The sequence below is a fragment of the Salvia splendens genome, chromosome 10 (assembly GCF_004379255.2).
Source record: "Salvia splendens isolate huo1 chromosome 10, SspV2, whole genome shotgun sequence".
Classification (NCBI taxonomy): Eukaryota; Viridiplantae; Streptophyta; class Magnoliopsida; order Lamiales; family Lamiaceae; genus Salvia; species Salvia splendens.
In genome coordinates this window covers 19,634,079-19,687,112 of record NC_056041.1, presented here as the reverse complement: position 1 = coordinate 19,687,112, position 53,034 = coordinate 19,634,079, and the positions used below count along the sequence as shown (strand labels likewise).

General features: G+C 35.3%; 7 protein-coding genes across 12 annotated transcripts; 5 read left to right on the top strand and 2 right to left on the bottom strand.

Moving 5' to 3' along the window:
• Window positions 1-6,682: 6,682 nt before the first annotated feature.
• LOC121752355 (silicon efflux transporter LSI3-like) lies at window positions 6,683-9,530 on the top strand. The gene is made up of 4 exons (XM_042147374.1): window positions 6,683-6,865; window positions 7,123-8,441; window positions 8,532-8,721; window positions 9,122-9,530. The coding sequence occupies exons 2-4, from the start codon at window positions 7,284-7,286 to the stop codon at window positions 9,385-9,387; spliced, it is 1,614 nt and encodes a 537-aa protein (XP_042003308.1). The 5' UTR covers window positions 6,683-6,865; window positions 7,123-7,283; the 3' UTR covers window positions 9,388-9,530.
• Window positions 9,531-9,921: 391 nt separating this feature from the next.
• Window positions 9,922-14,167, top strand: LOC121752110 (mitogen-activated protein kinase kinase kinase YODA-like). Its single transcript, XM_042147007.1, has 13 exons — window positions 9,922-10,393; window positions 10,517-10,912; window positions 10,985-11,069; window positions 11,200-11,262; window positions 11,419-11,579; window positions 11,673-11,748; window positions 11,975-12,034; window positions 12,108-12,215; window positions 12,392-12,628; window positions 12,889-12,971; window positions 13,051-13,183; window positions 13,522-13,595; window positions 13,730-14,167. The coding sequence occupies exons 1-13, from the start codon at window positions 10,218-10,220 to the stop codon at window positions 13,974-13,976; spliced, it is 1,899 nt and encodes a 632-aa protein (XP_042002941.1). The 5' UTR covers window positions 9,922-10,217; the 3' UTR covers window positions 13,977-14,167.
• Window positions 14,109-14,813, bottom strand: LOC121752738. The gene has a single exon (XM_042147834.1). The coding sequence runs from the start codon at window positions 14,811-14,813 to the stop codon at window positions 14,109-14,111; it is 705 nt and encodes a 234-aa protein (XP_042003768.1).
• Window positions 14,814-15,482: 669 nt separating this feature from the next.
• Window positions 15,483-22,213, bottom strand: LOC121750430. 4 transcript variants are annotated; one of them, XM_042144966.1, is made up of 10 exons: window positions 21,931-22,213; window positions 20,608-20,823; window positions 19,652-19,788; window positions 19,420-19,464; window positions 19,291-19,344; window positions 18,210-18,314; window positions 17,908-18,114; window positions 17,466-17,578; window positions 16,121-17,139; window positions 15,483-16,023 (listed from the first exon to the last, which is right to left on the bottom strand). In XM_042144966.1, the coding sequence occupies exons 2-10, from the start codon at window positions 20,786-20,788 to the stop codon at window positions 15,803-15,805; spliced, it is 2,082 nt and encodes a 693-aa protein (XP_042000900.1). In that variant the 5' UTR covers window positions 20,789-20,823; window positions 21,931-22,213; the 3' UTR covers window positions 15,483-15,802. The 4 variants fall into 4 exon arrangements, with proteins under 4 accessions (XP_042000900.1, XP_042000903.1, XP_042000901.1 ...); XM_042144969.1 differs by having other exon boundaries at window positions 17,466-17,551; XM_042144967.1 differs by having other exon boundaries at window positions 20,608-20,809.
• Window positions 22,214-23,851: 1,638 nt separating this feature from the next.
• On the top strand, window positions 23,852-27,162 carry LOC121751440 (tripeptidyl-peptidase 2-like). Of its 3 annotated transcripts, none has more exons than XM_042146188.1 (6): window positions 23,852-23,994; window positions 25,599-25,642; window positions 25,848-25,921; window positions 26,035-26,127; window positions 26,330-26,494; window positions 26,840-27,162. In XM_042146188.1, exons 4-6 carry the CDS (start codon window positions 26,050-26,052, stop codon window positions 26,996-26,998), a joined length of 402 nt encoding a protein of 133 aa, XP_042002122.1. In that variant the 5' UTR covers window positions 23,852-23,994; window positions 25,599-25,642; window positions 25,848-25,921; window positions 26,035-26,049; the 3' UTR covers window positions 26,999-27,162. The 3 variants fall into 3 exon arrangements, with proteins under 3 accessions (XP_042002122.1, XP_042002124.1, XP_042002123.1); XM_042146190.1 differs by having other exon boundaries at window positions 25,516-25,642; XM_042146189.1 differs by lacking the exon at window positions 23,852-23,994 and having other exon boundaries at window positions 24,880-25,642.
• A 15,468-nt stretch (window positions 27,163-42,630) lies between these two features.
• On the top strand, window positions 42,631-47,726 carry LOC121751008 (DNA-directed RNA polymerase III subunit rpc3-like). The gene is made up of 14 exons (XM_042145706.1): window positions 42,631-42,864; window positions 42,953-43,100; window positions 43,314-43,423; window positions 43,554-43,635; window positions 44,135-44,280; window positions 44,817-44,957; window positions 45,065-45,175; window positions 45,249-45,360; window positions 45,850-45,990; window positions 46,100-46,137; window positions 46,222-46,314; window positions 46,520-46,603; window positions 46,827-46,970; window positions 47,164-47,726. Exons 1-14 carry the CDS (start codon window positions 42,796-42,798, stop codon window positions 47,296-47,298), a joined length of 1,554 nt encoding a protein of 517 aa, XP_042001640.1. The 5' UTR covers window positions 42,631-42,795; the 3' UTR covers window positions 47,299-47,726.
• Window positions 47,727-49,225: 1,499 nt separating this feature from the next.
• On the top strand, window positions 49,226-50,436 carry LOC121751009. Its single transcript, XM_042145708.1, has 3 exons — window positions 49,226-49,341; window positions 49,464-49,793; window positions 50,060-50,436. The coding sequence occupies exons 1-3, from the start codon at window positions 49,272-49,274 to the stop codon at window positions 50,218-50,220; spliced, it is 561 nt and encodes a 186-aa protein (XP_042001642.1). The 5' UTR covers window positions 49,226-49,271; the 3' UTR covers window positions 50,221-50,436.
• The last annotated feature ends 2,598 nt before the right edge of the window (window positions 50,437-53,034 follow it).

Sequence of the window (53,034 nt, the reverse complement as noted above, 5' to 3'; positions counted from 1 at the left end):
ACCATGCTATCATGGCATATTTTCTCTCCTTGTTAGCTTAACGGTTGAAATTCTAACACAGATAGTGATAAAGGAGAATTTAAAAAGAGAAAATTTTCGTTCTCTCATTTTTTCATGATAAATTTAACCACAAAAGTTAATGCACTCTAACTAAAAACTATTATTACATCAAGTGATATTTTGAGGGTGTGCTTGGATGAATGAGCTTATAAGTACCAATTTAAAAACTTCTTTCAAAGCTATTTATGACCCGGCCATACGGGAGGGTCTAGAGAAAATTTATGTATAGAATTAATATAACTAGTATCTCTCCCGTGCTATGCACGGCCCATTATATTTTTTTCCAGAATATATATAATACCAAATAATTATGTGGCATAAATATTAAATGAAAAATAATTTATCATAATTAATCCATAATAGAGATAGAAATTATAAATTATTGAGTTTCATTTCATTGCAATATAGTGATCCTATACACTAAAAACCCAAACCTCGAAACCTAAATCCTAAACCCTTAACTTTAGTAGAAATTATAAATTATCGAGCTTCATTTCATTGCAATATTGTGATCAATTTTAATTTGTTGATCACTTATTCTATTTTGAGGGTTTTAGATATGTGTTCGATATCTTACACTGGGTTGGCCTACTTGATAATTCTTACTATAGTGGAGGTTTTTTATCTGAATCTTGTATGTAAATATGTTTATATGATCATATCAAGAAAGTGCTTTACAATAGGCCTATGTGAACGGTAAACAAAAAAAAATCTTGCTTGCATTCATCCAAGGATTAAAATGAAAAGGTTTTTAAATCAAATAACATAAATGGCAATTGAAATATCAAACGTTAAATATTAGAAGTGGTATAACATTGATGTTGATTTAACTCATATTTAATCACGATGGAAATCATCATCTAATTATATCACATAATTTATGTCAAAAAATGCTTACAATGGAGGCTCTGAATCCTAATAGGAGATGAATGATCATTACAGCTGTAGATAGTGGATAATTATGTCAATTAATTCATAATCAATTTTTATATTTGAAGATAGAAACTACCGGGTGAATTTCAAATTGTGCTTCCAAAATTTAATGAGTTCAAAGTGGAAGATATAATTTTTTAAAATTACATTTACATCTCTGGCATAAAATTGCATTTACAACCCTTTGCGCGACTTAAAATATTTTTATTTTATTAATACATTGTGAATAAACTAAATAAAATAAGAAACAACATCGTTACATAAGATTTAAAAAATAAAATAAAATGTACTATACACAACATGTTAAATAATTTTAAAACTAAATCAACATGGAACATTTGTTAATTAGAACATTTACATAGATCTCTACAACAAAGAAAAATATCACCCTTAACAACATACACACTTCAATACTAAAACACTATTTAATATGAAATCAATATAAATATTTAATATACAACTTAAAATATTATAAGGACAATAATATTGTGATAAAAGACAAAATGATGAACCACAAAGCATATAAACAACACACATATATAAATATTAATAGTAAAACTTAACATTAGAACAACGAATCAATAATTCAAAAATTATGAAAAAACTTATTTGTAAACAACTTTAACAGTTTCCTCTTTTAACACCTAAATTGATGATTTATACATGTGGGCTAAAAAATTGTGATACTTCATGTACTTTGTCGTCTTTTATGCTCTTCTTCTTCTTTGCTTCCTTTTGCCATTTCATTGACTTTTGGTGTTTTCTTTGCACGAAAACTACGTAAGAAACAACATCAATAAAGAAAGGAGGATGGATAAGAGACTGATGGAGCAACACGCTAGCATTCTCCATCATTGTGTACGTCGATGCACATAAGTTAAGCCTGAATTTGTTCACTATTTTTTACTAATGGAATTTGTACATTGTTTTTGACTGAGCTAATGTGTTCGAATTATTACTATTTATAGACAAAATTGGGTGTAACCATCCAACATATAAATGGATTTAATTATATAATGTAACCGTTGTTAATTGTTATATCTAATAATTAGGTTTGTAACTCATGTATTTGGAAGAAATTCCATTATTGGGAATGAAACTCCTCCTATCATTAAAGAAAATGTAACGTGCTTATTATGGGATGCATATCATTGGTTCCACCATTCATTCAAATAATTTGAAATTATATAGTAATAAATGGATGAAATTATAATGTAACCGCTACGAATTTAAAAATTAGTTCCAAAGTTATTTAAGACAATGCTTAAATTAGTTGCTCAAATTGATAAGAAACGTCCACTAAACACTAAATGTTTAAAATCTCACCCAAAAATTTCACTATAGTAAATTCATGTTGTGAATTAATTACATAATAGAGGCTATGAGCCCTAATAGGAGATGAACTATCATTACAACCCAAGAGAGTGGATAATTATGACAATTAATTCATAATTTATATTTGAAGATAGAAACTGCCGGATGAATTTAAAATTGGGCTTACCGAAATTTAATGAGTTCAAGTGAAAGATTTAATAGTTTTTCTTAATTGCATTTACCTCCATTCCACAAAATTTTTATTCAAAAGGTCCCAAAACTCAACTTTTATATATGTATAGATTAGCAACAAACTTATACCTCGAATCCAAGATAGAAGTGAATAAATAACCAAAATCAAAGGGAAAATACCATAATACATGTATACAATACTGGACTTTCCCGAAAAAATACTGAAAATAATAAATTTTTGATATACCATGTTCGGTATACAGTGATTTTTGGTACAGTAATACCTTACTGAAAGATTTCGGTACACTAATAGTATAGATTTCGGTACACTAATAGTATAGAATACTGCAACATACCAAAATTTCAATATATACCATGAATATCGAATATATTTGTTTATATATTAAATAAATTTATAATATAATACTATTATTATATAACGGGCAACATACCAAATCTCATTATGATATACTGAAAAGATGGTAGGGTATTAGTAATTAAATTGGTCATATCGAAAATTTTAATGAAGTATAGCATCGTTTTAATTATACCAAATTTCAGTACTGAATAATATAAGACAGTTTGGGTGCGGTGTCTGTGAGTTATTTCCTCAGTAGTCGTTTGGTTGTAAGGTTTCAGCTAGATTATAATATTTATCTGCAATATACTCATTGTTTGGTTACTTGAGCAACATTGTTCATGGCCCGTTTTTAACTTCTGAGGCCCGCACTATTCATGTAATATTCAACTGGTTGGAATCGGGATTTTTTCGGCAGTTTATTAGCTGACATCGAACGGCGTGCCTGTTTAACACCCTTTTTCCCCAATTGTCCATCCCCATTTCAAATCGAATTTGAAATCTTCGCAGCTCAAATTGAAAAACCCCTTTTTGAAAACGGGAAGAAAGTGCTACTCCTCACCACCCGGAGACGGGAGCCAATGCACAAAGGTCTGATTTAGTCTGCTCAAGGTAATTCCGTTCTCCGTCGACTACCTTCAAACAAATCTTTGACGTTTTTGTTGGATCTTTCCCCAATTGCTCATCCTCGTTATTTTATGTCGGATACTTTCAGCCTATAGAATGATACTTTCAGACGGTAGAATAATAGGTATTTTTGGTGTATAAAATGACATTTTTGTTTAATAAAATGATACTTTTACCTTATAAAATGATAATCTAAGCGGATAAAATGACAGTTAGCTTATAAAAATGATAGTTTAGCTGGAGAAATTGCATATAAGCTGAAAAATGATACTTTAACGTGACAAAATGACATAAAACTGATAAAATGATACCTTTTCCCGATAGAATGATACTTTCAGCCGATAGAATGATAGGTATTTTTGGTGTATAAAATGATATTTTTGTTTAATAAAATGATACTTTTACCTTATAAAATGATAATCTATGCGGATAAAATGACAGTTAGCTTATAAAAATGATAGTTTAGCTGGAGAAATTGCATATAAGCTGATAAATGATACTTTAACGTGACAAAATGACATAAAACTGATAAAATGATACCTTTTCCCGATAGAATGATACTTTCAGCCGATAGAATGATACTTTCAGCCGATAGAATGATATGTATTTTTGGTGTATAAAATGATATTTTTGTTTAATAAAATGATACTTTTACCTTATAAAATGATAATCTAAGCGGATAAAATGACAGTTAGCTTATAAAAATGATAGTTTAGCTGGAGAAATTGCATATCTGATAAATGATACTTTAACGTGACAAAATGACATAAAACTGATAAAATGATACTTTTGTCCGATAGAATGATACTTTCAGCCTATAAAATGATACTTTCAGCCGATAGAATGATACTTTCAGCCGATAGAATGATAGGTATTTTTGGTGTATAAAATGATATTTTTGTTTAATAAAATGATACTTTTACCTTATAAAATGATAATCTAAGCGGATAAAATGACAGTTAGCTTATAAAAATGATAGTTTAGCTGGAGAAATTGCATATAAGCTGATAAAATGATACTTTAACGTGACAAAATGACATAAAACTGATAAAATGATACCTTTTCCCGATAGAATGATACTTTCAGCCTATAGAATGATACTTTCAGCCGATAGAATGATACTTTCAGCCGATAGAATGATATGTATTTTTGGTGTATAAAATGATATTTTTGTTTAATAAAATGATACTTTTACCTTATAAAATGATAATCTAAGCGGATAAAATGACAGTTAGCTTATAAAAATGATAGTTTAGCTGGAGAAATTGCATATAAGCTGATAAATGATACTTTAACGTGACAAAATGACATAAAACTGATAAAATGATACCTTTTCCTGATAGAATGATACTTTCAGCCGATAGAATGATACTTTCAGCCGATAGAATGATAGGTATTTTTGGTGTATAAAATGATATTTTTGTTTAATAAAATGATACTTTTACCTTATAAAATGATAATCTAAGCGGATAAAATGACAGTTAGCTTATAAAAATGATAGTTTTGCTGGAGAAATTGCATATAAGCTGATAAATGATACTTTAACGTGACAAAATGACATAAAACTGATAAAATGATACTTTTGCACGATAGAATGATACTTTCAGCCTATAGAATGATACTTTCAGCCGATAGAATGATACTTTCAGCCGATAGAATGATAGGTATTTTTGGTGTATAAAATGATATTTTTGTTTAATAAAATGATACTTTTACCTTATAAAATGATAATCTAAGCGGATAAAATGACAGTTAGCTTATAAAAATGATAGTTTAGCTGGAGAAATTGCATATAAGCTGATAAAATGATACTTTAACGTGACAAAATGACATAAAACTGATAAAATGATACCTTTTCCCGATAGAATGATACTTTCAGCCTATAGAATGATACTTTTGCCGGGTAGAATGATATGTATTTTTGGTGTATAAAATGACATTTTTGTTCAATAAAATGATACTTTTACCTTATAAAATGATAATCTAATACGGAATGCAGTAATATAGTGATGTGTTAAACGTCTAAATACGCCGTATTAGTGGTTATTAGGTCAACAACTCCACAAATTAATTAATGAAAAATAGCTTATGGCCTTAATTTTGAATTGAATTAGATATATGATCTTCATAATACTGCCGAATGTTAAATTAATTTTGCAAATATTGTAAACTTATTCAAAATTTCATCAATAAAATAATTACTACTATTCGATAATCTATATAGCTAGCATTGGAGAGGGTTGAGGGGGTTGGATTGGACGTTAACCAACCCATCCAAAAAATCTAAAACTATCATTATTAAACAAAAGTATCATTTTATCATTTGAAACTATCATTTTATCCCCTCAAACTATCATTTTATAATGCAAAAATATCATTTTATCATCCAAAAAATCTAAACTATCATTTTAAAACAAAAGTATCATTTTATCATTTGAAACTATCATTTTATCCCCTCAAACTATCATTTTATGATGCAAAAGTATCATTTTATCATCCAAAAAATCTAAACTATCATTTTAAAACAAAAGTATCATTCTATCATTTGAAACTATCATTTTATCCCCTCAAACTATCATTTTATGATGCAAAAGTATCATTTTATCATCCAAAAAAATCTAAACTATCATTTTAAAACAAAAGTATCATTTTATCATTTGAAACTATCATTTTATCCCCTCAAACTATCATTCTATGATACAAAAGTATCATTTATCATCCAAAAGGGGTTCGCGGTTTTATTAGACTGCAATCCTGAAATTCCTCTGCAACCCTAGGGGCAAAAAAGGGATCACAAGTATACAATCTCTTTGAATACGGTCAACCAAATGAGGGAATTGGCCTTGTTTGTAATTGGACCTATATTCAACCAAACGGCCGCATTATGAGTAGTCACGACTTCCACAGATTATACACCCAAACATACCCGGTTTATAAACATTACCGCCTTAGTAACCAAACGACTCCTCATTGTATTATTTAGATTTGTTATTCTAGAGAAAAAGTAGGAGCAATAAAAAGTTTTGTTTTTCTTCGTGTTCACTAGTTTTAGCAGATTTCGTAATAAAATAGGATTCTGTGGGATACTACAGTCAGCATAAACATGAGTAATCACGTGAGAAGACGTGTCTTCAAATGCTTTTGTACACGCATTGACTTCATCTTCCAAATTAGTATTTAATTAGATATCTCCTTTTACTATTTACATTTCCCCCCTTGATTTCCAAAACTGGCCGAATCTACCTAGTCAAATACCAGTGGTAAAGCACAACTGCATCAGACACATACAAGCTGCAAAAATCCCACAAAAAAGAGTACTGATTGCCTTTTCGAGCTGGAATCTCCTAGCGATAAAGTGTCAACCTTTTCCTCTTCCAGCAGGTATACAGACTTAGTTTTCTGGTAATTAGTTAATTCTGTTAATTTTTGCCCCTTTTCAGCCTTGAAAAATTATTTTGGCTTGCTTTGATTTGCATGTTTGTTTCCTATTCTCGTTTACCTTTGTCTCTGCTTTGTCTAATAGATTGGAGATGATCTAATCAAGAAGCTAGGGTATTTTTTATGTTGAGAAATACTAAGCCTTTCAAGTATAATTAATTAAATAATTGATTCTGATTCTAGTTTTCTTGTCTCTACAGACTTCCATGTGAATACTGAACTGCATTGCTCATCATATCATTATTGAATGTGATTCGAGTTTTGTCAAGATCAAATCTTTAAGAATTTATCAAGTGATAAGTGATGAAATCTTGATTATTGACTGCTGAAGATCTCAATAAGTTTGTTGAATTTGACAACCATGGCTATGGCCCCAACCGTAAAAGTGGTTCTTGGCTCAATTGCATTTGCCATATTCTGGGTTCTGGCTGTTTTTCCGGCTGTCCCGTTCCTCCCGATTGGTAGGACAGCCGGATCCCTCCTCGGAGCCATGCTCATGGTGCTCTTTCAAGTCATGACTCCTGATCAAGCCTATGCTGCCATTGATCTCCCGATTCTCGGCCTACTCTTTGGAACTATGGTAGTCAGTGTGTACCTAGAGAGAGCTGACATGTTCCAGTATTTAGGCAAATTGCTTGCCTGGAAGAGCCAGGGTGCCAAGGACTTGCTCTGTCGGATTTGCTTGATCTCTGCCCTTTCTAGTGCCCTCTTCACCAACGATACGTCTTGTGTTGTGTTAACCGAGTTTGTGCTGAAAATCGCGAGGCAGCATAATCTCCCGCCTCATCCCTTTCTCTTGGCCCTTGCCTCCAGTGCTAATATAGGATCTTCCGCGACTCCCATAGGGAATCCTCAGAACTTGGTTATAGCCGTTCAGAGTGGGATAGATTTCGGCACGTTTTTGTTTGGTATCCTGCCTGCCATGCTAGTGGGAGTGTGTGTGAATGCTTCGATCCTCCTGTGTATGTATTGGAAGCTGTTGTCCATTCAAAAGGACGAAGAGGATGTAGCCTCGGAAGTTGTTGGCGAAGATGATGTTGTTTCTCATCGCTTCTCGCCTGCAACAATGTCCCATCTCACTTCAGTACACTCCCAAGACTTCGATTCTTCTTTGGAAACAACGAATCATGTAGAATCGACCCTCAGGAATCGTGGTAATTTGTCTGGCACCAATGGTCAGATAGATCAAGTTGAGAGTTTGGGAAGATCTGAAATTGAAAGGGATCCTAGTTCTCGGTTTGATTCAAACAGAAAATCAGATTCTTCGAATGAGATTGGAGATTCGGATGATCTTGTCAACGAAGTCGAGTGTCATAGCTTTGCAGCAGCATTTGCAGAAGAAAGGCTAGGATTGCCAAAGAAGTGGAAGAGAGTCTTGTGGAAGGCGTGTGTTTACCTCATCACTTTGGGAATGCTGATATCTTTGTTGGCCGGTCTGAATATGTCGTGGACTGCAATCACAGCTGCGCTCGCCCTCGTTGTTCTTGATTTTAAGGACGCCAGGCCTAGTCTCGAAAAGGTAATAGTATCAGTTTAGAGATTGTTCACACTAGAAACTAATGTTAGTCCCTTTTGATCATTTATTTATACAGCTTCTCATGTCATCCAGGTGTCCTATTCGCTGTTGATATTCTTTTGTGGAATGTTTATTACTGTCGATGGCTTCAATAAAACAGGGATCCCGAGTGCACTGTGGGAATTCGTTGAGCCTTACGCTAAAATAGATCACGTTAGTGGAGTAGCAGTTTTAGCTGCTGTTATAGTTGTCCTCTCCAATCTGGCTTCTAATGTACCTACAGGTGAGCCGCCTCCTCTACGTTAGTACTATATATTTCGTGTTGGTTCGATCTTCTATCTGGATAAAACTGAAGTCCGTATAACATGAATATCCCATTAAAAGAAAAATGTTTTCAACATCTATCTATGTAACAAACATTTTATGTTCAATAATCAGATCATCAAGACTATGTAATGTGTTATGTTTGGTTACATGTATCAAATTATCTGCTGCATATATAGATTATAGTAGAAGACTGAAATTATGGTACTACTTTAGTATTTTAATTTATAAACATGGTATATTATTACAATGTTATCATCCATAGCAAACAAAGCTTATGGTATAGTATTTGTTAAATAATGCGCGAGCGCGAGCAAGAGCAAGATGTAGACTCATACGATGGAGTGTGGTGTTTGCAGTGTTGCTATTAGGTGCTCGAGTGGCAGTATCAGCAGCGGCGATATCTCCATCGAGTGAGAAGAAGGCGTGGCTGATGTTGGCGTGGGTGAGCACGGTGGCTGGGAACCTTTCCCTGCTGGGATCTGCAGCAAACTTGATTGTGTGCGAGCAGGCTCGTCGTGCTCAGCACTTCGGCTACAACTTGTCCTTCTGGAATCATCTGAAATTCGGGGTTCCCTCCACCATCATCGTCACGGCTATTGGCTTGATCCTCTTGAGAGGATGATGCACACATTTTATTTTACAATGAATTGCGTTTATAGTTGATGTTAAACATGTAATAATTCAATTAATTGATTGATATTCGCAAGTAAACTGGTATATCATTGTCCATTTAGAAAGGGAATGATCAATATCAATTTTAATGAATATTTTGTCTTTTTCTTAAAAATATGGACATTTGATCTGACACAAGTTTAATATGAAATTGTAAAGTAAGAGAAATAAAGAGAAAAGTTTAATATGAAATTGTAAAGTAAGAGAAATAAAGAGAAAAGTTTAATATGAAATTGTAAAGTAAGAGAAATAAAGAGAAAAGTAAATAAAGTAGTTCGACATTATATGATAATTTTATAAGTTGATATTGAGTAAATTTAGTGCATACTAAAAGTTATTTTTATTAAAGATATAATTTCCAGTGCATAAGAATATTGGTAGTACATATGATAATTTTGATGAATGGCAGAAGCAGATTATTAGAAGAATCAAATGTAGAGTATATATAATGAAATCATGACACTTGTAACATTCAATTACTTCCAAAACGGAAAATCACCATAGAAAACAGATAAAGTCTGTTTGCGACGAGCTGCAAATGCAATATGGAGTCTTGCAACTCCCACGCGTCTTCTTGTGTTGACAATTCCATTCTATTATCAATTCGTTTTCGTTTGATTTGACTGCTGTGTCACATCAAATCGTTCATAACCTTGAAATTGCAAACACAATGGAGTTCGTACGTCACCAGAGGCGAAAATTGACTTGCATTTCCGCGTTAGAATTCCCAAACATACACTACTTCAACTGCATCTGCGTTGAATTTGGCAGGGGTGAGAGATGTCGACGATCTACGACAATTGGGAGAAACTGGTGGCTGCTATTCTGAAGAAGGAGCAGCTTTGGCAGTTATTCAATTCCGATTCAGCCAGCATCAGCTCTGATTCATCCGGCTTCAGTTTCTGCAAATTGACCTCTTCACTTGACGACGTCTTTGCCGCCAAATCTCTTCCGAGGTCACAATTTTATTTCCAATTGCTACATTTTTTTTTATCATCAGTGGATTTCGTGCTGTGTTGATCGCATATACTCACCTTTTTTCTGTTTATGTTTATGTTTTCGCCCCTTTTGTGCTCAAGGATTCATGTCGAGGAACCTATCAAAAATGTTAGTACTACTTCAAAACCAGCGAGGAAACGGGATTTAAAGGTTCAAGTGCCGGAATTTCGATTTCAAGATGTTGGTTATAGTATCTCAGAATGTCACTGGAGAGTTAGTCCAAGGACGGCGAGTCCTAGCGTTAGCCCAAGAAGTGGAGGGTTGCATTCTAGTGTGTCAGAGACGAAGCAACAAAGTTATCCATTGCCTCTTCCTCCAGGTGCAACGTCCAGATCTCCACCTGTGTCTCCGACAAAGCCACCTGCAAAATCGCCTCCATGTACTCCTAAAAGAGATGAGAGTGTTAAGAGCACTTGGAAAAAGGGGAAGTTGATTGCTAGAAGCACAATAGGAAACGTATATCTTGGTTTTAATAGGTGCGCGTTGCTCTCAACACATTGATTAGTGAAGTGGTTTTCTTGATTTAGTTGGTTGTTTTCTGTTGGTAGTGAAAAAGGTGAAATGTGTGCTATGAAGGAGGCTCATTTGTTGCCTAATGCAGATGTGAGGCAAGATGCACGGATGATGGAAAAAGTAGGTTTTCAGGCTACTATCTATGATGAGGATTGTTTTCGTGCTATATGTATGAGGCTTGCTTACTTTGTTTGCACTTGCTGATAATGTGGAATTGCTTGTGAATTTGTAATGATTCTGTTTCTTGTAGGATATTGCTCTCTTGAGCCGCATGAAGCACCCAAACATTGTGCAGTATTTTGGATCTGAAGTGGTCAGTGTTACTCTGCCAGTTTTAATTGTTCCTTCCATAATGTTGCAAACTTGGCTACATTATAATCTGTTGCAGACTTGCAGTTCATTTACTGTAAATATTTGTGTATGATCATATGCTAATCATGAAATCCAAAACTATTGCTGCTTTGGTTAGGTAGGTGATTACTTCTATTTATATTCAGAATACGTATCTGGTGGCTCAATCCATGCGATTCTCCAAGAATATGGAAAATTAGGAGAATCGGCAATACGAAACTATACTCAGCAGATTTTAGCAGGGCTAGCATACTTGCACTCCGAACATATTGTACACGGGTACATGATTACGCTGCTTCTGAAAGCAATTCTTACATCTATATTTGAACATGTTTTGTAGATCGTAGTACCTTACGGGTGCATGTGTTGCAGGAATATCAAAGCGGCCTCCATACTTGTGGATCCAAAAGGCACAGCTAAGTTGTCCAACTTCATCATTGAAATGGATGTAAGTATCACTATGTGCATGAAAAGTCAATCTAAATATGCCAAAGACCTCCTCCATAAAGACTGGTGATTTCAACTGCCAGTTGGGCATCATTGCATGATATCAAAACTTATGATGTGCTGTCTTGAACTTGATGCTATAGTCATCTTTTGGTTGGTTTATATTGATAAGTAATTCAGTGTATATTGCGATGGTAAACTTTTTATGCAAACAAGTGCTGTTATAGATTGTCGGGAGAACCAATTCATCATCTCTTATGGATAGCCCTTATTGGATGGCACCTGAGGTATATTTATTTCTTAATCTTCCGCAACATAAGACCTTGTGATACATATATTTCTTAAAAGTTTTTTTCTTAGGTTATTATGAACTCAAATGTGCGTAAACCAGCTAGCGATATATGGAGTCTTGGATGCACTGTTCTGGAGATGGCTACATCAAAGCCACCTCTAAGCCAATACAAAGGGGTGTGTGTTTCAGACAGTAACCTTTTCTTTTCTTTTTATGTTTCTTGGATGTATGCTTGTGTTGGGATGAAATATATCTGTATTGAACTCTTTAAAAGTCATAATAAGTTCTTTCTGTGACAGATACCTATAAATAAACTTTCTTTAGTTTAACACTCTGTTTTCGTGGACATTAGGTCATAGCCATGTTCAAGGTTTCATGTCAAAATGAGCCTCCAACAATTCCGGATCACCTCTCAGATGTATGTAAGGACTTCCTGAGGTGTTGCTTGCAGTTGAATCCCCTACATCGTGCTAGGGCTTCTCAACTCTTGGAGCACCCTTTTGTGAAAAGTTCATCTCCCTTAAGAAAACATATGTTGGCTTCTCCGTATTCAGGCCATCCTATGGTCACAAATGCTGTGAAGTCGGAGGTACCATTTTACCGCTCTAATGGCAGAGGTTTTAGAAAACCCTTATAGTGCTTGGCACTCAATGGTGTGAATCTCAATAAGATGCATCTCATACTACTTCCACACAGTTTAATTTTTAATTGCTTTAGGCCCGAATACTAGTAGTATTTTTGTAGTTGAGCTTGAAATGCACATTAGCTTTGAGCGCCATGCCTGCGAATACTAGTATTTTTTTGTGATGTTTTCTGAAAGCTTATCAGAGTAAATTCTCAACGTTACAGGACAGTAATTGTGGTAGAAGTCTACATCTGTTGGATTCAGGGAAAGTTGTTCTACACTCCTCCACGGCCAGTTTTCGGTCGAGGTAAATAACAATGAAACACTGAGTGTTTAAATGCAGTTTTCTTGTAGGCCTTAACACCTCTCTCTCTCTCTCTCTCCAGTGATATCTATACTCCAAGGTATGTTTCCGCCCCTGTCTCTCCAGTTGGGAGTCCACTATTGCATCCAACATCACCTCAGCAATTTAAACAACTGAAGTCTCCTCCTATGGTCACAAATGCTATGAAGTCGGAGGTACCATTTTATTGCTCTAATGGCTCGCTTTAAGATGTGCACTTAGTGATTTGTGTTTTTCTTCTGGATATAATAGTTCCCTTCAAATCTATCAAAGTCACTCTATTTTTCATCTTAGAGGTCTTAATAAAACCTCTATAGTGCCTGGCACTCAATAATGTGAAACAGATAATGTTACTGTAAATGTAAAAGGGTGAAACAGATAATGTCATTGTAAATGTCATTGGTTTGTAGTTGAGCTTGAAATGCACATTAGCCTTGAGTGCTATGCCTGCAAAGACTTGCATATATTGTGATGTTTTCTGAAAGATTATCAGAGTAAATTCTCAACGTTACAGGATAGTGATTGTGTTAGAAGCCATCATCTGTTCGATTCAGGGAAAGTTGTTCTCCACTCCTCCACCCAGTCGAGGTATTCTTTCATCTCTGATGCTTTTTGTACAATCTTTTTTGCAATGCAACAATAGCAAATAAGAATAATGAAACACTGAGTGTTTGAATGTAGTTGTCATTGATTGGCCCTTATTCCTTAACCTCTCTCTCCAGTGATATCTATACTCCACGGTATGTTTCGGCCCCTGTCTCTCCGGTTGGGAGTCCACTTTTGCAATCAACATCACCTCAACAGTTTACACAACCTACGTCTCCTCCTGCCAAATCCAGCCCATCCATGGCAATGATCCAGCCTCCTCCTCTTCATCAAACGACGCGGTTGAAACAAGGCGATACTTCTTCAAAGCCCCCCTCTTATTGGGACCCCAACATTCTCCAAGCAGTGTTTAAATTCTCATGATTCCAAGGAACTGGCATCTCTTAGAATATCTTAGAAACTCAAGATTCATATAAGAGGAAACATGGTCTCAAGATATAGGGTAAATGCATATGTAGCACTTGTTTGAGGAAATGACATTAGACATAGTAGTTACTAATTGATTTTGTTGTGAGATGATTGATAATAAATCTTAAAAGCCCTAGGCAGATAAACAGGCAGCAAAAACCCAAACAAATTGAAGCTCCAAAACGCCATGTTTGCAATGGCGAGACCTCTCCCCACATACACCCTTCTCGACCCGAGAGTCCCCTCCTCCGCCTTCCAGATCTCGCTCCTCAGCCAATCCACGATGGTGAAGATCCGCCGCGAATTGTAGAAAACCGGCACGAAAACGCGGATCGGCAGCGAGAAGCGGCCGGAGAAGGTGAGCCCCTCCATGAAGACCTGGCTCGCGAGGAGGAAGACGTGCGGCGCGGCGGCCTTGATCCCGGCCTTGTCCCCCTCGAAAACGCCCTCGAAGATGTAGGCGATGGGGAGGAAGAGGCCGATGACGGCGGCGGCGGCGACGTAGAGGCTGAGGATGCGGTTGGTGTCGCCGAAGACGGGGGGATCGGGGCGGGCGGAGGAGGCGGGGAAGGCGAATTTGGCGATGAAGTGGATGTAGATGAGGGAGAAGAGGACGAAGGCGAGGTCCTCGGGGCTGACCATGCCGCTGGCGGAGAGGACGACGGCGACGGCGAGGGCGTTGAGCTGGCGGAAGGTGAAGAGGGGTAAGGATTTTCCGGCGGGTTCGGGGTGGTTGTGGTCTTCTTCGCTGGGGAGGGTGATGTCGCCGGTTGGGCCGATTCCGCCTGACATGATTTGTGCGTGCGAGTGTGTAATCTGATTCCAAAACTTTGATTGTGAATGGAAAATGGAAATTATGTTATCCGGAAAGAGAGGTTACTATTTTCCACGGAGGGGAGAGTTTTTTGGGAGAGGCAAAAATTGAGGTATACGCGGCACTAGTTGAGCAATTTCTGATATGGATGATTCATATCTCTCATCCATATAATGAATAATAAACATAAATGAAAAAAAAAGTCATTTTGTTCAATAGGATAATACTAGCTAGTATAGTATGGAAAATCAATTGATTCCCAGAGTTTGTATTAATATAATAATATCCGTATAGTTCAACATTCTCCTGAATTTTATGGACTGAATAAAGTGGATGGTGTGAATACCTAAATAATCATAGACCCTCTAAAACAAACTGAAATATTGTTAAAAAATTTACTTAAACCACTAGCCTCTCCTCTAATTCAATAGACTATATATGCTAGATACTGGTTTATTAGTGAAATATTGTTACAAATTTTACTTAAACCACTAGCCTCTCCTCTAATTCAAGAGACTATATGCTAGATACTGGTTTATTAATTGCTAATCAACATTGATCGTCACATAGCATTGCACAAAGTCAGAAATAGTACTAGTATTTGTGAATGTTCAATTCTTAATAACTAGAAACTAGTACCACTATAATTTTCAGCTAAAATTTGGCCATCATTCATACATTTGAACAAGTCCGCCAACACCACATACTCCCCAAAAAGCTTGTAATTCACAGAGAGAATACCTAATGGACAACTAAAAACCCCTACTTTACAAATGCAGCAAAAGTTCAAGATCCAGCCTCAACCCTAAACAATCTACCACTCCTCACAACTGCTCAAAAATCAAATATCAAATTCCTCAAGAAAATTTCCTTCAGTTGTCCGACAGAAGACCACTGTAAAACTGGAACCTCTGCTCGGAAACAGAGAGCAATGTCCTAAACTAAAAACAATCGGAAATGATCAAATTTACCTACGCGATAGCTTTTGTTTCGGTATGTATTTGAATTTCACACTCTTCTCCGGCTTTATAGCAACTTGAACGGTTCTGCTAAACTGGTTCTCATCATGGTTAGGAGCATTGCTTCTAGGAGGATCCGATGCATGCTGAATGTCAGAGCATCCATGATGTTTGTGCTCTGATGAGAGCACTAATTTTACATGGTCTCCAGAGATAGCGTCTTTCCATCCTGCAACAATTTGAGGTTTATAAGGCTCATTGCAAGGCAATAGAGCTAAAACTCAAACACATAAGTGGTAAGTGGATAAAGGTAAAACTAGGCATACTCCTGGCAAAAAACTCTTTTGCAGCTTCAATGGAGAAGGGCACCAATCCTGGTTGAGCATTTTCAACTGAGACGACATGAGATTGCTTCCCATTATGACAACCATCACTGTCCAAGGACTGTGACTGCCCGGATCTTTCACTGGAGGAAGTATGGTCATGAACCTTACTCAATGTAGCATTATCGTCGGGATCTGCGTTGCTTCTACTAACAGGTGGCACGTTCTTTGATTCACCACGGCTAACAGGCCTCCAAAGTCTTGTAGCCACTCGGTTAGTACCGGACTGAAGAGAATTAGATTTCGCAGGCTTTTCTGAAGCGGTTTTCTTCTTAAGCACAGCGTGCTCTGTGCCACAAGTATCTTGTCTTTCATTTGGATGACTTGCTTGCTGCTGATCAAAGTAACTTTTCAGTGTGACAGATATAGAACCAATAATCACCTCACCGTTATTTTGTTCTATATGGTGACTGCTCACTTCTTGCAAAGGGGACCTTGGGTTCTCCCCATCATTGTTAGTTTTGAGCTTCTTGGTCCAGACTTTGTTTCCATTATGTAGACTTCTGTCTTTGGATGGACCAAACTTGTGCATAAGTTCAGGATTCAATGTTCGAAGATTCAAGTTTGCATGGGGACCATACCGGCTTCCCCTTTGTGACTTTAGAGCTTGCAAGCAGTTGGTGGCTACATGCCGAAGACCATTTGCAACGACCATCTGGAGCTCGACAGCTGGAGAGTCCCCATGTATCTTATGTTCACTTCTAGCATCAAACTGTGCTCCTATATCTTCATCGGGCTCTTTGTTTTGGGGTTGAACAGAGTCTGAGGTTGTAGGCACCTCTTTTGAGTTTGAGTTTGGGTCGGATGGGGATGACAGATCAGATGCTTCGGCTAAAGTAGGCCTATCTACAGCATCAACATAGACATCCAAATCTCTGCTGCACCCATAGTATTGTTCCTTGATCTTCTGTTGCTTTTGACGAAGCTTTTTCTGTTTCTTCCTCTCCAGAATCACTACTTGCCTAATATCATTTCAAATCAAAGTAAATAGTGTTAGAAGCATTTTGTTCTAGTACCTGCAACCCAATCCACTTATAGTTGCCCAATTCCTTTAAACCCAAATTCTGCATGAACTTTTTATCAGTGTATGCACCTCTCAACTCTAAACACTTCAGGAATAGTTTCACACAAATACAGTAACCATATATCTCACTAAAGCTGTGTGACACTGACAATTTATAACATAAGCAAGCATTCACAGTACTGCCCTCTTTTGGCAAATCAACCATGCAAGACTAAATTACACCTACACATAAATATTGTGTATGAGTCAAGAAATGGAATCTACCTTTTCTGTTCAGCTTCCTCCTCCTCCACAAGTAGCTTCTGACATCTCAAAGCCTCTGCATCTTTGTCAGCGACCCATGCCTTGACCTGGTTACAAAAGCATAATGACTCAACCTGTAGTATACTGCATAGTCAAGTTACCTTGATGCCATGACAACTAAGGCAAAGATAAGGGGGGAGGATATATAACAGAGATCAAATGTTCTTCCTTGTTTACTGAAACACCATTTCCTCCAATGTGAAGAAAAAGAATTTGGTTGAAGCTACATAAGGTTAGGTTAATAAATGTGGTATGATAACAAAAGGTGAATAACATATTGTCCTTTTCAGTCACACCCAACTGAAATTATGGAGAGCTGCATGGTTACTTTTCAACAAAAGAGGGGGCATTCTTCGCTAGTAACTGCATAGGTGAAAACTAGAGAAAATATAAGAGCAAGTACCAGTTGTTGCTCAAAGAGGAAGCTAGTAAGTGCTACTAGGTTCTTCAACTCGAGGCTATTTTTATCAGTTTCACCATCAAAAACATACTTCTGCACAGACTCAGCTGTACCGGCACACAGAAATGTATTCTCGCTGGCATCATCAAGGATGCTAAACAGTTCTTGTGAGGATATTGGTAATCTGGAAGGCTTAGCTTGGATGATATCCTGGGATGAAGGAAGAATTTTGTGAAACAGACATTGCATGTGGCAGAAACTATACAAAGAGCACTAAGGCAAGAATATAAATGAAGCTTCCTCACCAGCAGTGTAGCACCAGCCTTCACATAAGCCTGCGGAAGAGTCCAAACCCCCGGTCTTCGGAGAGAGGAGGCCAGAGCTTTAACTACCGATGATCCAGGAATATCCTGAAAGGTTAATTGAAAACCAAAGAAAATGTAAATGTGATACTGGAGGAAATGAAAGAATGCAAGAAGATACTCAAACAAAAATGATAAATAAGATTTTGCACCTAATTAACTGGGAGTTCAATATTTTGTGCACAAAAAAGCAAATATTATAACTAAATAGTTATAACACAGTTTACCATAAATTGTTCTTTTACCGGAAAAGAACATATATACTGAATAAAACTCACAGTAACATATTACGGATAAGTTGCGAAAGACTAATATAAACCACAACGAAAAGAACAGATTGCAACTGCAAAATTCAAGGAGACCAAATCTCCTTTCAGAAGGATATGAATTAGAACGGTGTTCAAGCAATATTAATAGTTAGAAACAAATCTGAGTTCAATAAATGAGAAAGGGGAAGGAATTTAAGAATAAGCAGTATGTATCCACATCTTTATATTTCAGGAGCTTACATCAACTTTTCAAATATGCATGAGCAGAACCACAAGTTCCACTTAAAAAATTATTTCAGAATCAATTGGAAAGATGTCAAAAATTACGAAATAATAAAGACAAATTTCAACTACATTGAAATAGGAGCTCATGATATTTAAGAAACAGAATCAAAATTTTAAGGCTTCATGGACAATACTGGTCATCTGTGCAATAAGTATCCACACTCAGCATCCATCAATGATGGCATAAAAATTAGCTTAACTGATACTCATGTTAATTTGCACAGATTACTAAAGTAAGTTTTGCATAAAACATACTCCCTCCGTCCCACACAAAGTGACACATTTCTGAAAATGGAAACACCACTCTCTCTACTGTATTCTCTCTCATACTTTATTCTCTCAACTTAACACACCATATCACATTGCATAAAATCCCTTGCCGGAAAAGAAATATTTCACTTTGAATGGGACGGAGGGAGTATATCCTAACAAACAAATTATATAGAGATATAAAGGGAGAGCATGACTACCTTAAGAATTATGTCATTAAATGACACTAACTCCTTAGTCTGCTCCAATGACAACTGTACAGAGCAAGAGTGATTTTTTCAAATATAGAAGGATAAGCAATAAAGGAATGCAAACAAGAAATTAATTACCTTATCCCAAAATACAGCTAACAAATCCCTACTTTTGTGACATTCCTACACAATATTAAGACAAGCATTACAAATAGTATAGAATGTGACTCAACAGAATGTTGGTGATATTCTTGGAGATACCAGCAACCAACAGATAATGTATCATATGCATTGAATTTAATGCATCTTAAAAAGAGAAGGCCATCAATTCATGTGTGCTTTTTAAGGTGCTCAGGAAAAGTTTGACAACCTTGTTGATATTTAAGGAGCGGCGGTGCACCCGAATATGTCTTCTGTAGTTTATAGGAGAACAGAACTCCCGGGAACACTTCTTGCACCTTTGCATCTGAACTTTCGCAGGGGTCAGCAAGGGCCAACCAGGGAGATCTACAAGTAAAAGAAGAAACAACAATAAAAACCAAATTAGAGTTCATATCCAGAAACTACCAAACATTCTCATTTGCAAAAACTCCAAGATCTAGTGCTTTTGGTGTTTGACATGTGCCAAAACCCAGCAGCCACTGGGTGAGTATATGTCAAATCTTGGAGAACTGGGTGAGTATATGTTAAATTTGGGAGATTATATTATACCTAGGCCCTAGCATTGTCAAACTAATGAAGCAACAACCAAATGCAAAGAAAATAAAGAAAAAACTACACAAGAAATGCACCAAAGTAAAATAGAAGCAATATATCTACTTGCAAATAAGGTCTTTTAGGGAAAATGTTTTGGCTTCTGCAAATCTGATTTAGCTTTTGTCAATGAATTGTATAACTGATCAGGTGCAGAGGACAATTACTAGATCGTAAGAGTAGAGGTGAAGCCTTAATTCTTGAGGAAAGAAATTAGGCGCCATCAGTTAGGCGAATAATCCTAATTTGCTATTTATATGGGCCATAGAGTACGGGGCATTCGGAAATCGGAAAACAGTCAATTATGCAGTACAGTACAGGATAGAAGAAGAGCTAGAACTGATTTTATTTCTCTCAGTCTAATAGTCTATATAAACACACTATAAATGTTAAGAAAGAAAAATATAATGTTCCATACAGTTGCAAACAATTGTATCACATTTGTATGTATTAAATTTTTATGCCTTAAATCATGGATATAGGATCACATACCCCAATCTATAACCTCACCATATAGGTATTTTTCTTCGTGTATGCACAACCAAATTCAACAAAGTTAAACTATATTTATACCTGGTTGATCTAAGGCCTGAAACAATTGAATCCACGGCACTGAACTATCCACAGTCCTTGGGAAAGGGAGAAGAGGCTCCTTTCCTATAGCTTGTCTGATGAAGGTATCTAGGGAATCATTCCTTACTTCTGATTTCATTGCATTGAGAGTTCCACTTGAGCAGAGCTTTGCAGCAGGCATCTAGGTTTCAATTGCGATTATCTAATTCAGAAACACTGCACAATTTAATGATATATGTGACCATACATTGATTGAAAATGTCAAATAACTATAAAACTCAGGCAGACAATAAAAGAGATAAATCTCATTCAAAACTGCATAAGATTCATTAAATAAATAGGCGGAAGCAGTGTATATCAAGAAGGTCCTATAGCATTTACTATAAAGATAAGAATCATTTAGGTATGATTCTTTTCTCATTAATGGATGAACAAACTTGATTAAACCACCTGCTGAAAACGAATATAGGGACATAGTAAAAGCTACTTTAAATATGTAGTGAACTTAGACAAAAAAAAGGCTACGTCCAACATTTAATTGTATTTAGCATGCTAACACACAATTGTATCCGCCTATTAAATTCATTTCAAATGTTAAGAATGAGAACCACCGAGAATCACATCTAGTTATCCTTAAGAAGTAATCTATACATTTTACAGAATAATTGTGACTTACAAAAACTGTTTATGAATACTTACTTCTATAAAGCAACTAAATAAGCTAGTAAAGTTGCACGTTAAAATGAAAAATAAACCATCTCATGCAAATCAGATCAAGCCGTCCTTAACCGTTGTTACCAGCTCTATCCATAACATAAAACTAATCTGTGAGCAAAAATCTCCAATTGCTTACTCAGCGAGCAGCATATGGCCTACTACTTATGCATCTAACAGTCACACACATAAGCATTTGATCATTTACTACCGTGCCTAACATCGGCAGAATAGCACTGCCTATACACAATAAACTTAGCAGCACTAAACAAGAGGACGTTCATACTGTAGATAAATACTGGAAATATGAATTGTGAAAAACCTCATTCTCACCACAAAGGATCCAGTTCAATCTGAAGAAACTCATACTTGAGTTCAAACTGATTCGCAAGCAAAATTTTCTAACCATATATTGAGATTCAAACATTATGATCGAAAATTAAGATAATATAATGAGCCAAGAGAACCGGCATCGGATTTGATTGAATTCGCCACCGCCCAATTGTTGAGAAAACAAGCAATGGCAAAAGGAAAACAGAAAACGAATGCACAAAAATGAGTTGTAGGGTTAGCGTGCTGATGATCTGAGAGGAGATAGGCAGAACTCACCACTGAACGGAGAGATCTGAGGCGACCGATTGCCGAATAAACGATGTCGCAAACAAATTACGCCTTTTTATGTATGACAGAGTGTGCGTTTATATAGAAAAATAAAATGTGTATATCTGTAAAGATACAGAGGAATAAGCGAAACCTTTTTGAGAGAGAAAGCGGATGTAAATAGGAAAGAAGAAGAAGAAAAGAAAGAGAGATGAAAACACGAGCGGCTATATACAAATTGATTTCTTTTTGCTGTTCTAAATTCTAATGCTCATCTTTCCCTTCTCCAAAATATTCCATACTGATCAATTGGAAAACAGCATTAGCACTCACTCAATTTGTAAACTTCATTTTCCTCGACATGGCTTACTTTGTTACTGAAAGTGAAACTAATAAAAAATTACAAAGCAAAAGGTTTTGGCAACATGCAAGTGAAATAAAAATATAAGCAATTAAAATACAAATATGGAATATAACAATATCTCACATAGATATAAATAGCGAATTGAAACTACTCAATTTGTTTACGAATAATAGGCTGACTTAGCATGAATTTTAAAAATATACAATGGAAAGTGAATGAAAAAAAATAAATTAGTAGAATGTGAATGCTATTATTAAAAATAGTAAAAAAGCAAATGAGACATTTATTCTTGAATGGAGATAGAATATATAAGTTTCATCTACTCCTATCAAGTGAGGATTTTAACTTTAGGGGAGCCAAAACTTCAATTAAAATTTGATAGTAATTTTTTATATTTGCGTTACCGAAAATATTTGTATTATTTGGGGTTAGGGCTGTTAGAAAAAGATGGGTGATGGAAGAAAACTAACTAAAGGATTAATGATATAAAAAAAACTACAGATATAAAATATAGAATTTTATATTCTTACAATATTGGTCTATTATAAGAAAATGTAAAAGAGAAACTATAAGAAATATACTCCACCAAATAAGAAAAGATAGTCATTTTTTCATTTTTTTCAGGCATGAGAACGTGCAGTACTTGGAGAAGATGAAGCAGTTGGTCTTATTCATTGAGAAAAACTTGGATGAAAAGGTTATTTCACCTTCATAAAGAAACCAAATTACTGAGCCGCCCAGCATGTTAGAATGATCCCATCTCATGGGGAAGTGAAACAAAATTTAAACAACCTTTATCCTTCAGAATGCCTTAGGGGGTGTTTGGATGTTTCAAGAGCTTATAAATGTATTGTCTTAAGAGGTTATTAGTTGTGAAAGTTTTGATATTTGAGCTTGCGAACTAGAGAAAGAATTGTGAGTTAGAGAGATAAAGTTAAAGATAGATGAAAATGGAAGTGTATATATTGGAAGCTACGAACCACAGTAGAGTTATTTATGTAAAAAGATCATTCCTGAATTCTTATGAAAAATTGAGTTGGGATGGAGGAACTTATTTTTAGGGATTTTATAAGCTTTGGAGCTTATTTTAAAACCTATAAGCTACTATTTTGGAGCTTATTTTTACAAACACTTTTCAAGAGCTTATAAGCTCAGCCAAACGCCCTCTTAAAGTTTGGTGACAAACTTTTATCTCAAACTCATTCAATTTTCTATTGTAGGAAGCGATTCACTTGAGCTTTTATTCACTACCTGATGGACCAGTGACGGGTAACTGACTCCAATTTTAGTTCTTCAGTCTTAATTCCTGGGTATGTGATATTATATTTAGATATTCCACTATCTTTTTTCCTTATGGTTTTTCATAAAGACCAATTATGTTATTGTATATTGCTGATGATAGAACAAAAGAAGCATTTTATGTGGGCCCTCCAGCGAAGGAAAAGCTTCCTAAGGTTTTGCATCTTTACATTATCCAGTTTTGAATTATCTATTGTCATCTCTTCTTTACAGAAAGTGGGGAACTATATTCTTAGTGCTCATTTTGTCGTATTCCTGCAGGGTGCTTCAGCTGTATCGGTTTATCAGTATGCTAGCCCAGCTTATAGTTGACATAGTGCATATTTCGTTTTCATCAGGTTAATGAGGACAAAGGACAAGGCTCTTCTCCAGGCTGTAGTAAGAGTGTATCCGAACAGTTGGAAGAAGAGGTATGTTTACACACTGTCTTATAGCAACAAATGAGCTTACTATTCAAAAATCTGGGTTGTATTATTTTTATTGGAATACTGTTTAAATACTGTTTAAATCACTATTGTGCGTCTTCATGTTATGGCATTCAAAATAAAAATGTAAGAAACGTGTAACGTGAGGAAACTTTTGATGTGGCCAATCCTTTGGCTTTCAATCTTTTTTAACCACATTTTGCATAATGGTTTGCTTAATGGTGAATTATTATCAAGACCTTCCATGTCCTCTTTTGTGCCTATATAAGGCATAGAGTTGTAGAGAGGATACCACCAATAAATCATTCTCTCTTCTCTCTAGCTCAAGTATTCTAGTTCGCATTAGGAGCATTGCATTGCTCGGTTCTCGCCTCCAATTCAAGTTCGCCAGAGCCTACGAGTTTGAGGTGTTTCAACTCGGTAGGAGGAAAGTCGTTTCATTTTTGGGGACGTTGTGCCAATCCGTGAGCACTAGCCGGGCGTATCTCGTCTTGCGGAGAGATGGATACCTCGACTGGACTTGAAGAAGACTATAGTTTGCATCTTGTTCCTTTTATTATATTTACTTCGTTCTATTTACCTTCTAGTTTATTGTTCTTTTGTAATAGCAAGAGTTTGCCCGTGTAAAGGCTGCAATATTTCCAACAAAAAATTCTTAGGAAATGAATACATACTTATATATAGCAACAGAGAGAATGAACACTGAAAAAGAAGTCTTACAATTTCCATGGTAAGAAGAGGAAGAGAATGTAAGGTTTTCACGTTGAGTGCTAATAGTTTTGATGTGGCTTTCTAGTTACTATTACACTGAAAAAGTTTAATTATCTTCATTATAATGGAAGTTGTGTGTCTTAATAAGGTCCTCTCCAACCTAAAACTAACTACTGATGAGGAACGTTCTGAGTGTCAACCAAGCTAAAGCTATTCATTCTCAATCAGTTTTCTCCTACTGGAATCTTCTCCTTTGCATAGTATCAATAAAGGTCCTTCTTGAGGCTTGAGAATAGATGATGGTGCTATTATGATACCAACACTATTTCACCACCTTAGCGTAAAATAAACCATCTTTCCTATTTTCTACCTATAATTAGGCACTCACCTTATTTCTACCCTATATCATTTCTTTATATCTAAACATTATGTTTTCAGAGCTTTTCCTGAGTAGTGCAGTTGTGGCCTAGTCAATATATTACGATATTGCCCCTTGCATTGAGTACGTGTAAAATAGACAGACCCCAATTGTGTAAAACATAGACTCTGTTATAATAATAGGTATATTGGCACTGAAAGGATTGAATTGGAGATCTGAATATGTGACGATCTCCTCTCATGTACTTGCAAGTAGTCAATCAACAAGGGTTTATGAGCACAACATAAACCGATTATATAGATCTACAATGTTCTCAATTTGTTTCCTGGTGGTTTGGAATAAAATCGAAAAATTATCATCTTAGAATCCAATGTCATACAATAAGCTTATCATATGCTATATTTCTTACTTTCCAGAGATCCAGGGTTTTCATAAAATATCTAATCATTTATTACCTGTTGGTACACACCGTTGCTTGCTAAATTGTTGGATGTATTAGTATCTCAGAACAACTTTCAAGACAAAATTCACCATTATGAAGAGGTAAGGCCAATCATTTTCCAGCTACATACTCTTTCTCATAACCCTTGACAAAAATTATGAAAATTATTGAAGTACATCCTCTGAGTTACTATCGGATGATAGCGTAAATCTGGTTTCCTATGCACCATGTTAATAAAGATAGTTAAAATGATATGAAGATTATCAATATCTGGCTGCATTTTTGTAACTACTGTATTTTATGCAGATTATAGCTGCTGCAAATGAAGTTATTGAAAGCATTGATGCAGAAGAGTTGGCAAGATATCTAATGGTGCAGAAGTGAGCATTTAATATTCCATCTGATTCTTGTTTTTCCTCCTCAATTTTCATTTTTTTCTTTTTAATGTCATGTAAGACCAATTTTTTTTATGTTAATGTGCTCGATAACCTAGAAAACAAAGAAGAAAATGGAAACGAACCGCGACCAATTAGCAGAGGCCTTGTATCAGAAAGGCTTGGCTTTAGCAGAGATTGAATCAGCAAAGGTACATGCTTTAAATATTATAACCGTATAATAGACATTCATCTGCTAGCAGTCGAACCTTAACCCCAGAGTTCAGTATGCATGAATTTGAGCATTTGTCTCACCTACTAACTGAAGTTTTATTAAATAAACCAAAAGGTAGTACATGCATGGGACAAGATTTCCTCTGAACCACAGTTTGATATATTCTGCAATGATAGCAGGGTGAGAAAGTTGTGGAGACGGAGAATGATGCTAAAGCTGCAACAGACTCCAGCAGTAAGTTGGATCTGTTTGAGGAGAATTTCAAAGAACTCCAAAAATGGGTACATGTGAAATCCACTCGATACGGAACCCTTTATATCATACGTGAGAGACGTAAACTAAAGGTATCTTTATTACATGGGGTTTTCAAGGTATTTTTTAAGAATGTAAGTTGGTCTAGGTGGAATGAATATGCAGTTGCATGAATAAGTAAACTAATCCCTAAACATCCTATATAAATTTACGAAAGGTAACTGATCATAATTGTCATTCAACTGTATTCTTTACTAGATAAATATTATCTCAAATTTATTCCTTGTGCAGTTTGACTAATGATCAACTGTGGAAATTTTTTTACCTGAGTTGGAATATTGGTTTCTAATTCACGATTTCAGTTTGTGAACAATAAATTTCATGAACTACTATTAGCTATTGTTGCACGATAACATTGATCTGATTGAACAATCCAGGTTCTAAGTGACATGATCCAAGAGGATGGCCAGCCTCCTAAGAAGAAGTTTTATGACCTGAAGCTTTCGCTGTTGGAACAAATCGGATGGGACCATCTGGTGTCGTACGAGAAGCAATGGATGAACGTTCTATTCCCTGCGAGTCTACCTCTTTTCTGAGGTTTAAGCTCTTCTACTGAGCTACAAGTGCTTTCCAAGATTGCTTATGAGTTCTGCCTAATTAATAAATTCCCTTGAGAGTGGAAGTGAAATAAAAAAACCAGTCTCCGAACTAGTTAGCTAGTTAAATCCTAAACCGAGTCCTTTCAAGATGTATGTTTTATTTTTATTAATAATTATATGGACCATTTTTAATCATCATCATCATCCATCTATCATCAATTTTATACATTCATTTCATTTTGTTATTTATAAAAAAAATCCTAGAAGTTACATTCATTAAAATTCCTAGAATTGAAAATATATAACTAAAATTCCTAAACAAGCCAATTAAAAATCTACAAATATATAGTACTTTAAATTGCTATATTACATTCTAGTCATTTCTTATGATGCATTGCAAGCATCTCTTCGTGCATCATCATCCTTTGTTCTTTAGTAATTAACAACTTATCTTGGACGATCTTACGAATCATGAAATTATAATTATTGATTGTTGTTTATTAAATTATAAAAAAATCATAGGATCAATGATATTAAATTTTTAAATTGGAATATCTTATACTACCTTTAGAAGCTTATTTTCAAAAATTACAAACTTTATAACCGCATTATACATCAAAAGTTAGAAAAGGAAGATAATAAGCAAAAATATGATGAGCAATTGTGATGTAAAATGCGCAATATATGTGGAATAAAAAAGTAAATTTGACTAGTTTGTGGAGACAAGTGGGAGCCCATATGCTGCGTATAGGGAGGCAAATCAAATGTGATGCTTACATTTGAGATATAATCGTAACGCAATCTACCACTATGCAAATGGGAAGATAAGATTTCCTTTTTCTTTTTTGCTGTTTACACCCAATACACACTACTACTCATATTTATGTGCATCACTTTATATTTATTTAGTAACCATCAACTTATAGTTTAGGACGGTATAACCAAAACCAAATTTTAAAAAAAGTCCAATATATATACTAGAAGAGCAGAATTATTAAATAGAAAAAAGTATGGTACTCCTTCCATTCTTCTAGAGACATTTTTTAGGGTAGGAGGATTAAAAGAAAATAAAATAGAATAAAATAAAATAAAATAAAAGTGATGAGATGTGTTGTTTTTATAAAAAACATAATTCAACTATAGTGAGTTAATTAAAAAGATATGACTCGGCTATATAGGAACGGAGAGATTAAGAGAGTGAGGTACGAATGTTAGGTGTGAGTTTGTGATGAAAAATGTGACACAATTTTGGTCTAGGTGTGGTGTGTGGGTGTAGGTAAGGCTTATTAATTGAGACGTTAATTTATGTAATGAAGAGACAAGAAGGGTCCACGTAAATCAATATGTCCAAACAGAATTTCATGTGCCACGAGCAACTACTACTCCTTAATTGTGCCTCGGCCTTCATCCCTTCTTTTAAGGTTATTGGCATATTGATAATAGAACTATATTTCTTATATAAAATTGAATATATATATCATGTTTGGTTCATAAAATTGAATTTCACGACTAAATCCTATTTAGATTAATAGTCTTATGATAATTAGTTATAGCCACCATTTCCAATTAAAATAATCTCACAACTTAATCCTATATAGATAATCATATAATAATGAGTCATGGTAACCGAAGCACACAAAACACATTGTACACAACACACATACAAAACGTACACGCAAATACACACACCGTATGACACTGCACACAAGATATACGTAAAACATGAACATTGCATACACACGACCCACACAATTGAGATCATATACAATAACAATGAAGAAATAATTATACTATATAGGTATATAAATTATTTAATTAAAAGTTATTCATTTTTTGACTTACTAAACAAAGTAATTAAAATAAGAATGTAATTTTCTAGACGTAATATTACCAAATAACGAATTTAATTATAATTGAACTAGAATAATATAACTTCAAATCCGATTTCACAAAATTGCAATTCCAAATTCGTTGTATCATATGATAGGTACATGGAAATTAATGTTGAATTATTTGAGGTGGTTATGACATAGTAGTAAATTAGTGAGAACTTATGTAATACAACATTCCTATAAACAGTGGTTGCACATATTGAATATGATGTCGGGACGAAAAGCAGACAGCATATATTTGCATAGACACTGTTTAATTATGGGAGTGAAAAAGGGAGAATTGCAAAGTAATATTCTCTCAATGAAATAGCAAACTATTTTGCTTTATTATTCATCAGTCACCTTACATATAGCTGTTTTGATTGCAACTTTTATCTGCTTTTGAACAAAGCCATTAAAAGAGGTCTCATTATCTGCCATTATTATTTCGCATAACAATTTGGAATCTGCAGCTTTGACTAATCGACACAAACACACACACACACACACACATATATATATATATATATATATATATATATATATATTATCCCTGCCTATGTATATTTGCAATTACGAGCACGCTTGTTTTTGTTTTTTTTATTAAATGTGAATCACTCTATAGAGGATACTGAATTTAAATTTATAGTACACAATAAGATCAGATGTCAATCGGGTCAGGTTAGTAAATTTTAGATCAATTTTATTCGAGTTATGGGTTAATCGGGTTCACACTAATTAATTAGGTCATAATTTTATTGGATTATAAATATTCAACGTCAATCCTAAATGTTTGGATTTTGTGTTAGCCTGACAGGCTAATCGAGGTGCTACCGATAAAATTAACATTGTGATCAATCCAATATATAATAAGAGTAATGAAATAGTCATATTTATAGGAGGTAAAACATTTAGTTTTGATAATTTTTAGATATATGTTTCAACTGAAACTGATTAAATAATAATTTGAGACTTGTATAAGTAAAAACAAAAAGTATATTTTTAAAAAAATTAAAACATGTTTCAAAATAATGTACTTATTTGCATTTTTTAATTTATTTATGTATTATTATGTTAATAAAAATATAATATTGTATATGTATTAAATATAAAATTAAAGATATTTTTTATAGTTGTTTATATTATAAAAATAACTAATTTAGTGTTGAATTGAGCGTTAAATAAGATGGAACAATAAGGCACACTTGCACTAAGGTCTAATTCACTGGGCCACCTCTATTTGAATTGTGCATTAATCAGGTATAGTACTAATCGGATTGTAATTATATCTAGCTAAAAAATTTCGATCTCTAACATTCTAAATTTGGCGAAATATTTTATATGTTTCGCTCCTTAAACTAATTCATACTACTATATTTTTAAATTCTCAGCTTTGGTCCCACGATGAACTAATTAATAAATTCATGGACAAATTTGCTTATTTTTGGTGCATCGAATTGATTAATACTAGTATCTTAATACTATGGAAAATTTGTAATCAATTTCTCGTAGACGTGATATATAATATACATTTTTTTGTAATTCGATTATGAAGCCATTTTTTGGTGCTCATTCTTTCAAACAAGTGATTTTATTTTCTTAATTTCGCAATATTACTGTGTTATTATGCTTTTCCGCAACATGCTTTAAAAAGGAAATAAATAGTTATAATCATCTGATATACAATTATGGATTCCTCGTTTCCTCCAAACTAGCGGTAGGCTTGCACAAGGGTCGGAACCCGCCGGTTCCGGGCCCGAACTGGCGGGTCAAGGGTCGGAAAATTCGCGAACCTGAACCGGCCCGCCTAGCTCCCGGCGGTTCCGGTTCAGGTTCAAAAAACCGGCGGGTTACGCGCCGGTTCAAAACCGGCGGTTTTCGGCTCGAACCGCCGGTTCCGGGCGCGAACCGGCGGGTTGACGATTTTTTTTATTTTTATTTTTTTGCATTTTTCAACTTTTCAATTTTAATCAAATTACATTACACTTTTCAAGTTTGCTTTTGTATGCAATGTGAGTAAATAAAATTGAAAAAAATACGGCTAAAGTTGCAATTTTATTGAAATTGCATATTTACAAATTACACGTTACAAGTTACAACAATTACAAATTGAAAACATATGGCGGTCTTGAAGTCTTAAACAAAATTTAAATACAAATGAGACTACTAGTGAAGAACTAATTACAAATGACAAGAAACGACGTTGAAGTTCTTAAACGTATAAGTGTATTATATATATACTCTTAACCGGCGAAGAAGATCTTTCTACATAACTAAATTAAGGACACCTTTAGCAATTCAACTTTAAATGTTGAGTTTCGTCTAACAATCAACAATTATAGTAGAATTGTCAAAAGTTTCCCTCATTAAGCCGTATAGAGAAATATACTTCATCGACTAGAGTATATACAAATACAATTATGCAATTGTATTTGCATATTTTTAAAGTAGGAATTAATGGGGAAAAAAAGAAATAAAAGAAAAAGGACTTGAGCTCAACTTAAATTAAAAATTTAAGTTGAGGTGCCTACGTATCCCAATTGCTCATTTGCATTAGGGAATCAAAGTCCACGTAGTTCTCTTACCTTACATACCTATTTGGCTTGGCCGGCGGCGGTTGACGGTTGGCCTAATCTTTATCCCCGGTGAATTCATCTTGTGATCCCTCTTGACGATCATTCCAATCATTTTCTTGTTCTCGGACGTCAGCTTTGGCCCAATCATCAAGTAACATCACGGCTTCCATATTTTTCGCCGAGAGCTTACTTCTTGATTCATCCAAAACGCGCGAGCCAACACTAAAAGCGGACTCGAGGGCGACGGTGGAAGCCGGAACAGAAAAAATCTCCTTGGCCATTGAAGCAAGGATGGGAAAATCTTTCTCGTGGGTTCCCCACCAATCGAGGACGTCGATTTGGGCGGGAGGAGTAGGACCTTCATCACCAAAGGAAAAGAGTGATTCAAAATATAAATCTAATTCACTGACCATACCTGAGGACCTTCCGCCGGTGCTGTAGTTGTATAGGTCGGCTAGTTGGGATTGCGCGTCGGGGTCATCATAATCGGTTTGAAATGCAAAGCCATAGTTATGTTGTGGAGGAGGGGGTCTTCTGACTTGGTGAGTGGTGTTATACTTGGTTTCATATTCGGTGTAGAGAGAGCGCAAGTTATACTCGAGGTTTTGTTGCACAACTGACCGGTCCGGGAGGTTTATTTGAAAGGTTTCTGAGAGGTCGACTCCAAATTCGTCACTGGTATCAGATTGGATTGCTTGAAGGGGACCAAGATCAATTGAACTCAAATTGTTATAATAAAAATCTAAAATTCTAGAGGTACCTGCTAATTTCCATTTTGGATCCAATACCTTTGCAATCAAAAACACGTTAGGAATCTCACTGAAATACTTGAGCCATTTTTCAATCATATAATACAAAACGCACATTAACTCGGGAGAAGAGGAAGCATTTTTCATTGAAGTTTTAAAACCAAGGGATATGTACATGCAATGCTCCAAAACACGAACAGCAGTGCAATAATAAACACCCGACAATTCAACAGTAGCATTTTTGAAATATTTGAACAATTTAAATAAAGCCAAACTGTTATCCCAACAACTATGCGAAAGATATAAATCACGGTAGGGGTTAGTTCTATAAAAATCACATAAAGCATCTTTATGTGTCAAGGTAGAATTCAGACAATCATATGTCGAATTCCATCTATGAGACACATCCATAGTAAAATTCGTGTACCTGACATTCTTTTGATGGCAATATTTCTTCCATGCTTTGCCAATAGCTGGCTTTTGATGGATTAATCTAACTGCATTTCTAATAGGAGAGACATGCTTTTGCCATAATTCAAGCGCATCCTGTACACATAAATTTAAAATATGGCAAATGCATCTTTGATGAAAATACTTACCTCCAATTACCGGTGTACAAGCCGCAATCAAATCGGCAATACTTGCGGTGTTGGCAGTTGCATTATCAAAACCAATAGAAAATATCTTGTTGCATAGCTAAAACTCATTCAACACTTGTATAATCAAAGAAGCAATTTCTGGTGTAGTGTGTGGACTTTCAAATTCTCTAAAACCAATTAAACGCTTGTTCAAAGTCCAACTGTTGTCCACAAAGTGAACCGTAATACCCATGTATGAATGACGGTTAAAACAATCCGTCCAAACATCTGAGCAAATGTTCACCATGTGGCCCATGTTAACTAAATAACGTGATAATTCTACCTTTTTCTCCAAGCACTGCCGAACGGTAGATCGTTGCACGGTCATTCGACCTATTCTTTTGATTGCTACATTCAACCCACTTTGCATAGTAACCTCAAAACTTTTGTCATCAAAAACATTAAAGGGCATATGCTTCATAGCCGCCCATCTAGTCATTGTATCATCAAAATTCTTTTTATCATATTTAAATAGAGGCGCACCTGACGAACCCGAGCCGGCGCCGGCGGGTTGGAAGTTTAGTTGGCTTTGGGTAGAGGCAGTGCCGCATTCTACCGGATGCTTTGCCACTAAATGGCGACGGAGGGTGCCATATCCACCACCGGCGGACCATTTGTACACTTTATCGCAATAGTTGCAATAAACATGAAAGTCTGAAGTCTCTTCTTGAGAGTTCGGATCGTGAGGACTTGGAATCACCACCGCCACCTTCTTGTAGTGTTTGATAAAAATGTCCGATTTCAAAGGTTTTGCCGTGTTAGTGGGTGCAGGGGGAGGCATCTCCTCATTTCCGCCGGTGCTAGAAGGAATACGAGAATGCAATCTATCCTCGTTGTTGTCCGAGTCCGACGATATAGTAACGTCGAACTCCTCATCTCCCCTACCCCCGCCTTGTTGCATTTCAGCAAGTAGCATGGCGGTCCTATGATCTTCTTCCATCTACAAATATTATGTACGTAGAAGTTAAAAGTATGAACGCAAAAAAAAATTAATGAAATTTTGTGCATGTGAATTGGAAAACAAATTTTTCATTACTTACTTGCATGCGTTCGGCTGCCAATCGGGAAACCTCGTCCATAACATCTCGACGACTAGGTCGTCGAGATTTTGAGGGACGCGTAGTGCTTTGATCTTGGGCTATTCCCTTGCCCCGATCACCACGTCCCGATCCACCACGAGAAGAAGACATATTGAATATATTGATAAATGAAAAGTAATATGGACTTGGAATAAAATATGTATGAAGTATAAAAGAAGTGGTAAATTATGAGCACAACAAATATAGTAGTGAGTAGAAAGTGTAGAATTAAACTTGCGCAATTAGAGAGAATGATGAGAGAATAGAGAAATGGAGATTGAGAATGAAATCCTTGTTAACACAAGAATGGGGTAAGGAAATATGAAGGAGAAGTGAGGTATTTATAGGAGTAAAATTGGAAGAAATAAAAAAAAAAATTCAAATTTCACTTTCAAATTTTCGGCCGAACCGCCGGTTTACCGCCTGAACCGCCGGTTCAACCTCAAAACCGGCGGTTTTTCCACGAAACCGGCGGGTTGGTCCACGGTTTTCCGACACAAACCGCCGGTTTCTGACCTCACCTAGCCCCCTACGCCTGAAAAGCTTCCGGAACCGGCGGAAACCGGTCGGAACCGCCGGTTCAAACCGGCGGTTTTCCTCCAAAACTGGCGGTTTTCGCCCAAAACCGGCGAACCGCCGGTTCATACCTATCCCTACTTTGAACCCCTACGAACCCTAGCCGTTCGACCCTTTGAACCGGCGGTTCGAACCGCCGAACCGCCGGTTTTGAACCGCCGGTTCACGGTTCAAGTTATGCCCGAACCTGAACCGGCCCTTATGACCCCCCGACCCTTCAGCCGGTTCAACCCGCCGGTTCCGGGCCCGGTTCCGGTTCATGAACCGGCGGGCCCGAACCGGCGGTTAACCGGCGGGCCGGGCCGGATTGTGCATGCCTAAAACTAGCGGCGATTAAAATTAGTAGAAGATTCCTTATTTCCTTACTCACAAAGTACTTTGTTGCTTTGAGTTGATATGCATGCATGGTTTTGCTATGGAAATTATATTCTCTCTATAATTTATATCAGGTGTATGTGTTTCTATAACAATAAATTAATCATTCATTAAACAGCTTTATATCTTATATTATGAATATAATATTTATCTTTATTCCTTTTTTTTAATACAAAGCCAATTTCCGAATTATGGTAGTTTCACAGTCACTTATACTTACTCCGTCTCCAAAGATTATGAATTTTGGGTTCGACATGGGCCAATTTCCATAGTTCAGAATCAAGTTCCGAATTATGGTAGTTTCACAGTCACTTATACTCACTCCGTCTCCAAAGATTATGAATTTTGGATTCGACACGGGTTTTAATGCATCTATACATATATAAAATGTGAGTTTTGGCCTTATTTTGAATATTAAGAAATTTTGGGCAACTTTTTAAATATTTATAAGTTTTGAGTCTATATAATTGCATTAATTAGGCATAACTAACAATTAGGCACATTTTATACATATATAAAATGTGAGTTTTGGCCTTATTTTGAATATTAAGAAATTTTGGGCAACTTTTTTAATATTTATAAGTTTTGAGTCTATATAATTGCATTAATTAGACATAACTAACAATTAGCCACATTTTAAATTTAATTTTGATTAAATGATGCAGTTACAATTTTTGACTCCATAGCCAAATGATAAAGAAAACGTGTCATTCAAATTTGAAGACTCATGCCCAAATTAGAATTAAATGTGAAACGGTTAAGCCATTAAAAATTTATAAGTATTTTAATATTATTATTCAATTATTCAATTTAGAGATTTCATGGTCAAATAGAATTTAATTTGAAACCGTTCTCCATTAATCATAAAATAAAATATATGTCATGGCTATAAATACATGTATTAGGCTAGCTGATGGAATTATACAATTCTTGTGTTTCGAAACTAATGTACTCTCGAGTTGAGAGTGTACACATTCTATGTCAGTCGTAGAGAATTCTTTTGAAATAATGATGATATGTAGAAATCGGATAGAGAAGATAAGTGGTGTTGGTGGCATCGTAGGCGAATTTTTCTGGTAGTTATCATGAAGAGAGAGAGATAGATAAATAAAGTTTTTTAAATATTATTAGTGGAGAATGAGTTCCACCTCATTAGAGAGAAGAGAGTTTTCAAAATTGAAATGTCCATACTCTTTAGGGACGGACGAAAAAAACAGTACATACTCTTCAGAGACGGAGGGAGTAATTCATATACATTCCTCAAACAACAAAGATTTATGGTCTTTCACACAACTTTGAAAATTAACAAGAAAAAATTATGAGATATAATATTGTTCACAATTTCTCATGATTATATATTTAATGGCCTGTGTACAAAATTGTTAATTTGATGCATACGTGTTTTAAATTAATTGTGTGATGTATTAAGTAGGGTTTTAAATTAATTGTGTGATGTATTAAGTAGGGTGAACGTGTGCTGAACAATGTCATTTGTATTTATGAAATACTAATTGAAAATTCGGAAAACCCTACTTCCCAATCCCCTAGCCGCCACTTGGTGGAATTCGGCTGCCAGATGTCGGTTGCCAACTCCGGTGAAGAAGTGGTGGTTGGAATCACGCTTTTTCGGTTATAACAGAGCGAACAAAAACAATTTGTCTCTTATACAACTTCATGGTTGAAATTCACCTTCTAGATACTGCCTCACCATGGAACAATTACCAACAATGTTACTAAATTTCATGATTTTTCTTGTTGATTTTGAAAGTGATTCCAAATTTAACCAAATTCATGATTTTTTTGATAATATGCTTTATTATTAATTAAATATTCTTATGAGAAGCATCAATTGGCCAATCTAAATTTCCTTTTATGTCTAAATATCCTTGGAACTGAAAAAAGTACTATATATATCAAGAAGAAATAAAAAAAAAAATAGGCCATAGATACTTGAGTCATGATTTCATGACCCTCACCCAATATATATTTTAAAATGTTTTTGAAATAGTTGCATAATAGGGATAAAATTCACGAGACTAATAGTTTGTGAAAACTGAAGGACTTTTATGATTTATTTAAAAACTCTTATTTAAAATAAAAGAAAAAGGTTTGTTGAAGACCTGAAAGGGGAATGTATATAAACCTCCAAATTCCTAACTAACTTTGCTCATGCCTTTCTCACACTAAATGAGTGAATATAAATGAACGCATCTACCACACACACATCTCTCAATTTTTTCCTTCTGAAATCTTCATCGATCCACCTTCGTGAGAACTGGAGGATTCCAAAGGGATCGCATTGATCCGATGATTTTTTTCCCTTTAATTATCTACCGATCGATGCGATCCTTTCGGAATTCTCCATCACACTACACTAATTCATTACTACTTCTCTCACCTCAACAGGTAATTAATCCTACTTTTTTTCGATTTGTTTCTGTTTCTCATCGCGATGATGATTGATGGATCAGTTAATCGGTCGAATTTATGATTCTGTTGTTTTTTTATTTTTACTTTTCCCCTTTTCTTGTGTTTGCAACAAACTAATTCAGATTAATTATCTGCTTATTTTTGGATTTGAATCGTCATTAATAACTGATAACTACTTTATGTAGAATCGATTGGATTCATCCTCTAATTTACGTATGTGAAATCGATGAATTGTTTGAAGGCATTATTTTAAGACCTTTCTCCAATTTCAAATCCAGATTTTCAGATGTTATCTTAAATTAACGCTAGTGTTGCTGTGTGAGCTGTTTACTTTACTAATTAATTAGCTGGAGAATATACAAGTTTTATTTATGTTTTACTTTTGAATGAGGTTTGTGGTTAATTAATTGATATTGTATTTAATTTGCAAGTGTGCATGGCAGTAGACATGCTGCAAATTGAATATAGGAGGGAATTAAAATGGTGTATACATATATATTTGTGTGTGTGTGTGTGTGTGTTTGTGAATTTTGATGCATAGTTAATTGAGATATAAAGTGGTAGGGCAGTTGAATTAGATGTGATGGAAGTGGTCCGTGTGTGTTTCCAGTATAAGTGGAAGGTAGATCCTTAACTTTCTGGTATGAAATTTTTCTTTTCTTTTTTGTTCATTGCCAATTACTTAATTTTGTAGTAACAAATATCTAGCATTCTTATTTTAACACCTTTTTTTGAGGTCAGATAAATATTCTCGTAAACAAGATTTCACGCTAGAAGGGTTTTCAACTAAGTTTTTTTCGTCTAGTTCAAGATGTCCACTTTTCCTTTTTAATTTATCTCACTCAAGATATCCAATTTCTATATTTGAAAATAAATCACTCTCTTCTATCTCCACATTAAAATATCCAACTACATTTTTCTCTATACTTATTCCACCTAACAATTTCTCCTAAAATGTTGTGGCACTCTACGTGGGACGGAGTGAGTACTTTTTTGAGTTACTGTCAGTCGCCGAAACTAACTAATTGGCTTGAGAAATGATGTCTCGAGTTAGAGCATCCGCAATGGGGCGGACGATAGGCCGCCCGATGCCTCGGGCGCGCCATCGTCCGCCCGCTGCCCTATAGATCGTCCGCGGACCATGACGCAGATGATAGGGCATCGTCCGCCCACTATGGGCGACGCGGACGATGCAACGCGTTTTTGTTTTTTTTTTTAATTTTTTAATTCTGAAAAATTTATTTATATAAATACCCTCTACCCCACCTTCATTTGTAACCTTTTCATTCACTTTCCCACACTCAAATTACACTATAAAATGGATTCCGTTGAATACTCAAGTCTGAATAGTCCGATGTTTGGGGGTGGTGCACGTTGGCCGGGTACAGACCCTGACGAATATCGGTCGTTCGACTCCAACACGCAGTACGATCCCGAATTCAGTACGAATTCGTACGGTCTGTCTGACATGGAGCCGTCTCCAACTCGCCGCAACCGCCCCGCCCTCGCCAGAAAGAAACGGGACCGGCACCGGGCGTACAAGGTGCCACCTCCGGAAACGAATGAAGAGTACGCCCCCGGGAGGATGAACTACTAATCGGATGAAACCCTCGTCTTGGCGAGGTGTTGGGTGGATATTTCGGAGGGGCCGGTATTCGCGAACAACCAAAAGCAGGTTGCGTACTGGGAGCGCATTGCTGAGCGCTACAATGAGGCGAAGCCGCTGAGCGTGTACAAGCGCCATAGGGAGCAGCTCCACAAGCACTGAGATCAAGTGAAGAAGCAAGTCAACCTGTTCTCGGTGGAGTACGAGAAGTGCTCGAGGGAGCAGGGAAGCGGCGAGAGCTTGAGCGATGTGTGCTATAGAGCGCTGTTGTTGTACCAGTCAATGTACGGCGACTTCAAGCATTTCAACATTTGGGCGCTCTTGAAGGACAAACAGAAGTTCCAGGGCGGGATTCTGCCATCGGCTGCGCCAAAGAGGACGAGGACCACCGAAGCCGGTGCTTACACAAGCAGCGAAAGCGGCACATATCCGGTGGACCTCAACCGGACGATGTACGAGGAGGAGGAGAGTTACGGCACACCGGTGTCTTCCCGAAGTCCCATTGGCGTCAAGGCTGCGAAGAACAAGGGGAAGGCGAAGGCGACATCCTCCTCGCAAGCCGCGGCCGCCCCCCATCGCCGATCCTGACCTCGACCCCGGCGGCACTTGCCTACGCGGAGTTGGCAGCGGCCGCCAACCGGAGGACGTTGTTGGACACGCACAACGCCCTCATGCAATGTCAGGACCCGGCCAAAGCCGAATACTTCCAGGGGATGATCGTGAGCTGCGCCGCAAGTTTGGACTTTTGTAGAGTAGTCAACTTTTTTTTTCATTTCTAACTCGTGTAAAACCTTTTTTTTAATCAATGTAGGATTTGCCGTTTTTAATTAATCGTGGTATTTTTTAATTATTTTGCATTGACATATTTGAAAACATTTAAATTAATTAACAAAACAATAGTGAAACCTATAGGGCGGCTTATAGGGCGCTCCACTGCAGGTGAAAAGGGTAGGAGGATAAAATGCTGATGTGGCGATGCATAGGGCGGGGACGCCCCACTGCTAATAATTTCAGAACTCTTTGATCATTCGAATTGCAACTCGAAATGTTTGATGATAAAATCAATAGAGCGTGAAGAATATTCAAACATAAGCTTCAAAATCTTGAATCAGTTTTAAATTCAACATATATTCAAATTTGTAAGAAAACATGTGAAATGACAAATACTTATAAATTAGCTACAAACACTAAAGTACTGCATAGCATATTATATATACAACTTACCCTAATCATATTACTCCCTTGAGGGTCCGTCTACTTTGGATGACTAGATATGACAAGTCAAGATAGGATTGGGTTTTATTACTATGTTTATAGTATATATAATTTCTTGATTAGCTATGTTTTTGTACTCCCCTTTCACAAAAAATAGTTCTATTAGTGGATGATATATGTTTCAACGCGAAATTGGTAAAATATGAGAAAGAAAGAGATACAGTGGGTAAAATAAGAGAGGAAAAAAATGTGAATAAAGTAGGAGAGAAATTTTTTTTTAAAAATGAGTACTAAATTGAGAGTAACTTTCCGTTTTTAGTATGAGACTAATTTTGATAGACGGATAAAAATGGAAGAGTATGACTTCTTTTAGTGAAAAAAAGGAACTACTATCAAGTGTTTATTTTTTTAGTTTCAAATCAAGATAAAATTACAAAATGACAATACTAACCTTAGTTAACAACAAAATCACTAAGTTTTTGTTCGAGCCTAGATAGAAAAGAGGGAGCGAACATTTTGAAAATTTATAGACCAACCCTTAATAATCAACAGATTATTTAGTATTTATAGACAAATATTTGTGGATTATGCCTCAGGGGCGCACTATAGTCAATAAGTGAAATTCTGTCAAAATTCAAAGCAAATCACATCACTTGGATCCTTAGATTGGGTGGTTGTGATAAGTTACATTATTATAGTAAGATGTTACATTATGAGCCAAGCTACATTATTAGACTAAAATGCTACATTATTTTTACTAAAATAGTACTCCCTCCGTCCCGCACTACTCGCACTTATTTCCTTTTTGGGCATCCCAAGTTACTTGCACTCTTTCCATTTTTAGTAAAAAATTTCACCTACAGCCGTCATTTTTGACTTTCCTATACACTCATTCCTTAATCTCCGAGCCGAAAAGGAAATGAGCGAGTAGCCCGGGACGGAGGGAGTACATTATTAGCCAAACAACATTATTAGACTAATAATCTACATTATTAGATGACACGTGACATTAATCTAACCGTTAAATCATAAGATCTAATGGACTACAAGTATTTTAATTTTGAACACTATTTAACTTATAAATATGAATACAACCCTCCTTATGCCTCAATTTCTATGTTTTGAAATTGATAGTATAAAACTTGATACTACTAGAACCTATCCAATTAATTTTTATTTGAAAATTTTGATAGGGTTCGGTTTCCTACTTTTCCACAATAGCTTAACATAATTAATTAAATTTCTCGCCATAAGATCTTTGATTGACAATCTTGTAACTTATCTCAAAATTCTCTCTTTATATAAAAATATATAGCTAAATTTAAGTGTTAAATATTTATTGATTTAAAAGCTCTAAAATTTCACGATAGTGTGGAAGAGATGGTATGTTAAAATTCACAGATAAACTAAAATCATGGGCAAAATTGAGTTTACTAATTGGTTTACACACACAAAAAGGAATTCAACACAAACAAGCAGAATGTAAAAGTTTATCCCTAAATTTCAGTTTCATGTTTTGGGCTAACCACACACAACTCTAATTTTACAAGCCCAACAAAATGTCTTCAGTTTCATGTTTTGTTCTGAAAAAATTCAAACACACCAGAAAATAAAAAGTTTTATCCCTCATTGCGTGAATCATGTTTGGGTATGGATGTCAACGCAGCTCGGAGTCCGTGGACTTGTCTGAATAGCCCATCAAATTTATAAGGTTAGGTTAAAAAATTTAGTCCGATAAAAATATAACTCGATTAGCCTGCAGTTGATTAACTCGCAACTCGTTAGGACTCAAAAACTTAATGTGTTGGCCCAAAAACATAATAAAATTTATTTTGTTCAATTTGTTTGACTTCTAATTCAGCAGTTCATTGATTTGTATAATTAAAAAAAATAATTTTCAATTTTATATTAAATATTATTTTTTTAATTAATAAAATAAATAAATAAATTTAAAACTTCAAATTCACTAAAAAAATATTTAAATTTCTCAAAAGTTTATGTTTAATTTTGCACAAACTTCAAATATTATTATTTGATTATGATTATGTTTGAGTTTAAGCATGTATCTCAAATTTATCATGAATATGTTTTCCATTTTATAAATATAACTAATTTCATCATTATTTATTGAAATGATCTCATGTTAATTTTATCGTTAGCAACCCGATTACTCGGCTGGGCTAGCCCGAAACCCGAGCTTTGAGGATTAGGATCGAACTTTTATAATTAAAAAAAATACAATTCGATTAGTCCGCACCCGATTGACCCGCAAACCAAGTAAGGGTTGACCTGCAATCCACTGCGCCGACCTGATTAATATCCCTATCAGTTTAGGAGTCTCCGCCCCTTGTCTCTTGTATTCGAAAAAATACAATCCGATTAGCCCGCACTCGATTGACCAACAACCCGAGTAATGATCGGCCCAAAATACCGATCTGATTGACATCCCTATCAGTTTGGGCTAACCACAAACAAGTCTAATTTTCTCCATCCTTCAAAATCAAAATCAAAATCTAAATCAAAATCTAAATCAAACTCAGCGGCGGTTTAGCATAACCGGCCATTTACCCACTAAACCCTGTAAACTGAAAGAGGGTTTTAACTTGGTGAAAAAGCAGCAGCCACCACTGCTATTCCTGCCTCTCTTGTACGCCCTCAACCGCCTGTAATCACGCAGTGATGGTGTCGCAGCACGGTATTTTACTCGCCGCCCATGTCATCTCCTCGTTCTACGGTGATTTGTGCTCTGTAATTCCCTCTATTCCTAATTTTCTCACCTATTTTGTTTTCTGCTTTTAATGTTTAGCAATTAAGTACAAATCTGTTTTATGTGCAGAAAGTATGCGAGTGTTTGCTCCGCAAAGGAACCCTAAAGCTAGATGAAATTGGCAGGTCCACACAGCTCTCTAGAGAAAACATTTTCAATTGTTTACGGGTTTTGATACACCAAAACTGCGTTCAAGCCTTCCAGCTAGAGCAAGAAGGTGAATCATTGCTGCATAAATTTCATTAAATTTCTGTTTGTGTTGCTGATTCAGTCTTGCATTTTGATTTGAGTTGGTTGTTTTTTGAAGTTGGGTATTTAATTGAAGAAAGGCCTGTTTATTTACACAACATTGACTTCTCTGTGTTGTTTATTAGTGAAGATTGTTTATAGCATGTAACCCATATAAGTGATTTCTCTTTTGCGACTGTAGGTGTTAAGGCACAGAAATCCACCCACTACATGGTGTTATTTGACAACATTATGCATAAATTAAGGGCCACAAAATTTATGCAAATTGTATCCGAGGAGCTTGGTGAAGATGTGAGTTCTTTTTTAGTATTTTTTTGTCTTAATTTTTTTTTTCTGTTTACTGGCATTTGAGTTTATTATTTAATATGTGATAACTGATGTTGAGGTTGATTGCCTGGGTTATCATCTCCTTATTTTACAGTGTCGAGGAATACTTGTTGGGTTGATTCAACACGGGAGGCTTTCGTTTGATCAAATTATTGATAGAGAAAGGCAGAAATCAGGTATCGAAAATCATTTGTAACTTTTGCTACATGATGCAACACTTTTTCGGTAAAACTAGCCAAAATTGAAGCATAGTACTTTATAGAATATAGACCAAGTAGTTCTTCAATTTAATTGTCTTTTTTTCTTCAATATGATGTAGTTTACATTTCAATATAATGAAATTCTTACCAATATAATGATAATTGTCATTATGGTCATCATCTGATATTCTGTTGCATGATAGAAGTACGAAACTGTTAAGGCCTCGAAAAGTGTACACTACAACAAAAAAGTTTTTGAGACACCATTTCAATCAGCTCCAAGTTAAGAGTCTTTAGTCATGCAATTTATAGTGAAGCATGTACAAGAAATTAACCGACAGTATATATCATCAATGGGTTTCCAGAAGTGTTTTTTTCCTCTTATCAAAACCCAGTTAACTAATAATTAGGATTTGGGACTGTATTATTTGGTGAATCACCTTGCTTGGCATTTGAAAACTCTTCACTCCTGCAGGTAGTTCTGACAATCAGGTTGTGCATGATAGCTTCAGGAGACTTTTGAGTGCCCGATTTATAGAACGCTGCCCTTTGCCTGGGCCACTCCTTAATCCACCTACTGATGAGGCTCCTGCCAAGAAGCGAGGTGCCAAGTCAGGAGAGGTACCCATTTGAACTTAGCAGTGTATTCTACGTTTCAAGAGACCTTTTGCTAATCTCCTTTAAATATCTGCATGCACAATATATTTTTGGATGCTGTGTATATTGTGCAGTTCTTTGCTTCCATTCGTCATAAAGTTTATTTGTCTTGTATGGTCATTTCCCTTCAATTGTTTGAGGGTATAAACTTTCATAAATAACATGTATTATATCTATATGTTGACAATTCCTTTGTGTTGATGCCTGCTTCACGTATTCAAATATTTTTAGGAACTAATAGGATTGATGAGTTGTAGTTTCTTGGATTATATCTATTCCCTTTTGTTTAAAAATATAAATGTATGTAGAAAATGGAACCTTTTCTCTTTTTGTCTGCGGGATGGGGGCAGGGTTCTTGATTATCGAGGTAGATGACTATATGTAGAAACTGGAACATCTCACTTGTTTGTCACTAGCTAACCTGTTCATGTGGTCCTGCATCTTCTGCTCATATTTATGCAAACGACCTACTTTAGTAGAGCTGACCATTTACTTAACAGATCACAGAAAGGAAGACCATAGAGCAGCTTGCTTTGGAAGCTGCTGCTCCATCGGAGTCGATGAGATTTTCAATGGACATGGGTGATATTTCTGAGGAAAAGGGCGAGGAAAATACTAATATCCCTACAGTGGGCCAGAAGGTTCGAGGAGCATTTCTTTTGAAGTATTTTCAGCACAATATTTGAAATTATTGACTTATTATTTGAGATTATTGACTTGTTATTTTTGTATTCATTTTGACTAATAGCGCAAGGATATTGTTTTGGACTCTGATGACGAATTAGCGGATGTCAATAGAAAGATAGAAGTGCTTTGGCGTGTTAATTTTGAAGAATTTTTGTGGCGCCTGATACATAAGGTTCGTTATTATAATTATTTCTTATTTCAAATTGGTTGCCAGAAGAAATAAGTTTGATGTCACTTCGATGCAGGCTTGTATTTCACATGTGAAAACAAGTATTAACAATGAAGCAAGCATTGTGCTGAGTGCAGCTTTGGATTTAATTGGACAATCAGAGACTCGAATGAAGGCTGAAAACTCTCGTAAGGACATTTCTTTTTATACATACCTGGATTGAATTCTAAGGTTATGTTGTAGAACTTCGTCACTCTCCATTACTAAAATGGAACAAATATCTTGGGAATCAAATCCATCATTCAAATCATTCAAAGGCATTAGTTAGTGGCTTAATGCTTATGTTGTATGTGGTGTACTGGTGTTTTAGTTCATCCTGCAAATTCACAAATTTGATGGCAAGGAAGAAGACAAGCTTACTACTACTAGTAGTACTAGTAGTAAGCTTAGACAGCTGAAGTCATTTGATTGTAACCAGTCCAAAATTATCTATTCCTTAGATTTCTGTCTCATATTTAGTTGATTAGTAGAGACACCTGAACAACTTAGAACTAAGAAACATAGTCATGATGGCACTTGAAGGGATTTGTGTACCATTCGGAGACATATTGTTAAATGATCAATTGTGCCCTGGTTTATCAACATTTATCTGATCTGAATTATGGTATTATTTCCAGCTGATCTGTCTATAAACGATATATATGAAGAAGTTATTAAAAAAGACGGTGGTGTTGGCATGGATCTTGACCGTGTCCAAACTTCACTCGAACAACTTGGTTGTGAAACCCTTGCAACTGATATGGAAAGCTATAGCATTGGTACTTTCATCCTCTTCATGCCTTTTATCTTAATGCAATCTTTTTCAACCAAGACACCATCCATCCATTGAGTTCTAACGCATACGTTTTGCTATTTGTCTCTCTTCAGATGTAAAGAGCTTCATTCAAATGGCTCAAAATCAAGAAGTTCGTTTTTTGTTCCTTTGTTCTCTGTTGGTCTCTGTTAATGTGTATTTATCTCAACATATTATGCAATATCATTCTAATTAGGTGGAGTCCATGATTTTGAAAAGATATGGGAAGGAAGCCTACAAGATATTTAGGCTACTGTCAAGGGCTGGTCGCCTCGTTGAGACGGACAAGGTAACTTTAGCAATTTTATAATCTTAAGAAATAAGTATGTTGTTTCCCTTCCTTCCTCCCAGAAGTGACACATATTTTTAAGAAGTTAATAGTTTAGTTTACATAAAATCACATAAAATGAATTATTTCAGGAATCATTGCAAATTGTACTTCAGTAATTCAAGGTGGAATCATCGCAGTAACTAGTTCGTATCTTATGCTTTAGATTTCAGATATTACATTTGTTGAGAAGAAAGAGACCACCAAGATACTCTTCCAGCTCTGGAAAGATGGATATTTACACATGGAGGTATTTTCTATTGCATTATCGTAGTTCCACGAAGAATTTCGTGTCTGGGTGGGATTCAAGCCCTATTTATATTCATATGAAAATCTAATATTTGTGCAATGTTGTCAATCATGCTGTGCGAAAGATGACATGCACATTGAATTAATATGTGATGTACACATTCAAGTCTGCTGATACACTTTTCCTCGAGAATTTCAGTGACTGAAAGAAAACTTTATTGTAGAGTATGACTGCAGCTAGGCCACCATCATTTCATCTGTGGAAAGTGGATCAGAAACGTTTCCGGGAAAAATTTCTTGAAGAAATGTACCATGCAATTCTAAATTTGAAACTCAGAATCGCACACGAGCAAGATCAGAGAAAAGAGGTATGCTTTAGATAGTTACGATGCATATATGAAGGAATGAACAATAATAGATTTACTACATCATTGTGATTTGTGAATCAACAATCACATATCTATTTTGTTGAGAGGAAAAGCCCACTGTTAGCACTGTGATTTTGTTTACCGAAGATCGGTGTCAATGATTTAAGCGATGTGTTCATGTGATGTGCTCCAGGTTCTTCAAATACCTAAGGATAAGCTTGTTGGGGAACTGAGGAATAAAGTTATGGTGTACAGGATAGTCAGGGCTACCTTGGAGCATTCGTTGATGGATCTAGACGATGCAGTTGTGCTGTTTCATCATTTCTGAGGGTTCCAGATTCCCTTCAATTAGTGATTCAATGATAACTGTCTGCTTTTCTCGGACTCTCGATGAAGCAATAAGAGGGCAGCAAAAGAGGTGCCCTGGTGAAAATATATGCTCATTTTCTGTTACTATCATTTTGTAGTGCTTTCAATTCTAGATATACATCAGTTATGTGTTGACGTTATTAGTTTTCGGGGTAGGATATTGTTGATAAGACAATGCAGGTTTTTTTAAACTAGTGTTCATATTAATTTAGGATATCATCTCGTTTTACAATGCTAATGGTTTGATGTTGGACATGTATCCTGCAACTTGGGAAATGTGCTCAGAGTCAGCACAATTTCAGTTTGGAGCCATAGAGATTGGGCATATGTATATTCAACTTTGGCCATCAATATCTTCCCTCATGGGTTACCCTTTTTAATTTTTCATTTATGTGCTACCTTCGTTTCATGTTAATAGAATCGTTTCATTTTTTGCACTTGTTTTAGTAAATAGTAGATAGAATATCAACAAAAAGGTAAAATAGTCAATCTGTTATAACATAATAATTTTCATGGTTTTTTTATATCAACATAGTGAATTACAAATTTCAACACAAGTACTTGAAAATTTCAATATAATTTTATTGATATTTTACATGAATTATATTGAAATTTTTATGTATTTATTGATATAAAATTTGCTTATCAAAATATACAAAATTGAATTTTTTTTATAAAATTTCATCATCCAATCATCGTCTATGCAATTTCGATGTCGTTAGAATCCTTATGAAATTACCTTTAATTTGATATATTTTACGAAAATATTTTTAAATTGAGAGAGTTCCGTAAATTTAAAGTTTTAAGATGATTATGAGGAGGGAGAAAGTGGTTAGTTTTAACTACCATATATAAAAATTTACAATAATACCATTTAAGTTTATTTACTAATTTTTTAATTTAAAATATAATTCACCTGACATTATTTCAATTACTAGATCTTAATCTAATAGCTAAGATTTGATCTTAATTTTGTATTGCTAATTAGTTAGTAATTGATCACAACAACCAGTTATAATATACTTATATAAAAAGTCAATTTCTTGATAGTTTCTTCCAATTAAAAGGGAACAAAACTCTCAATAAGATAAAAATAACGAATCAAGCCAGAATATATTTGGAATTAGAGGGAGAGAATTATACCACGGCACACGTAAGAATTGTGAATTTAGAAGAAAAATGGTACTCGAAGAAAGAGAAAATAATTAAAGGAGAACAAAAAATTATACTACATTTGAGATCTTTCTGACTAACCAAGTCACCCGTCATTAAATAACGGTAGAGCATTGACCGAAGCCATTAGCGTTTGTTCGCCATAATTAATGTTTATTACTCCAAATGGTCTGCTCTCAATTAATTATCTTATTTTACTATTCTCGTACAATTTTCATTAAATATCTCATAGTTGTAAAATTAGGCTTATATTTCAATAAAGTAAAAAAAAATTAAAAAACACTTATCGTGAATTAATGAGAACCGGATGGGTATATTGAATTTGATTTTCAAACTAATCATTTCATTTAAAGATAAAGCATACCTATTTTGAATTAATGAATGAAATTCCGATAATTTAAGCTAAAGAAACAATGGTCATTGATGTACATATTTCCACCCCAAAAACCACGCCATAATTAATTGTGTAGAATTGTTAGCCTCAATTCAATTAGCCGTCGACGGGTCACTCCTAACTATCTAAATCAACCCCCCCTACTAAGTAGACAGAGACCAAGTCATCTTCTTCCTACTTACACCACCAAACTTCTGTGAAACTTGTTTTTTTAGCTTTCACACATTTACACTTATGACTTAATAATGCTATTCACACATCATTCTAATAAATTCCATGCATTCATCAATATTCACTCCCTATAAATATATACCATTTCCTCCCACCAATTCTTGTCTTTAAATCACCAAATTTAAAGGCATAAAATGGCATCACAAAATGCATCTACTTTTGCTCTTCTCCTCACTCTAGCTCTTGCCATCCAAGCCGCTTTCGGTTAGTAATCAATACTATTAAATAAACACTCTTTTTTTTTTATTAATTGTTTTTTTGTGTATATGTAGTGTAATTATAATTATAAACAATGTAGTTATTGATAAACAAAAGTGTTTACGTAGGAAACATTATCGAGTGCAAGAATTTGGAGAAGGAGTCGTGCGCGTATGCGGTGTCGTCGACCGGGAAGCGGTGCGTGCTGGAGAAGCACGTGCAGAGGAGCGGGGCGGAGACGTACGCGTGCACGGCGTCCGAGATCGATGCGGACAAGCTGAAGAACTTTATCGAGAGCGACGAATGCATCCAAGCGTGCGGCCTCGACCGGAGCGCGCTCGGCATCTCGTCCGACTCTCTCCTCGAGCCGCGCTTCGCCAATCAGCTCTGCTCCAACCGCTGCTACACCAACTGCCCCAACATCGTCGATCTTTACTTCAATCTCGCTGCGGGAGAAGGCTAGTATTTTCGTCTCCCTAATACATTACCTTAATTGACGTTAAAAACGTGTCCCAACTGAAATTAAAGGACGCAAACCAAAGCGTCTAATAAAAACAAAAGATTAAAATTAAAGTGTAGTGGACAATTGTGTACAATTGTGTCCTCAATGCAAGGGACACTTTTTTTTGTCACATTTTAAAATTTTACAACGCAAATAATATTATTAGTATATGTTGAAGTGCTAGTCTATGACCTGAATTTAGCGCTTATTTAAAAATGGCAGGAGTGTATCTACCGAAATTTTGTGAAGTGCGGGGAGCGAACACGCGGCGACAAATGGCGGAAATAAGAAGCTCGGGATATGCGACTCCAGCGGCCGAAGCACCCCAAGACAACTACGTTAGTTTTATCGGCGAACCAGCACCGTCTCCTTTTACTTTCTAAATTGGGATAAATTTCTTCACAAATGTTATACGAGAGAGAGGGAAATAAGGATATACCATGCCATATTTGTAATACTTATATACTACTCCTACTATACTAAACATGTTATACTGAATTTTTATACTAATGTAGTGTCTGTTTTTATGTTTCGTCTAATTGTATTTGAATTGCATACCATACATGAATAAGATATCACCTTTTACAACTTTTTAATTACTACTATGTTGGAAAATTTAGGTTTGTCAAATTAAATCATATGGTTGTGGATGGTTAGGTGATTCATTTACGGTGTACTTTAACAATAATTATAGCACAAGTAAGAAAACTATGTACTTCAATCATTTTCAACTTTAGTGAAATCAACGAGATCAGAACTTAAGCTTTTACATTCATACTATCACAGCATTTATTAGATCGCAGCAAAAAAAACACATGTATTTATGGTTACAATAAATTTCTTCCACTTTAGACGACAAATACGGTACAAATTTAATTTATCAGAAGTATAAATTAGTATTCCACATTATTTAAAACTGAACAAATAATGCTAACATGACATAATAATTATACAAATACACCTACATAAGTTGGATTGTTTAGCATCTACACTGTTATACTTACAATTTTCATCATTTGAGAGAAGTACTCGGTTTAGCATCGGCCCAAAATAAAGCCCAATTCAAACTCACATAATACAGTATATTATAAAGCGTCATCTTCCATAAAACATTTACTCCAGACTCCAGTGCTGCTAGAGAGTATATGTTGATAGAGAATTCATTAAATAATTTTTCTGTAAATTAAAATTATTCAATGAAAATGCGCATAAGTGTTGTAAAATGTGCCTAAGCCCAACCCAAAGTGATGCTAGAGAATATTATGTTGATAGAGAATTCATCAAATAATTTCGCTGCAATGAAATGTGCCAAAGCCCAACCCAATAAACTACTTTCAACGTCATGCTTGCCATGTTTATTGGGATAGCAGATTTTTGTGGCTCACAAAACAAAAAATTTCATTTTCATTTTTTTTAAGATGACATGAATATTAGTATCTTCTTATTTAGATTGATATCAACGGCTATAATTTTAATGCAAGCATTATTGAAATTACAAATGTAATACATCGAATATGTATTTGGATTATAAAATAAATTAACTTGAAAATACAAACATATAAATATAAATGTCAATTAAAATAAAATATATATAATGGAGAATGGATCAGTGTGAATGTGATAAAAGTCAGCGACTCAGCATCTTAAATGATGAGATTTTGTGTGGCGTGTATTAATATTATTGAAATAGATGGCCATTTGAAAAATCAAGCGAAGACACGACATACTATACTATTTTTAAAGGCTGCAATTATACTAAATGATTAAACTGATTACTCGTGGAGATTCTAGACTTCCACAGCACATTTTTCAATTAAAAAAACAAATAGATTAAATCTTCAATTGTGAAGAGCTAATCATATTTTTCCCTTAGGCAGTGCCAAGCGTCGGATGTTTATATTTTGCCTGAGTTTTATTGCCTTTTTGACTCATCTAAAATTTGTTAAATCAAATTTCGCATGTTGAATATTGTCATTGCAAATAATATGTATCTTGACTATCATCCAAGCAAATAATTTTTTAATAAATGATATGGAACTTGGGATTTGTCACAGTTTTTTCACTCCAGTTTCTTTTGTAGGTTGAAATTAAAAGATTAAATCAATAAAAACTAGTAATTTGTTTGTTACTCTCTGTGTGAAATACTTATTCTTGGAGTTGATGATTTGGAATTTCAGTTAATTTAAAATAATTGTAATGAATTTCGGTAATTATATAAATTGGGTGTCTATAGACTCTAAACCCAAAACTTGTAAATTTATAGTAACAAGATGAAGTTTCGTAGAGATTAGATCTGTAGGTTAGTTGGTAATTGTCATTATTACACATGCTATGTTAATAAATGAAGTTGTCATTTAGTATATTTCATAGACATATGGCTGAAAACTATGTTCTTCATATTGTTACTTTTTTTAAATATGTTTGGCCAGTTGGAGAGTGGCTATCCCACCATTTGTGTTTGGTGATTACATAAACAGGTGATCCAGCAATTTTTACTATGTTTATGTTTTACAAACATAAATTGAATATCTTAACTAAAATCAGTCTTGAATTTTTTGAATTGGATATTACTTCGAAAAATCCACAAACCACTTAACATGATTATTGATAACCAGTAGATTACAATATTAAACAGTCTAAAATAGTCTAAACCAGTAGATTAAAATATTAAATAGTCTAAGAGCATCCGCAGCGGTGGCGAAAGTCGCCACCGCCGTCCGCGCAGTTGGCAAGGCGAAGGACCGCCGCCGCTGCAGCCGCGCCGCTGGCACGGCGCTGCTCGATGTATCGAGCACGTCCGTGCCAGCGGACGCACACGTGTCTCCCTCCCATTCGTCAACGGCATAGCCGTTGAGTTTAAAATTTTTTTATTTTTTTTTTAAAAAATCGTTTTTTTAATTAAAAAACCGATAAAAAATAAAAAAAAAATTTCACTTCCCCAAAAAAATATATCCGTTTTTTACACCTTTTTATTTTTTTTTTCATTTTTTTCCCCAAAAATACACACTTTCATCTATAAATACCCTCAATTTCACTCCCAAAAATTCACACTTTCACTACACAATTCTCATCATCATTCTCTCATCTCCATTCTCATCTTCAATCTCTCATATCCATTTTCATCTTCCTCTCACACCCTACAACACCACTATGTCCGGTCACGACAACAACCCAAGCGGCTCCCACGGTTGGAGTTT

Excerpts from the sequence above, each read along its gene's own strand:
- LOC121752738 (XM_042147834.1), bottom strand. The coding sequence starts at position 14,813 with ATGTCAGGCGGAATCGGCCCAACCGGCGACATCACCCTCCCCAGCGAA.
- LOC121751440 (XM_042146188.1), top strand. The coding sequence starts at position 26,050 with ATGGAAACGAACCGCGACCAATTAGCAGAGGCCTTGTATCAGAAAGGC. Across the intron at positions 26,128-26,329 it reads CAGAGATTGAATCAGCAAAG|GGTGAGAAAGTTGTGGAGAC; the intron begins GTACATGCTTTA and ends CAATGATAGCAG. Across the intron at positions 26,495-26,839 it reads GTGAGAGACGTAAACTAAAG|GTTCTAAGTGACATGATCCA; the intron begins GTATCTTTATTA and ends TGAACAATCCAG.
- LOC121751008 (XM_042145706.1), top strand. The coding sequence starts at position 42,796 with ATGGTGTCGCAGCACGGTATTTTACTCGCCGCCCATGTCATCTCCTCG. Across the intron at positions 45,361-45,849 it reads AATGAAGGCTGAAAACTCTC|CTGATCTGTCTATAAACGAT; the intron begins GTAAGGACATTT and ends TATTATTTCCAG. Across the intron at positions 46,315-46,519 it reads GCCTCGTTGAGACGGACAAG|ATTTCAGATATTACATTTGT; the intron begins GTAACTTTAGCA and ends CTTATGCTTTAG.
- LOC121750430 (XM_042144966.1), bottom strand. The coding sequence starts at position 20,788 with ATGCCTGCTGCAAAGCTCTGCTCAAGTGGAACTCTCAATGCAATGAAA. Across the intron at positions 19,789-20,607 it reads TCAGGCCTTAGATCAACCAG|ATCTCCCTGGTTGGCCCTTG; the intron begins GTATAAATATAG and ends TTTTACTTGTAG. Across the intron at positions 16,024-16,120 it reads AAAAGAGTTTTTTGCCAGGA|GATGGAAAGACGCTATCTCT; the intron begins GTATGCCTAGTT and ends AAATTGTTGCAG.
- LOC121752355 (XM_042147374.1), top strand. The coding sequence starts at position 7,284 with ATGGCTATGGCCCCAACCGTAAAAGTGGTTCTTGGCTCAATTGCATTT. Across the intron at positions 8,442-8,531 it reads CCAGGCCTAGTCTCGAAAAG|GTGTCCTATTCGCTGTTGAT; the intron begins GTAATAGTATCA and ends CATGTCATCCAG. Across the intron at positions 8,722-9,121 it reads GGCTTCTAATGTACCTACAG|TGTTGCTATTAGGTGCTCGA; the intron begins GTGAGCCGCCTC and ends TGGTGTTTGCAG.
- LOC121751009 (XM_042145708.1), top strand. The coding sequence starts at position 49,272 with ATGGCATCACAAAATGCATCTACTTTTGCTCTTCTCCTCACTCTAGCT. Across the intron at positions 49,342-49,463 it reads TGCCATCCAAGCCGCTTTCG|GAAACATTATCGAGTGCAAG; the intron begins GTTAGTAATCAA and ends GTGTTTACGTAG. Across the intron at positions 49,794-50,059 it reads CAATCTCGCTGCGGGAGAAG|GAGTGTATCTACCGAAATTT; the intron begins GCTAGTATTTTC and ends TAAAAATGGCAG.
- LOC121752110 (XM_042147007.1), top strand. The coding sequence starts at position 10,218 with ATGTCGACGATCTACGACAATTGGGAGAAACTGGTGGCTGCTATTCTG. Across the intron at positions 12,035-12,107 it reads CTTATTGGATGGCACCTGAG|GTTATTATGAACTCAAATGT; the intron begins GTATATTTATTT and ends TTTTTTTCTTAG. Across the intron at positions 12,629-12,888 it reads CAAATGCTGTGAAGTCGGAG|GACAGTAATTGTGGTAGAAG; the intron begins GTACCATTTTAC and ends TCAACGTTACAG.